This window comes from Tachypleus tridentatus, chromosome 3, assembly GCF_004210375.1.
Source record: "Tachypleus tridentatus isolate NWPU-2018 chromosome 3, ASM421037v1, whole genome shotgun sequence".
Lineage (NCBI taxonomy): Eukaryota > Metazoa > Arthropoda > Merostomata > Xiphosura > Limulidae > Tachypleus > Tachypleus tridentatus.
The window spans coordinates 31,089,055-31,149,734 of NC_134827.1; the positions used below are offsets into that span (position 1 = coordinate 31,089,055).

General features: G+C 35.3%; 1 protein-coding gene across 5 annotated transcripts; it reads left to right on the top strand.

Annotated features, from left to right (window-relative positions):
- Nucleotides 1–15,303: 15,303 nt before the first annotated feature.
- LOC143246631 (MFS-type transporter SLC18B1-like) lies at nt 15,304–55,986 on the top strand. Of its 5 annotated transcripts, none has more exons than XM_076493678.1 (14): nt 15,304–15,728; nt 25,771–26,186; nt 36,880–36,975; nt 39,986–40,059; nt 41,177–41,324; nt 44,022–44,090; nt 45,067–45,154; nt 45,936–46,078; nt 47,554–47,652; nt 50,861–50,952; nt 51,896–51,991; nt 52,307–52,381; nt 53,166–53,259; nt 54,651–55,986. In XM_076493678.1, the coding sequence occupies exons 2-14, from the start codon at nt 25,938–25,940 to the stop codon at nt 54,795–54,797; spliced, it is 1,470 nt and encodes a 489-aa protein (XP_076349793.1). In that variant the 5' UTR covers nt 15,304–15,728; nt 25,771–25,937; the 3' UTR covers nt 54,798–55,986. The 5 variants fall into 5 exon arrangements, with proteins under 5 accessions (XP_076349793.1, XP_076349794.1, XP_076349795.1 ...); XM_076493679.1 differs by lacking the exon at nt 15,304–15,728 and adding an exon at nt 17,896–17,985; XM_076493676.1 differs by lacking the exon at nt 15,304–15,728 and adding an exon at nt 21,178–21,621.
- The last annotated feature ends 4,694 nt before the right edge of the window (nt 55,987–60,680 follow it).

The window sequence follows — 60,680 nt, forward strand, 5'->3', positions numbered from 1 at the left end:
GTTTCCAACTCTACGCACCAGAGCAGTAAATCTGAGGTTTGCTCAGACCACACTAAACGGATTACAAAGAAAAAGTGTTACATTCTTCGAAATTTTACATACCAAACATCCCTTAACGTATTTAACATCTATGATGTAATAAAACCAATGACTTTCTGTGAAAAAAAAGGAACCTGACATACAAGGATGCACCCTAAACTATTACACGATACAAAGTTCAAAAACCAAAATTGTTAAAAAGAGTATCTGCTTACGTTACACTGTATATTCAGCTAAAGTTTGTAGTTAGTTCAATTGTTTGTTTTAAAATCCAATATTTAGGCCTCTCTTTCCCGAAAGGCAAATTTTATGCGCTACAATACAGTACGGCTGTGTAGAAACTAAATGGTTTGTTCGCGAAGACTACACGTTTCGGGTGCACATGTTTTATTATTGATTGTCATGTAGACGGGGTTACACAACATTTTACTCGATTCTATAGTCTTAGTATCGCTTTAGAAACTCATTCAACACAAAACGTTTCCAGAAAATAACTTTTATTCTGAGAAAAATCCAATGTTCGGTGCATGTTCGTGTCTGTTCGTATGAAACTACTTACTTTACTGCTTCACGACGCATACAAGAATACAGTATTTCACATTCATAAGACAACCTCTCTATAGTTCATTTCTACCCATCGATAACACAGTCTTTATTGTTATACCCAAAACCAAATTGGTAGAGTTTTCTTTAACCCCAATCTTTCTTCCACTTCTGATAAAAAGACTATAATACTTTTTATGCCTTTTGTTATATCGTGGGTATATAACGTAGATAACTGTATTTCAGTGTTTTCACCTCTAGAAACTTAGTAGTAGAAGATAAAGAAAAGACTTTTACATTACTGTTATCGGAGGTGATACATTCGAAAACAAATTACTCTGCAAGACGCAAGAAAAAAATGTTGCACTACATATAAAAATGCTACATTATTATTTTATTCGTTATGTTATTTTCAAAAAGACATTATAGTACTTATGATCTCAGCCACCATCACTGATATTTCTGAACGAATTGATACGTGTAACGTATATAAAACTATACAGTTGTAATATATTGCTTTGGAAGATAGACCAAGTCGATATAACACGCGTACGACCTAAACGTCGCTGCAGAAAAAAAGACAACCGGTAAATTTAAGATAGCATTTTAATTGTCAAAAAAAAACAGCAAAACTGTACAAGTGAAGCAAACGTCTTTAAACTTGAATCGATGGTGTAATTTTTAAATAGAGACAATGCACAACAGTTCACGACGAGTCGAATAATATTGGAAGAATAGTTTCTAGGCAAACTGATTTATGTGTATATATTTAAGTTGGATCATTTGAAGTAAATTTACATTTTAAATTAATATTTATTTATTTTATACAGTAAAAAAAGATGCACAACATTCCTGAAGAATAGATCATAAATAAATATTATATTAACTCTCAAATTCAATATGAAGTGGTGTATATCTTTCCACTCTTTCTTTAATCTAGCGGTAAGTGTAGGCTTATAACACAAAACTCTGTGAGCTGAATCCCTGTGAACTGCACAGCAGAGATAGGCCAGAGTGTACATTTGTGTTTAATAATAAAAAGAAACACTTACTCTTCCCAAAATAGTGGAGCAGTTAATGCGAAAAAAATAATTTAAAAAAACAATACGTATGAACATGACGAATTATAATAGTTAGCAACTGTTCAAGGAAATGCAAATACGGTTATCACAGGAAAAAATATTGAACCTCGAATGTTTTATAGCTGGAAGCTAGAAGACAACTAGAATAAGCTTCTGAGAGAATAAGTCAGGAAAAGCTAGCTGATTGGAAAAAGACCTCCTAAAGAAAAGTGGTACACCTTCGACCTTCTGAATCAGTTAAAATGTCTTACGATTAAAAATATCGTGGAACGTACAAAAGAGCATATATGTGTTAATAATAGCATAAAATATAGAAATATTATTATATGTTAAATGTAGTTTCAAAATAATTTAATATATTAATTAGGAATAATAATACAGTGTTTCATTAGATGCAGTTTAATAACATTAACAGAGTGAAACTGTAAAAACAGTGAGCCCTTTCAGGCGTAGGGTCGTTATAATGTGACGGTCAATCCCACCATTCCTTGTTAAAAAAAAAAAAAGAGTAGCCCAAGAGTTAGCGGTGTGTGGTGATGACTAACTGCCTTCCCTGTAGTCTTACACTAACAGCTAGCGCAGATAGCCATCGTGTATAACTAAGACTTTAGCAACTAGAACAGACAAAAACAAGGTTTATTGTAGTATGTTTTTCTTCAGTATGTACTTCTCTATACTAGTCATGTATGTGACTTTTCACAGGTATTATTCATAAGACACTTTCTAACATTAAATATTACGTCTAAAAATAGTGAAATAAGACTTCGAAACCAGGGTTTAAACACAAACCTTTCCATGAAATATGTGATGTTAAAATTGGCCATTCATGAATTCCCAACAGAATTTTAAAATAAATGTACATCAGTCGTAGACTTCGTATAATTTGGCTGAGTTGCGGTAAATCAACCCAGTAATTTCTTGATCATAAGGATATTTGATAATCGTGTTCATACTAAGAAGGCTATAAGTAAATATTAACATAGAGGGCGTGTATTCTTAGGTGGGTGATTGCTTTGTTTTGAATTTCGCGCAAAGCTACACGAGGGCTATCTGCGCTAGTCGTATCTAATTTAGCAGTGTAAGACTAGAGGGAAGACACTAGTCATCACCACCCACCGCCAGCTCTTGGGTTACTCTTTTACCAACGCATAATGGGATTGACCGTAACATTATAACGTTTCCACGGCTGAAAGGGCGAGCATGTTTGGTATGACAGGGATTCGAACCGACGACTCTTAGATTACGAGTCGAGTGCCTTATCCACCTAGCCATGCTGGGCCAGATCATTAGTAGTGACCTTGTAAACCATAGCGTCCAAGTCCATGTTCCAGAATATCGTTTCAGTTATTCGCTTTCCATTCCTTTGCAAGCATAGGAAACATTGACTCTCGTCCAGGATTATCACCATGTCGGTATTAAATGGTGGCTCGTTAAACACAAGTAAAACAATTTTATTGTATTCATCTAACCTTTTGTGAGTAAATTTTTTTGAATTAAATATTTAAAATTGCCTTGGAAAATTATTTATAATTTCGATATTTTGTTCATAGTGGGCCTTATTAGTCCTATAACAAATAGCCGGTTTGGTGAAATAAACCAAGTATGTCGGTTTTTATAATTACTGTAAGTTTTAAAACTCTAATATACTTTTTTCAAGGTTAATTAAATAAATTAAGGGAATGACATCTAAACGTAAACAAATTTATATCGAATGTTGATAGTATTAAGTACAGTAGATTTTAGCCCTAACTAATCTTTTGATCAAATATGGGTCGTACTTCATAGAGGCTTAACTAATGATAGGCCTAAGAAAAGTAGACATGTAGATTTTGGTGTCTGCGCTTAAAATTCATTTGTATTATTCCAGAAATTCTACATTAAAAGAAGTATTGTCTCAATAGCGATAAAAGAACTAATAAATATAGTGCTATAAACTTACCTTTACAGAGGGGTCTCCGCAAACAAATAGAAAAATATATTATCTCTAGATAATGTACGACCGTTCTTACACGTATACTACAGTTCGTAGGCTTAAGTTAACATCAACTGAAGCTGCTTTGAAATTCAGCATGCACGTCGTTAGGTCATAGCTAACCCGTGAATTAGTCGAACTAATTGTTTAAAGGTTGCTAAAATAATTTATGCAAGTCTGTAATAAATATTATAGCGCAAAGAAACTTATGCTAGATATACAGAGTATATATTTTAAGCTTTCTACTCTTTAGGAAATAAGTAAATCTGGAATTTATTTTTTACTTGTATAATTAACCAGCATTAATGTTATTATTAATAATAATTGTAAGATTATAAAAGTCCTGTGGCTGTTTAGTACAGTGGGAATTTTTTTATATTTAAAATGTGTAAAAGTTAGATTTATATCCAACGTCAGTACCAATCCTTTCTGTAAGTGTCAAAGATAAACCAAATATACTTGTAGTTGGGAGCTAGTGGATAAGCTAAATGCTTTAACTGTTCAAAGCCTACTTCGATACACACCGAGAAACTTCTCTGCACAAGAGACACGAAACTTATTCTTGTCATGTGCAGCAATAAATATTTTCAAGAGCACATAATCAAAGGTGTGTATTATTTATATCAATGGAGTTGAGTATATTCAGATGCCTTTCCTCTGTCCATTGCCTCAGAAGCAAGGAAAGTATCGAATAATGAATGTAAATGATTTTCCAGAATTTAACCTTTCATGTGATTGTTATTTATCTTGCTGAAGAAGTGATTCTGAAATCAAACTTATTTTTTCCAGTAAAGGTTAAATAACGACTGACATTTTCATTAAGAAGTGGAATGTGACTCATACTAAATGTCATCAGCTTATGTCATCCTTCCAAAGTAATGTATCTCAGGACGGCTGGTATGGGTATTAACGCTTTTGCTAAGAAAGCAGAGAATAACGTTTCGACCTGAAGATGACTTAAGGAGGTCGAAACGTTGTTTTCTGCTTTATTTGTATAGCAAAAATGTTAATAATCATACCAGCCATCCTGAGATACATTTTTACTTCAAGTGGGTTTCTCGTCGTCACGAATTACCTTCCGAACTAAGCAGATGGGATATCACTGTGAAGCCAACGGTGTCTTTGAAAGATTTGCAAAGTTCCGTGTTTTAGATTTTATATGTAATTTGTGATAGAGCATGTAAATGTTGCAGACATTTGGCAGAAGATTTTGTGATCAGATGAAAGAAGACCCGGTATGGCCAGGTGGTTAAAAAACTCAACTCATAATCCGAGGAATTCCCGTCACACTAAACATGTTCGCCCCTTTAGCCGTGGGGGTGTTATAATGTGACGGTCAATCCCACTATTCGTTGGTAAAAGAATAACCCAAGAGTTGACGGTGGGTGGTGATGACCAGCTGCCTTCCCTCTAGTCTTACACTGCTAAATTAGGGACGGCTAGCACAGATAGCTTTGTGCGAAATTCAAAAACAAACAAACCTTCCAGGGTATTCCACATAATTACCCAAATACCAACACAGAAAGCTCAGCTCACAAACCAAAACAATATACCACCCAGTCAGTATTATCTGAACTGATAATGATGGTAACAGCAACATCCTATTATGGAATTGCTTCTCATCAATAGACACTGGGAAGCTTGTAAGGATTGAGGGGAATATGGATGGTGCAATATGCAGGTGAATACTAAAGGAAAACCTGCTCGAATAATTTGATTGCAGTTCATCATGCGACGAATTTACTATTATATATATATTAATACCGATGTTGAAGATAAGTTTTTAGAAATACATATAACTTATTCTGTTAAATCAGTATTGCAAAATTCCCGCTTATTCACTAACGTTGTAGAATATTCTGGAGCGTAAGAATCAACAACATATAAGTGTATGTAAACACTAGCGTATTGTCAGTATTGTCGTGCATGCAGACTGAAATTTCTCGAAAATCTCATCACGCCTATAAATATATAACCAACGAAGCGCGCCAAGACACAGTATGTTGCTATAGCTGGTATACTATAAACCTAAGAAGCTATAATGATTAACATTTATTAACCGTGAACTTTACATATTTGACCAGGAAAATGTATAAAATTCGAACATTACCAACTATTTCACTTCAGCGGATTTGCATCGAAAATTAGTATTTTTACGAAGATATTTTATAACTTCTGCGCTGAAAAACTTAACGTGTGATTAACAAAGAATGCAGAGCTAGCTTGTTTGTTTGTTTTTGAATTTCGCACAAAGCTACTCGAGGGCTATCTGTGCTAGCCATCCCTAATTTAGCAGTGTAAGACTAGAGGGAAGGCAGCTAGTCATCACCACCCACCGCCAACCCCTGGGCTACTCTTTTACCAACGAATAGTGGGATTGATGGTCATATTATAACGCCTCCACGGCTGGGAGGGCGAGCATGTTTGGCGCGACAGGGATGCGAACCCGCGACTCTCAGATTACGAGTCGCACGCCTTAACACGCTTGGCCATGCCGGGCCGACAGAGCTACTTAGCTAGCTAAACTAAACTAAACTAACGTGGCAGGGGTTCAGTTTAGAGAGAGAGAAATCCGAAGAGTTCTCTCTCCAACTGGGGTGTTCAGGAACTTTGTAGTTCCTCTTCGTCCCCTTTCGTGGATTGTTATTAGGATTAAGTGGTGTTTTTTTTTTATTATTATTTTAATAAGTTAATTATCGTTATTATTCTTGACTTTTTGGGTGGGGAATGTCTCACTAAATGGTCTTTTGGGTGGAGGCAAAGGTGGCAGTGGAAAGAAGGAAAGGTCGGGACCTGTCTCGAAAAGAAAAGTTGGTAGATGTGAACATGAATGTAATTCATTCAAGTTCAGATCAAATCAAACGGCCCGATTCTGGGTCTGGCAAAAGGTTGCCTGGGCTGGGATCTAGAAATCCAATGCCTGAAGATTTTGATGTGGGGAAACGGGTGTGCCCGCGAAAACCACTTTCACACGACAGGCGCCGAAAGTTTTGCCTGTCGTGTGCCCTGTACCTGAAAAAAAAGGAATTCATGTTAATAACATAGTTTTTATGTATTTAAACTCTTTGTTGAGTGGATTGTGATTCTTGAAATATGTTGTATGGTGATATGTATTTTGTTGGTGCACTTGATAATTTGTGTAGTGATGCCGTTAGTTTGTTTCTGTTTTCTGCTTTTCGATAATATTTCAGAGAAAGTTCTGTTATTCTATCTCTTATAGTTGGTAAATTACTAATTTGGTGTAGATAATTTGTTGGTGTAAAAGATGGTAAACTGAATGCGGATTTTAATATTTTGTTTTGTTGCACTTGGATTTTTTGGAGTGTGTTGTTTGACATGTTGTATGTTACTTGACATCCGTACTCTATTAGTGGACGGATGTGTTCTGTATATTTGTATAATGGTGTTCGGTGCGCATTTTGATTGTTTACCAGTTATAGTCTTTAGATATGAAATCCTTTTCTTATTGATGAGTGTATATTGTTTATGTGTTTTTCCATGTTAGTTTTGTGTCGAAAGTGACGCCAAGGAATGTGATGTTTTTGCTCATGTTGATGGTTGTGTTTCCAAGTGATAGATTTATTTTTCCTAGATTTTTTCTTTGCTTCTTTAGTTTTCTATAGAAGGTGTGGGAAACTTCGGAGGGAACCAGCTACTAGATGGTTCGATTGTGCTAGCTCCTTTTTAGGTAAATTGTACCTCCATCAACTCGAAGTTAGCTCGCTTATCGTAAACCCTCGATAAGACATCAAGGAAGCTGTAGACTCGATATGTTTTGTACATAACGTTTGTGGATAAAACGTTATTTATAATAACTATTATTTAAATTGTATTATTGTTTATATATTAAAATATATTTTTATGTAAAAAACGGCTCGTTTGGGTTGAGAAATTTTTTTACGTTTCGACCTTCTTCGGTCATCGTCAGGTTCATAAGGAAAGGAAGAGGTAACTGACAGGAAGCTGACCACATGTTTGAAAGGGGTTGTGTAACTGAGTGTTGGAATGTAGAGGGCATGCTTAGATGTTTGATTATATTTATTAATATAGGTATAAAGGTGTTCCTTTATATTGGTTTATTTTGGGTTTGAGTTGTTGTATAAGTAAGGCTTCTTTAATTTTGCGTTTGTTTATGTTTGTTTCTTTATTTAGTATTTGAGTGTTTTCTATGGTTATGCTGTGTTTATTTGACTTGCAATGTTCGAAAACGTGTGAAGGTGACTTTTTATGTTCTTTGAATCTGGTTTCCATTTTTCTACTCGTTTCTCCAATATAGAAGTTGTGGCAGTTATCACATTGTATTTTATAAATAATGTTGGTGTGGTGTTTGTCAGTGTAGTTTTTACATAGTATGGACCTCAGTTTTATACCTGGTTTTTGAATAAATTTTATATTAACTGGAATGTCATATTTTGTTACTAGTTTTTGCCAAATGTTGGTTATTTTTCTGCTGATGTCGGGAATATATGGTATGCAGCAGTATATGGTTTCGTGATTTTTTGATTCGTGAGCTGTATTTACTTTAGTTGGTTGATTTTGCTTTCTGTCTAGGTGTGTGCGTATAATGTTTTCTACGGTTTGTGGAGGAAACTTATTGATGTTGATGAAGTATTGTTTTATTTTGTCTAATTCATCGTTAATTTTATCTGGTGAGCATAGTTTTATGGCTATGTTTATTTGGTTTCTTAGTATGTTGAGTTTTTGTTTTGTTTCATGTGCTAAGTCCCAAGGAATGTATAATCCAGTATGGGTGATTTTTCGGTGGATTTCAACCTTAGAAATTAAAACATGTTTAGAAGATCTTGCCAGGAGACTTGTGATACTTTCTACAGAGAAGAAAAACAAGGAAACAACCAAAAACAACCAACAGAAAGAAGACAACTTAGATAATTTTATTGACATCCAACAGCCAAACTTCCCGTGTAAAATTACAAATTTATATTTTCCAGAAAGACTGAAAAACAACATCTTAAACGATTTTTCCAAAGAATTTTCTCACAAAACCATCAACAAAATTTCACAAAACAGAAAGCTAAAAAACAATCTTACAAAAAGAGATTAATTCCATTAAAAACCTAAAACAAGACAAAAACATAAAAATTTTAAAATCAGATAAAGAAAACGCTATAGTCATAATAAACACGAATGAATACATCCAAAAAATGAAGAACATCCTATCAGACACTAACTAATTTAAACCAATACATCCAAATCTAACAAACACACACGAAACACAACTAAACAAAATACTACTAAAAATGAAAAAAGCCAACACAATTTCACAAACATTATATTCCTACCTGCGCAAAACTGACTCACGCACACCGCAAATATACGGCATCCCCAAACCTCATAAACCAAATTGTCCATTACGACCAATAATGTTCATATATGAATCGTTTAATTACAATCTTGGTAAATACATAGCATGGGTATTCTCCAAATATGTAACATCAGCCAGCTCATTCATCAAAGACTCTTTTAATTTCAAGTATAATCTTAATCAACTTAATCATAAAGCCTTAATGGCCAGTTTCAATGTTATATCCCTCTTTACAGAAGTTACAACCGCTGAAGCTTGCAAAATAGCTTGAGAACTCTATATCCGAGACCTTAACCCATCTATAGACATTCCCAGCAACCAATTAGCAACCCTCATAGAATTCACCAATATGAAGACAAACTTCATATTCAATAGCCACAACTATATACAAACAAATGGCCTAAGTATGTGCAACCCAGTATAACCAGTTCTAGCCAATATTTTTTATGAGACAAGTTGAAACACAAGCAAATAACACAGCATTACATCCACCACTGTACTGGTACAGATATGTAGATGACACGGTTGCGGGATTCACATCTACAGAACACACACTTAATTTTTTCAATCACATTAACGCGATACATCCCAACATTAACTTCACATCTGAACAGGAAGAAAGCAATCAAATATCATTTCTTAACCTCAAAATTACAAAAACCGACACACAATTTAAAACAGAAATCCACCGAAAAATCACCCATATTGGATTATACATTCCTTGGGACTAAGCACATGAAACAAAAACTCAACATACTAAGAAACCAAATAAACATAGCCATAAAACTATGCTCACCAGATAAAATTAACGATGAATTAGACAAAATAAAACAATACTTCATCAACATCAATAAGTTTCCTCCACAAACCGTAGAAAACATTATACGCACACACCTAGACAGAAAGCAAAATCAACCAACTAAAGTAAATACAGCTCACGAATCAAAAAATCACGAAACCATATACTGCTGCATACCATATATTCCCGACATCAGCAGAAAAATAACCAACATTTGGCAAAAACTAGTAACAAAATATGACATTCCAGTTAATATAAAATTTATTCAAAAACCAGGTATAAAACTGAGGTCCATACTATGTAAAAACTACACTGACAAACACCACACCAACATTATTTATAAAATACAATGTGATAACTGCCACAACTTCTATATTGGAAAAACGAGTAGAAAAATGGAAACCAGATTCAAAGAACATAAAAAGTCACCTTCACACGTTTTCGAACATTGCAAGTCAAATAAACACAGCATAACCATAGAAAACACTCAAATACTAAATAAAGAAACAAACATAAACAAATGCAAAATTAAAGAAGCTTTACTTATACAACAACTCAAGCCCAAAATAAACCAATAGAAAGGAGCACCTTTATACCTATATTAAAATAATATAATAAATAATAATAATAAAATAAATAATATAAAATTATATTGGAAGTCTTACTTCCAAAACGTTTCAGTTGTTGGAGGTCTTGCTTCCAAAACGTTTCAGTTGTTCACGCACAAAAAGCTTCGTATTGTGTAACAATCCAACGTTTATAAATTTACTCTACTGAACAGGAAGAAGAGATGATATACGTGTGCTTAATATCAGATACCATGTTATGAAGATAAATCGTAGAGGTGAAACTGTATATCTGCATTTTTTTGCCTTTTAAAAAACAGCATGGAAGATTATACACGTGGTTGCTCCACGCTTTTCATTTTCCAATTAAATTAGATTTCTTCCTTTCAGTTCTTTGCTTCTTGGAGATTTACAATCCTATTATAATGCTCCCACGAGTGTTCCATGATAAAATTCTAACCCGCGACCAGCAAATTGTGAGTCTAGCACCATGAAAATTAACAGTTATTTGTTTGTTTATTTTAGAGAAAAGCTACGAAATGGGCTTTCTTTACTCCGCCCACCAGAAACAATCGAATCCCGAATTTTAACATTGTGGATTTGTAAACTTCCTGCTGATCCATTGGAGAATAGCTCGAATTGATCTCCCAGAGGAGAATTATATAGCACTACTCTGAATATAAAGTTCGTTTCAAACATTGATATATTTTACTTTTTTATGATATTTATAAATAGCGTGTTGGTCAACTAATACATCATAGGTAGTGAGTAGCTTTTATGTTACGTTATTTTAATTGTGTTGAGTAAAATATAACTTGATATTTACAAATAACCACTATAATAGACCTATTCTTGGTCTTTTGTTTTCATCACTAGTCAAATGACCAGCAGATTAGATTTAATATTTATTTGTAGTTATAATTTTCATTCAGCTATCTCTAACAATGCCCCTCGGTGTGGATTCCTGTACATGATGAGGGGACCTCCCCTAAGAAGGTTCTGTTCTTTCAGTTTACCTCTTCTGGGATCTAAACATCCACCCATGTGTTTTCTGTGCGTGGTTACCCGTAAAGGGGAGGAGAGGATCCAGGTGGTTGAGGGGTCCAACCCTAACACACCACTTTGGCCTTGAATTCCTGTAGACGGGCGGCCTTGGAGTGGCCCCCCTTCGATCAATCGGCTGGTCCACTTGAGCTACGATCAACCAAGTACCAGTGTTGGAAGTTCTCAACAGGTGTTGTGGACATTGTGTCTGATGCTGGTGTTTGGGTATAGTGCTCACGAAACCCTGGCGTTGCTGCATTGCCCTTGCATGACTTTGTAGGGTTCCATGGTGGGTGGAGTCAGTGGGCACCGAAATTTTCCTTTTCTTTGTTATGGATTCTCCAAATAAAAACTTAAATAAAATAGTGAAAAAACAGTCCATATGTAAACGACCACATCTTGAAGATTCTGAGCAGCAATATTCAGCATTGTAGCATCTGCTGTACTTCATTTACTTATGCTGCATTCTCTTACAGACAAACCTTTAGTGTAGATGTCTCCCTTTTTCATTCAGAAGGGACTGGAGGGACTTGCTGGCTCTCCAAAGTCAGTAAAGAAGTTTTGATCTGGTGACATAATGGTGGAAACATCCACATCTCAACATAGTGAACTCCTGTTGTATTCAAAGGCAATTGGGGATATACCTATCGAGGTTACACCTCATGCTACTTTGAATTCATTACGAGGAGTTATTGTTGAGAGGGGTTTGAAGAACATCGAGTCAGATATTCTCGCTCGTTTCTCCACTCAGGGAGTTTCTGCAGAGAGGCGTATCTCCTCTCGCAAAGATGGAATTACGATGCTGACCAATATCCTCGTTCTGACATTTACATCACCACGTCCACCTGCGACCATCAAGGCAGGTTTTCTTAATTTCAGAGTTCAGCCATACATTCCGAACCTTCTCAGGTGTTTCCAATGTCAACGGTTCGGTCACTCGAAGACGTCATGTTGTGGTTCCTTGACATGTGCTCGTTGCAGTGGCAAGGACCATGATGCCTACAAGTGTGAAACAGACCCTCATTGCATCAATTGCAATGGCTCTCACCCGTCCTACTTTCGTTCTTACCATAAGTGGTTGGAAGAAAAAGAGGTGCATCATTTGAAAACGATTCATAACATTACTTATCCTGAGGCTTAAAAGTTGCTGTCCACCATTTCTTCTCGGACGTATGCTACTGCACTTCTTTCCACAACTACAGTGGGAGTGCAGACATATCTCTCTGTGCCTCCAAAAGAATCGTTCTCAAAACAAATGAAAAATCTATTAACCTCTGGTTAAAAAGTTGATGAATCAACTTCAACACCAATCTCTGTCCCTTATATACATTCCAACAAACCCAAAGATTCACATCCTTTGGTTCTGGGTACAGGCATTTCCTCGGATACGTCTTCTTCTCCCACCCCAAGATGTAAAACAATCATTCGTTCACGTTCTCAGTCATTGGAATTCCCTTCCAACAGCAAAGACCTGCCCAATCGACCCAGGGCAGAATCCATGGAAGTCGATAGGCCTCCCCCAAATAAGAACAGTAAGGACAAAAAGACGTGGTCGTAAACAGAAGGGATCTCCACCCAATTCGCCTACACGTAAATAAAAATGGCCATCTTGATATAATGGAACTGTCGAGGTTTACGTTCTAATCTGGATGACATCAAAACACTGATTGCTTCCTACCATCCTGTATGTCTTCCCTTACAGGAAACATTTCTGAAATCTGCCAATACAGTCACCTTTTGGAAGTTTTTTTGTACAGAAATGACAGGCTGTGTCAAACTCAAACTGGCCCATCATTGGTCTGGTAGTACGTCGGTTGAACCTGATAATGTACACAATGACATACTGCGCCATCTATCTCCTGCTTCTCTTGCTATTTTTCTGATTGTTTTAAACCAGATCTGGCATGAGAATGTTTTTCCTGATGCCTGGCGCTAGGCTATTGTCCTACCTTTCTCTAAGCCTGGGAAGGATCCCAAGATTCCTTCAAACTTCCATCAAATTGCTTTGACGAGCTGTATCTGTAAGACCTTAGACAGGATGGGTAATGCTCGTTTTCTTTGGTTCCTCGAATCAAACAATCTATCTCGCCCACCAAGTGTGGGTTCCTACGACAGCACTCAACCATGGACATCCTGATTCGACTTGAAACGTCAATCAGAGAAGCCTTTCTCAAACGACAACATTTTGTATTAATATTGTTTGACATTGAGAAGGCTTATGATACAACATGGAGGTATGGCATTTTGCAAGACCTCCATCTATATGGGTTACGTGGCCAATTGCCCATTTTTATTTTGAAAAAATTTAATGGACGGGAAATTCCAAGTTCGTGTGGGTTCGACACTTTCTCGTTATTTTAAACAGGACCTTGGAGTCCTTCAGGGCTGTGTTCTGAGTGTCACACTTTTCAGTATAAAAATTAATGCCATCACTGAACAACTCCCTCTCACTGTTGTAAATGGGCTCTATGCCGACGACATTTCACATCTCATGTCAGTCATCGAACATGAGGTATGTTGAGCGGCAGCTACAAACTGCCCTCAATCGTTTACTGAAGTGAATCACAGCAAACGTTTTAAATTTCTCTCTCTCTAAAACCGTTTGCATGCACTTTTGCCACCAACGGGGTATTCACCTTGATTTTAAATTCTGTATCGGTAAAGTTGTGCTGCCTGTGGTCCCCGAGACAAAGTTCTTGGAGCTTATTGTTGACTGTAAGCTGACCTTTATACCACACATCAAGCAGCTACATTTCAAATGCACAAGAGCACTGAATATCCTCTGTATCCTCTCTTCCGCCACTTGGGGAGTGGATCGATATTCTATGCTAAAGATATATCGTGCTCTTATTCTATCGAAACTTGACTATGAATCACTGGTCTATGGCTCTGCCAGACCCTCGGCCTTAAAGATGCTGCACTCAATTCATCATCAAAGGCTTCGGCTCTGCACTGGGGCTTTCTGCACTTCCCCAGTTTAGAGCTTATACATAGAGTCTCGTGAACCTGCTTTGTACCTCCGCCATTTGCAACTGTCTTTACTATATGCTTCGAAACTTCGTTCCTTATCAAAGCATCCCACCTGGGGTTGTGTTTTTCTTCCTCGGTGGGCCACACAATTTCAGACCAGACGGTCTGCCATTGCTCCTTTTGGCCTTCATATCCAGGCACAGTTGGATAATTTGGATCTGTCCTTAGATAACATTGCTGTATCCACTGGTCAGCCCATCCCACCATGTCTTCTTACAGTCCATAAATGTGATCTATCTTTAAGTCATCTGAGAAAAGCAGACACACCTGATTGGAAATACTGTCTGCTATTTGCTGAACATCTTTTGAACTATCCTTCCATTCCTGTTTATACAGATGGTTTGAAATCAGGTTACTGTGAGGGCTCTGCCATGGTTTGTTGTGGTTCGGTGGTTGTGTGCAGAATCCCCTCTACAGCTTCTATCTTCACTGCTGAACTGTACGTCATTTCTCTTGCCCTGGATCACATAGAAGCTGAGCAGTACTTAAACTGCACTATTTTTACTGACTCACTTTGTTCTCTACAGGCCCTGGAATTGCTTCACATTGGTTCACACCCTGTTCTCCCCGATATTTAAATCTAACTGGCCCATTTCACTTTAACATCTACTTCTATCCAGTTTCTCTGGATACCGGGCCACGTTGGTATTCGCGGGAACGAGCTCGCCGACACCACAGCTAAATCTATCTGCTCTGGCACTATCACCACTGTGTCTGTTCCATACATGGACTATGGTCCTGTATTCAAGGCTTGGCTCAGTGCCAGCTGGCAGTCGACTTGGGGTGAGCAACGTGAAAACAAGCTTTTCCAAATAAAACCCTATATTGGACTTTGGCTTTACGTTGATAGTCGTAACGACGGCACCATTTTAAACATGTTTTGTCCCAATGTTTGTCCATAACGTTAGACAGTGTTATTGGTGATGGTGACACTGTCCACCTTGGTAATGTTTTAGTTTTTTAAAAGCCGTTAATCTTTTTAATGCCATTTAAGTTTTTTAATTTATACATTACACCTTTTTTAATGTGGCTCCCTTTTAAAAATCACAGTTCATCTAGTTCGATTTGAAATTAGAAACTGGCTGTAACATTAAATAACTCAGAACCAGGACTAGAAAGGTCAACTTCAGGTAACTAATGCTGCTGTTTGAACTACCTGTTAGTCATCCTGGCGCGTTATTATTATAATTTTGCTACACATCTTTTAAAACCTTTTTATTACTTTCCTTTTTGAAAATGGCCACAACGTCAAATAACTCAGAACCAGCACTAGAAAGGCCAACTTTCGGTGACTGATGGTGGTTTTTGTACTTACCTGTTAGTCTTCCTGGTGAGTTATGATAATTACAATTATGCTACAAAAAAGTTCTTTACAACTTGTATTACTGTAGTTTTTCTCTTAACGTTGTAGACCAGATGTAAACATTAGTTTTATGTTATGTTGTTTTTTAAACTTTGTTTTGTTTTACTTTAATTTTCTTTTATGAATTTTACTAAATTTACTTTAATTTCCTTTTATGAATTTTACTAAATTTACTTTAATTTTAACTTTTTACCAGATGTTTGGTGCAGATAGGCCTAGCTGTTTTGTGCTACAAAACACCAAATCGACCAACCAACCAACTCTAAGAATGAATAACATTAAAGTATTGTTTTCACCTTCAAACTATATGATACTATTTTATATCGGGGCCTGGTATGGCCTAGCGCGTTAAGGCGTGCACTTCGTAATCTGAGGGTCGCGGGTTCGCGCCAGAGTCGCGCCAAAACATGCTCGCCCTCCCAGCCGTGGGGACGTTAATAATGTGACGGTCAATCCCACTTTTCGTTGGTAAAAGAGTAGCCCAAGCGTTGGCGGTGGGTGGTGATGACTAGCTGCCTTCCCTCTAGTCTTACATTGCTAAATTAGGGACGGCTAGCACAGATAGCCCTCGAGTAGCTTTGTGCGAAATTCCAAAACACACAAACAAACTTTTATATCGCTTACCGCCAGAGGGCTCTGCATATTTCATCATATTTATTATTTTAATATTTTCCCTCTTCCACACTCAATGTATAGAATAAATAAAACAAAATTGTTTAAAGCAATATTTTGTATGTACTTTATGGAATTCTGTGATTTCGTGATTTATTTCGTGATGACGAGAAACCCACTTGAAGTGAAAATGTATTATTAAGACGGCTGGTACGGGTATTAAAACCTTAATTAAAATAAAGTAGATAACAACGTTTCGACCTTCTTAAGTCATCTTCAGGTTAGAAGGTCGAAACGTTGTTATCTACTTTGTTTTAACTAAAGTTTCAATACCCATACCAGCCGTCTCGATGTTGTAGTTGTTTTAATCGTATGAGCGCGTTACGGCGTGCGCTTCGTAATCTGAGGGTCGCGGGTTCGCGCCCTAGACGCGCCAAAACATGCTCGCCCTCCCAGCCGTGGGGGCGTTATAATGTGACGGTCAATCCCACTATGCGTTGGTAAAAGAGTAGCCCAAGAGTTGGCGGTGGGTGGTGATGACTAGCTGCCTTCCCTCTAGTCTTACACTGCTAAATTAGGGACGGCTAGCACAGATAGCTCTCGAGTAGCTTTGTGCGAAATTCCAAAAACCTAACCTAACCTTTAATCGTATGTTATTAGAAACATTGTTGGTGCAAAAATAATTTACAGGGGTGTATTTAAACAAACAAACAAAAAGATTTAAAAGGCTCTACTTGTCAGTTTATAATGTAGTACCCATGGTAGAAACTGTACCGCTCTTCTTGTCAGTATCTGATCCAGTAGTCATGATAGAAACTGTACTTATATGCTTGTCAGTATCTGATCCAGTAGTCATGATAAAAGCTGCACCAGTCCACTTGGCATTATTTAACTTAGTGGTCAGAGTATTTGTACATTTCTAGGCAACACTTTCTATTGAGGCATGATTGTGTTTTAAAAAAATTAAAAATAAAACCGTTATTCACAATTTGATGTGAAATGTAACGGTAAGGAACTTAGGAGATAAATTAGGCTTAAAGACATTTAAATATAAATGAGTCACAAGTCAAAGGCCATGTGATCACGTTTGTTAACTTGCATTCAAAATTTTATTGAATTATTATTTTATGAATTTACCTCAATAAGTTTTAAATCAACTTTTAGATTACAATTCAAATTTTAATGTTATACATTAGTTGATTTCTTTATTTAAAAGTATATATTAAAATAACACACTTAAATATAAATTTCAGTGAGTCACGAGATATGTTGAATGCAGCATTGTTTAAAATTAGTTATTTACGATGTCAAAATACCAAGTCTGTAGTTTCGTACAGATTAGGAACTCAAATTACTAATATTGGCAAGCTAGAATATAAAATGAAAACCTCGAATATTTTTATTTTGCTGAGATATGGCTTATGTACTGAATTAAACACGGCGGACCTGTTCAACCCATTCCACCTTTTGAAGCAGCCTTTTATACACTTGTATGACAGTATGTGACATGTGAATAACCAGCAACAGCTAAGAACGTCCACAGAGTGATTTCCCCAGTCATTGTAATCTGTGAAAAGGCTACCGCGTTTTCTCGATCCAAGTTTTCAACGAGGTAGATTGTGTCAATAGTCTGGTCAAAATTTCATATATTTTTCAAAATCTAAATACATCTTAGTTAATAAGCTTAAGAAATTGTAGTGGAATTTTATGTATCAGTGTAGTTATTTATGATATTTAGGTTATTCAACAGTACATATAAAACTTTAAAAAATTTTGTTTGATATCCTCCACGTGCGAAATTTTAAAAGGCTTAGCAACCTATGTGAAGTAGTGACCGAGTACAGAGATCGTAACGGGAAGAGATAACTGTTTGTTTTACTTCTTAATTTAGCGATCCAAATTTTAAGAAAAATAAGTTTAATAATTTATTTCTAAATAGTAATAATCTATATACATGCATATAATGTATAATAATTGAAATGTGACTGTATGTTACAAAATACTAGGTCACTAAAACTCAGCAAAAACAAGGAATATTAAAGGTCAGTTTTATATTACTGGATACATAACGTGAGTGTGCGTGCACCTCATCAATGCAAGTTGTGTAATGTTAGGTAAGCATGACTGGAAGATCAATGTAATAAAAAATAATAAAGCATTATGAGACTTGGGCTTCTTAGAATCAACATTTGTATACTTGTGTTATAATATGTAGCCATTCTAGAACGAGAAAAAGCATAATTTATATTTATTTCCTAATTTTTTTATTATGATTACGAGGTTGGTTAAGTGACAGTCCTGACATAGTTAAGTATAGAAAATAACATAAAATATAAAGTCTTTCTGAAACAAACGTTTGAAATGTATTTAGGAGGTTTTAGGGATTACACGAATAACACGAGAATTTTAGGACGAGGAATAGCTTTTTTATTCTTAACATGAAATCAATTTGCACTCAGAATAGTAAAGAAACAGACCCTATTTTCACACAAGAAATTTTACTAAAATTGATTTAATAAAAAATTCTGATATTTTGTGTACAATATACTTGTAATCTTTACTAAAAATCTACGAAAGTTTGTGAAAATATACATGTTGTGTCAAAAGTTATAGTGTAAATACCAAACGTGTGCAAATGTGCAGACTATATTGTGTATATTAAACCAAGCCCGTAGCGAAAGGGTTAATACATTTATCTGTCAAAAAAGAAAATTTAAGTTTTGCTTTACGTTTCACATACAGTGGAACCCTTCTGATTCGGTCACCCCTTGAAAGCGGTCATTCAATCACAGTCCCTTTTTTTGTTTACATAATCCCTAATTATGTACAGTGGAACCCCTCTGATCAGGGTTCTCTCTAATCAGGCCAGTTTGTCTCAGTCCCGGAGGTGGCTGCTTTAGAGGGGTTCCACTGTAATTAACTGCAATCAGATTCTATATAGTTTGTTATGATTGCTTTTAGACTTGTGTAAGACAGACCAACTGAGGAAAACGTAGTACCATACCTCTCTCGCACCAAACAAGCTCGTCCTTTCTCCCGTGGGGGGCGTTATAATGTGACGGTCAGTCCCACTATTCGTTGGTAAAAGAGTAGCCCAGAAGTTGGCGGTGGGTGGTGATGACAAGCTGCCTTCCCTCTAGTCTTACACTGCTAAATTAGAGACGGCTAGCGCAGATAGCTCTAGTGTAGCTTTGTGCGAAATTCCAAAAGCAAACAAACTATACCTCTCATGTCGTAACAAGTTAGCATATTGTTCTCCTAAGCCTAGAAATGATTTCTATTATTATAGCATTCTTGATAAATGTGAAACACTTATCACTGTCATATTTTAATTTAAATACTAGCTGTTGATGGCGCTCAATTAAGGTTAGATCGTAATCGTTCGTCCACCGTTTAGAACGTTAGACCATAGATACCTCACGAATATGTGTCAAGGTTATACTTTCTTGAATTGCCCATTTAACATTACTTGTGAATTTCTTACGTCCTTCAGTGTAAATTTACTCTCTACTGGTTTTAAAAGCAACGTATCATACCCTGAACAGAGTATATCGCATCTCCTGTAAGATTTCAAAATGTATTTTTACACCTTGAGAATATCAGATTGTCTTTTTTAGGTACATATGGGGAATTCTGCGTTTTCTTGTTACACACTACTATTGAAGCATTTCAAGCTGTCTTGTTGCAAACTGCACCTGAAGAATACCAGGTTCTCTTGTTATACATTAAACTTAAATAGCTTCAAAACTTGTTACACATAACACCTCTTAAATTTCATATTTTCCTGTTATATAGTACTCCAGGGCATTTTCAGTTTGTCTTCTTACACAACACCTAGAGAATCGTCTTTGATTGTATTGTTACACACAACACTTGAGCAATTCTAGATTGTACTGTTATATATAACACTTGAGGAATTCAAAATTGTCTTGTTACACACAAAACATGAATACTTCTAATTGTTTTGTTGCACACGAAACTTAAATAATTCTAGATTGCCTTGTTACACACAAAATCTGAATAATTCTGAATTATCTTGTATACACAACACCTGAGAAATTTCTGAATGTTTTATAACAACGACACTCAAGAAGTTTTATATTATCTGGTTATAGGGTACGTAAAACGAATTAATAGTATAACAAATTACAAATTTGTTGCGGATATTTGTTATCGAGAGTGCAATGATTTTATTTAACATGTGATACTTAAATACGTTTGTCTGGATTCTGTAGTAACTTATAGTTAACTACAAAATAATATAATATTATAAAACAAAGTCTTTGAACATGGAAACATCGTACATAATTTATATTATGTTCCTTGAACATTAGTTCAAAATATTTTATTTCGCTAAGCGATGTACGTCGTATAAACATCTTTTATTTTATTCATGTTGCTGATTGTTGCTATTGTTTTCATGATTTTTAAATATACATATAGTAGGTAAATAAAAATTTAATTGAAAACGATGAATTTACGACACTAAGCCCATAGTAGCAAGATGCTTATTTCTGTGTGAAGAACTCCGCAAAATAACAAAAGTTAATATTTTTATAAAACGATATTAATACGATAAATATTTCTGGACATTTCAACTTGCAAAGCATGATTGAAATTCAAGTACAGGTATCGTTTAATTATTTATATACAGCGCGATACAAGAGAGCTTATAATTATAATAGACATGAATAAACGCTGCGTCAGAAAAGTGACATCAGTTGTGTTTTTCCTAAAACAATTAGATAAGATCGATTCTGTCTCCTTTATTGCAACACCACGGTGAAGACTACCGGAACATATAATTAGGCTTAACTACGGCGTGTTAACTGTTTTGGTTGTTTTCACCTTTAGTCCTAGTCCTCGTGGTTGATAAGTTAATCGCTGTCGTCCATTGTCTTAGGCTATCTTTTTACCATCGATAGTTGAGAACGTTATAATTTTGGAATTTATTGGTCTCTTCATATTGACTCAACGAAAACAAACACAACACTTGATAAGGAATAACATCCGTAAAACTATAAAACGTGCAACGTGTTAAAATTTTTCAGTAGACGTCGAATCGCCAGCAATCCCATTTCTATCTTCTCAAGAAAAATGTGAAGTTACAGTAAGTACACCGGAGATTGAAACGTTTTGTAATGAAAGTCTGTATTTTTAGTGTGTCAAAATCTTTCATATTGTAGATTGATTTAATTTCAGAAGAAAGGACGAGAATAGGATAGGAAGTGAAGAAGTTAAATAAAACGTAAGTTAATTAGGGTTAACTTCGACTCCTAATTCGCTCTAACTTTTATACTTTCTTGTTTTATTATTATTATGGAGTAATTCTAGTAGAATCTTTAACTGTAATAACGTAATGTATTTAAATTTGCGCTTTATCTAAAGCCTTGATTAATTATTAGTAGCTTGAATTACAAAAAAATTATTTTAAATGATATGGGAACCCTAAGAGAACTTTGTTTTCTGCTTTAATACTGTTAGTTTAATATTAAATTGAAGGCAATAAAAGATAAGTGATGGTTTATCTTACGGGTTTGATTGTCAAGAATCGGCCATCTATACAGGAGTTTCCAGTTGTTAAACTATTAAACAACTAGACAGTTCCAGCTAACATCAACTGTCAAAATGCGTAATGAATCAGGCCCTTCACTGAGCTGTACTAAACATGCATCTATTATTATTATGTGAGTAAAAATAAGAATCACACCCTTTAAAAATCAATTGCCAGACTTATGCATATGTGTAACAAAATATAGATTCGATCGAAGTATTTTTGCTTTAATTTCTGTGCATGAAAAGACACTTATTTTATAACACACAAACAATTGTCTCAAGGTTCTTGACAAACAAGTGACCTGTTTGTGTTATATCTTTGTGTGCACTTCAACAGTTGCCAAATATTACGAAATATGTTTGCTTTTCAGTACATGCATGAATAGAGATGTATTTTAGTGTCGGAATATTTTTGTACGTATTAATTTAGTACGGGGTTTGTTCTCATGTTAACCGTGTAATTGTAAAGTTTGCATTTCTAATGCTGTTATAAAAGTTATTTTTGCTATTGTTGTAGATTGCCAGTTAAAAATAAGTTCTTTTGTCCAAAAAAATATTTTCTGATATTTGTTTGTTTGTGATAGCTTAGCACAAAGCTACACAATGGACTAACCGTGCTGTATCCACCATGGGTACAGAAACCTGGTTCTTAGCAGTATAAGCCTTCAAATTTTCCGCTGTAATACTGGAGTGTGGGGTCGTTTTCTGATCCATAAGTGTGATTTTAAATAGTTTTTCTTATCGCATTCTCAAAGAAAAAAATACCTATTTTGAATGTTTAAAATTGGGGCTTAGATTAACAGTGAAAATTTCTAAAGTACTAACTAATGTGAGATTCGTATAAAAATGTTGTCTCTTTCGGTTTACTTGGACTCCTGTTATCGTTGTTTTTGAAATTCGGAATAACTAAAATGAACCACTGCTCATGTGTAAACCACTTGAGTTAGTGTCAATAAACAGAGCGATAGTAGAGAAAATCGAACTTAGAACCGGAGTAAGTTAGATCGGATAACCACTCTCAGGGTTCTCTAAGACTTACAAGTGTGACACTAGGAGAAAGATGTTAGTTATTGACCTTTGTTTATGGTGCTACTTGAGAACTAACTGCACTGGCTGCCCCTGATTTTCAATGAACAGTTTGTTTGTTTGTTGTAGCTAAGCCTAAAGATACACAGGGAACAATACGTGCTCTCTTGCCACGGGTATCAAAACCCGGTTTCTAACCTTTAAGTCCGTAGAGGTACTGCTGTGCCACTTGGGGAATTGGATTTGTAGATTAGTGGGAGCTAATCGACGACACCTACTGCTAACTTTTGAGGTACTCTAATCGAATAATGGGGTTTAATCGCCACTCTTATAGCGCACCCACGGCTTTAAAGTGTGGCTCGTGAATTTTTATTTGATAGTTGTTTTTCAGTAAAGGAACGCGAACGATGCACACTGTTCAGGACTACAGTCCGGCACACGAACTTCATGGTCACGCCCAGCCATTTTTTAATGAAATATCTAAAAAAACAAAAAAAAAAAATAATTAATTCAACAATTTATAAACTTCAGCGGTTTGTTCGATAGGTCTATGAAAAATTCCTAATAAGCACTGCATTTATGTTTTTAACCCTTGTTGTCATCGGTGGCGTTCCAAAATATCGACAAATTATTACATGGTTTCGGTTTCAAATTCTTAACGTTGATGCATTAATGATGATAAAAGGTAACAATAGCTGGTTCAGGATATTACGTCAGTGTTCAATAATTTTTGGACAAGCTTTCAACTCTTCAAAATCGTAGCGTAGTGCACAATGAAATGTAAACACGTTTAATGAAGATATTAAATGAGAATGATGAAAGGTATTTTTAATTGGCTTTTATTCTCTGTAGCGAACCTATCTCTGCATGGTAGTTGAAGAATATGTACCCTTGCACGGTGTTAGTATATAGCCCACCAGAAGCCCGCTCTTGGTCTTTCAATTTGTTATTATCCATGATTACCGATAAGGGCTGGAATTTCCCCAAAACAGTAGAACTTGGTGACAAGTGGGGAATCACATAGTAAAGTAGGCTTCATATGTACTTTTGTTATATTTAAATAACTTTTATACTGTATAATTTAGAATAATAAATCAGCTGAACCATTGCTACAGACTTCTCATATCCTGTATAAATTCTCGTAGTGTGTTTGTGAATTGGTTTGTCCACGAACTTCTCCCATAGGTCTGGAGCTAGCAACACCAAACATGGCAAGTGTACTCGGTATGACCTAGGGCGGACATATCCTTGAATAGTAAGGTGTTTCTTACTCCCTGAGGATCCTGGAAGCACCATGTTTGAAACTTTTTAAAAAAAAACCGATTCGCAAGAAACCGACGTGAAGTGTGATAGTATCGCAGGATGTGTTTAAAGTAACCTAAAGTAACCTGTAGTGTCTAAAGTAACCTGAAGTAACCTGTAGTGTCTAAAGTAACCTGAAGTAACCTAAGGTAACCTGTAGTGTCCTGTAATTTTTGTTGTTTTTTTCTTTTAGTTTCGGACCTCACGTTTTCAGACATGATCGTTGGGGCGTTGTAATATAACGGTCAATCCCACTGTTTGTTGATAAAAGAGTAGCCCAAGAGTTGGCGGAGGGTGGTGATGTCTAGCTGTCTTACCTCTAGCCTTATACTGCTAAATTTGGGACGGCTAGTGCAGATTGCCTTTGGTTTTGCGCGAAATTCAGAAACAAACAAACGTAAACATGCTAGCTTGTAACCTGGTCAGTTTTTTCAAAGATACATTAACAGATGTCGGCAAGTTCGTTATTGTTTGTGTAATAGATGTGATCAAATGCTATACTTAAACACACTGGCACACATATATTTGAATACATACTACTTAACAATTGCTCACTTTGTGGCAAAACCACAGTTACATCATTTTTCTGATCACGTGATACAATTTGTTATATCAGTACAGAAGGAATAGGAGTTTGTCTTTCGCAGTGTGTAATTATTACGTCAGAATTGTCTACTGTAATAATATGTTTAAGCCTCTTTTTCCACAGCATCCAGGTACATCTACCTTATGTAAACATCTATTATTTGAGTTTCCTTACACTGTTTTACATGGAAGTTTGATTAACATCATCCTTTAGTTTTGTCATCTGAACTTCAATGTTGCATTTTTAAAATGAACTGAGGTACTGAGCTTTTAGACTTCAATATTTCTATCAGTACGTTTGGCTGATTACTGGAAAGTACCTTGAATAATACTCTTAGAGGTATAGTACGTTGATGGTAGAAAAGCAGATGTGGAAATCCCATTTTTTCATTCAAATATCTTGAGAGAGAGTAAAAAAGAATTCTTCGGTTTTGTTTGTCTTGGTTTGGTTTGAATTTCGCGCAAAGCTATACGAGAACTATCTGCGCTAGCCGTTCCTAATTTAGCAGCTGAAGAAAAGATGGTTAGTCATTACCATCTACCTCCAACTCTTGGGCTACTATTTTACCAACAATTAGTGATATTGACAGCCACATTATAACGATGGTTAGTCATCACCATCTACCTCCAATTCTTGGGCTACTATTTTACTAACAATTAGTGATATTGACAGCCACCTTATAACGCCCCCATGGCTGAAAAAAGAACACATTTGGGGAAGGAAATTCGAACTCGTGACCCTCAGATTGCGAGTCGAGCGCTCTAAACATCTAGCCCACAAATGCTTCAAACATCCAAAGATCTGCCTTAAATAATTAAACTTTTTGTGTCTGTTTAAATAATTAATTAATTTTGTGTTATTTTTATCTATTTATTTATATTTAAAAATTATTTAGGAAAGTTATTTCAAGGTCCTTTTGTTTTCTAGGTAGGATACAAATTTAAAGATTGTATAGAAGGTTTGAAGGCGAAATTGGTTTTGGTAAATATCTGTCTTGGGTGGACGTTAACTTCCAACACATTCAGAACTAACAGGAAAGAAACTGGGTCTCAGAAATCATTAATACTGAAAAAAGTCTTCAAAGACCGTCCGTCATGGAAACAGATGAAAAGTCTCGTCTACTAGAAGAAAACTCGGTTGAGATTAAAGTGTACAAGTCAACAGAGGAAGATAACCAGGATACGGATACAGAATCTAGCCATAAAGATAAAATCACGAACATTGAACCAAAGAAAAAGGAAAAGTACACGTCTGTACAGTGGCTCACGCTCCTCACCCTCGCTTACGGAAACTTTTGCATTGGTGCTAGCATTTCTCTCCAAGCTCCTTTTTTCCCCCAGGAGGTAAGTTCCTCCTCGGCAACGGTTTGAAATTTGTTTATTATAATATAACATAATTCATGAAAGTCTTGCAGGTTAAATAATTTATTTTAGTTTTGGTTCCAGAAATTCAGCCACATGTGTATTGTGCAACCAAAATTATTTACCAGTGGTAGAAAGCAAAATATAAAGTCTATTTGTTTGTTTGTTTTGGAATTTCGCGCAAGGCTATTCGAGGGCTATCTGCGATAGCCGTCTCTATTTTAGCAGTGTAAGACTATAGGGAAAGCAGCTATCATCACCACCCACCGCCAACTCTTGGGCTACTCTTTTTACCAACGAATAGCGGAATTGACCATCACATTATAACTCCTCCACGGCTGAAAGGGCGAGCATGTTCGGTGCGAGGGGGGTTCGAACCTGCAACCTTCGGATTACGAGTCAAACGCCTTAACCCACCTGTCCATGCCAGACCGAAATATAAAGTCATTTTTAATACGTTATTTTCTCAACAGACAAAATATGTCGATCTAGATAAAACCATAATATATTAACAATACAAAAATCTCCAATAAAATTAATAGTCCAATTAAATCACATAAAATCAATAAGACGTAATATCGATTGCTCTCTTTTATCACACAAATAATACTTTAACAATAGAAAACTTGTTTTGAACTTTTATTGTAGTACTTGAACCATTATCTCTTCAACTAATGAAACGTATTCACAACTAATTTGTATTTTGTATTAACTTTCTTGCGGCTAACAAATGATTATTTTAATTTTTTTTAGTATTTTTTAGTGATTTCAGATGCTTTTCTCGTGGTCTTGGATAAGGGGTACTGAGGGTAATGTCATTTCCAGCTTCTTTTGTTCTATCTGTTCTCCTTATTAACTGTTTGCAAGTGGAGAACTGTTCTCATTAAACGTTTATCACAGTTTCTTGTAATATTTGTTGAATTTATATATAAACCAGATATATATTATGATTAATTACCAATACTTCTTGTTTTTTAATATACAGTGGTTCTTATCTGCAAACAGACAAAATGACCTGTTACTGAGACCGATGTATTGTAAAATTAGTGACGGTTATATCTACTAACTGACCACAAATAAAGCGATGTACCTCGAAGCTTTGAAAATGGATATTAATAAGTAGCTACAATCATCGTGTTTGTACTGAAGTCTAGGCTTGGAAATTATTCAAAATACACGGTTGTGCTAACCTCTAGGGTTTCAGTTTCGTGGTTGTTGGAGAAATTCGTTGTATCTTGGGCAATGAGCTCATTTTGCGATAATTTTTATATTTGTTCAGATGAAACTGGTCAAACTAAATCCACCTGATTTTAGCTATTTAAATTATTGTGTCATTCATTACGTCATATGAAATTAAATTTTGCTTTTTACCAAACCGCTGTACGTCGCTGATAAGATAGATGTCGTTTAATTCGCTTGGATAAAGATACTCATTGTCTGAAAACAAAACATTGTACGGAATTCTAGATACATTTTATCGGCCATTGTTCATTGTCTTGATAACGAAGAGGAATGTGAACGTGTTTTTTGTATTGTTTTAAAAAAACAAACCACAAAGGAACAACAGAAATAAATACGTTCATGATTCCCTTAGGCCTAAGTAACGAACAACAAAAACACTTAGTACTATAGCACCACAGTGCTGATTGTCATGTGACTTGTACATGACCCCAGAAAAAATAACAAAAGATGGAAACTAGTGTTCCGGATGTGCAAGTCATGAACATTTTAAACAGTGCCTCCACGGACCACGCACCCAGAATTTTGCAGAATCAAATTTTAAAGTCATTCCGGGTCGTTTGTTTACTTGGTAACACTTTTATCAAAACCGAATTGGATAAAAAGCGGGCGATTGCTACACCCTTTGTGTAAACCAGATCCACTGCTATACACAAAACCATTATCAGCATTCAGTGAGTAAGTGTGGTGATCTTGTGCTGTTAAAGCAATGTTAATATAGGAAAAAGTGCAAATGGCTTCTAAGTGCAAAGTATGTTTGTGCGGTACTTATAGCAAATGCCCTTAATGTCAGTGTGGATGCAACAGTTTAGATCAAAAGGTCAAAATGTCATGAAAAGCAGATGAGAAACATCCGCAGAGCAAACTACAGGCCCGAAGAAAGAAGTATTAACTATGCTGTATGTTACTCCATTAGAGAGTGATGAAAATGAAATGGACTAATTGTGTTACTCCATTAGAGAGTGATGAAGATGAAATGGACTAATTGTGTTACTCCATTAGAGAGTGATGAAGATGAAATGGACTAATTATGTTACTCCATTAGAGAGTGATGAAGATGAAATGGACTAATTGTGTTACTCCATTAGAGAGTGATGAAGACGAAATGGACTAATTGTGTTACTCCATTAGAGAGTGATGAAGATGAAATGGACTAATTGTGTTACTCCATTAGAGAGTGATGAAGATGAAATGGACTAATTGTGTTACTCCATTAGAGTGATGAAGCTGAAATGGACTAATTGTGTTACTCCATAGAGAGTGATGAAGGAAATGGACTAATTGTGTTACTCCATTAGAGAGTGATGAAGATGAAATGGACTAATTGTGTTACTCCATTAGAGAGTGATGAAGACGAAATGGAATTGTGTTACTCCATTAGAGAGTGATGAAGACGAAATGGACTAATTGTGTTACTCCATTAGAGAGTGATGAAGATGAAATGGACTAATTGTGTTACTCCATTAGAGAGTGATGAAGACGAAATGGACTAATTGTGTTACTCCATTAGAGAGTGATGAAGACGAAATGGACTAATTGTGTTACTCCATTAGAGAGTGATGAAGATGAAATGGACTAATTGTGTTACTCCATTAGAGAGTGATGAAGACGAAATGGACTAATTGTGTTACTCCATTAGAGAGTGATGAAGATGAAATGGACTAATTGTGTTACTCCATTAGAGAGTGATGAAGACGAAATGGACTAATTGTGTTACTCCATTAGAGAGTGATGAAGATGAAATGGACTAATTGTGTTACTCCATTAGAGAGTGATGAAGATGAAATGGACTAATTGTGTTACTCCATTAGAGAGTGATGAAGATGAAATGGACTAATTGTGTTACTCCATTAGAGAGTGATGAAGACGAAATGGACTAATTGTGTTACTCCATTAGAGAGTGATGAAGACGAAATGGACTAATTGTGTTACTCCATTAGAGAGTGATGAAGACGAAATGGACTAATTGTGTTACTCCATTAGAGAGTGATGAAGACGAAATGGACTAATTGTGTTACTCCATTAGAGAGTGATGAAGATGAAATGGACTAATTGTGTTACTCCATTAGAGAGTGATGAAGACGAAATGGACTAATTGTGTTACTCCATTAGAGAGTGATGAAGATGAAATGGACTAATTGTGTTACTCCATTAGAGAGTGATGAAGACGAAATGGACTAATTGTGTTACTCCATTAGAGAGTGATGAAGATGAAATGGACTAATTGTGTTACTCCATTAGAGAGTGATGAAGACGAAATGGACTAATTGTGTTACTCCATTAGAGAGTGATGAAGATGAAATGGACTAATTGTGTTACTCCATTAGAGAGTGATGAAGATGAAATGGACTAATTGTGTTACTCCATTAGAGAGTGATGAAGATGAAATGGACTAATTGTGTTACTCCATTAGAGAGTGATGAAGATGAAATGGACTAATTGTGTTACTCCATTAGAGAGTGATGAAGATGAAATGGACTAATTGTGTTACTCCATTAGAGAGTGATGAAGATGAAATGGACTAATTGTGTTACTCCATTAGAGAGTGATGAAGGTGAAATGGACTAATTGTGTTACTCCATTAGAGAGTGATGAAGACGAAATGGACTAATTGTGTTACTCCATTAGAGAGTGATGAAGACGAAATGGACTAATTGTGTTACTCCATTAGAGAGTGATGAAGATGAAATGGACTAATTGTGTTACTCCATTAGAGAGTGATGAAGATGAAATGGACTAATTGTGTTACTCCATTAGAGAGTGATGAAGATGAAATGGACTAATTGTGTTACTCCATTAGAGAGTGATGAAGATGAAATGGACTAATTGTGTTACTCCATTAGAGAGTGATGAAGATGAAATGGATTAATTGTGTTATTCCATTAGAGAGTGATGAAGATGAAATGGACTAATTGTGTTACTTCATTAGAGAGTGATGAAGATGAAATGGACTAATTGTGTTACTCCATTAGAGAGTGATGAAGATGAAATGGATTAATTGTGTTATTCCATTAGAGAGTGATGAAGATGAAATGGACTAATTGTGTTACTCCATTAGAGAGTGATGAAGACGAAATGGACTAATTGTGTTACTCCATTAGAGAGTGATGAAGATGAAATGGACTAATTGTGTTACTCCATTAGAGAGTGATGAAGACGAAATGGACTAATTGTGTTACTCCATTAGAGAGTGATGAAGACGAAATGGACTAATTGTGTTATTCCATTAGAGAGTGATGAAGATGAAATGGACTAATTGTGTTACTCCATTAGAGAGTGATGAAGACGAAATGGACTAATTGTGTTACTCCATTAGAGAGTGATGAAGACGAAATGGACTAATTGTGTTACTCCATTAGAGAGTGATGAAGACGAAATGGACTAATTGTGTTACTCCATTAGAGAGTGATGAAGACGAAATGGACTAATTGTGTTACTCCATTAGAGAGTGATGAAGACGAAATGGACTAATTGTGTTACTCCATTAGAGAGTGATGAAGACGAAATGGACTAATTGTGTTACTCCATTAGAGAGTGATGAAGACGAAATGGACTAATTGTGTTACTCCATTAGAGAGTGATGAAGACGAAATGGACTAATTGTGTTACTCCGTTAGAGAGTGATGAAGACGAAATGGACTAATTGTGTTACTCCATTAGAGAGTGATGAAGACGAAATGGACTAATTGTGTTACTCCGTTAGAGAGTGATGAAGACGAAATGGACTAATTGTGTTACTCCGTTAGAGAGTGATGAAGACGAAATGGACTAATTGTGTTACTCCGTTAGAGAGTGATGAAGACGAAATGGACTAATTGTGTTACTCCGTTAGAGAGTGATGAAGACGAAATGGACTAATTGTGTTACTCCATTAGAGAGTGATGAAGACGAAATGGACTAATTGTGTTACTCCATTAGAGAGTGATGAAGATGAAATGGATTAATTGTGTTATTCCATTAGAGAGTGATGAAGATGAAATGGACTAATTGTGTTACTCCATTAGAGAGTGATGAAGACGAAATGGACTAATTGTGTTACTCCATTAGAGAGTGATGAAGACGAAATGGACTAATTGTGTTACTCCATTAGAGAGTGATGAAGACGAAATGGACTAATTGTGTTACTCCATTAGAGAGTGATGAAGACGAAATGGACTAATTGTGTTACTCCATTAGAGAGTGATGAAGATGAAATGGACTAATTGTGTTACTCCATTAGAGAGTGATGAAGATGAAATGGACTAATTGTGTTACTCCATTAGAGAGTGATGAAGATGAAATGGACTAATTGTGTTACTCCATTAGAGAGTGATGAAGATGAAATGGACTAATTGTGTTACTCCATTAGAGAGTGATGAAGATGAAATGGACTAATTGTGTTACTCCATTAGAGAGTGATGAAGATGAAATGGACTAATTGTGTTACTCCATTAGAGAGTGATGAAGACGAAATGGACTAATTGTGTTACTCCATTAGAGAGTGATGAAGACGAAATGGACTAATTGTGTTACTCCATTAGAGAGTGATGAAGACGAAATGGACTAATTGTGTTACTCCATTAGAGAGTGATGAAGACGAAATGGACTAATTGTGTTACTCCATTAGAGAGTGATGAAGACGAAATGGACTAATTGTGTTACTCCATTAGAGAGTGATGAAGACGAAATGGACTAATTGTGTTACTCCATTGGAAAGTGATGAAGATGAAATGTCTAGCAATACTTCTGAGGATCCCTTGGATTTTGTGTCACCATTCGTGGCATGGTTGTATCACTCCAAGAAGTTGTTGGAATAACATCCATTCAATTCAACAGTCCTTTGGTATCAAGTACACAGCGACGTCAAACATGACGGAAGACATCGAGTTTCAGTGTACTTGACAAAAACAATCTATTTCTTGCGTCCTACATGATTATATTAAGGTTTCTGCTTACCATGTTACTTACTCCCGAAAGATTCAGATGGTTCATGAACGTGATTGGAAGCGACATCTATAAAAAAAATATAATGATACAAAACTTTTCTCATCAACCAACGATATACAAAAAACTATGCCAGAGAAAAGCTGTACTTTCACCGCTGTGTTAGTAGATGTCATTCAAAGAAGTTAAAGCGAAGTTAAACATTGTAGAACAAGTTTTTGAAACAGCTAGATGGCGCTTTCGTCGATTGAAGTCTGGGTCTCGGCTAGCACCTGCAGTACGATCTGTTCGGCATAGCTGCAAGCGAGCTTCACTGAAAACAGTCGAGTGCCATTGATCAAGGTGGTGAGAATTATCACACTGACCCCGAGGTGATGACCTTTGTACCTACTCCGAAAAGAAAGAGCAATAATGTGAAAAAATATCTAAGAACACAACAATCTATACTTGATCTTAGAGCCTAAAAACTGAGAGGGTAAGTGAACAACACACTTTTAATTTACTGCTGTGTACTATTGGAGTGAAAATCTTGGAATATCGTCACTGCGAATGTATTTGGAAAACTTTTGTGAAATTGCAGTTCAACCTGAAAAATAGTTTTAGCCCATTCCGGAATGATGTTATTTATTAAAGTTGCCTCAGAACCCAAATTCTGGATGACTGATCCACGGAAGCATGGTTGAAATGATAAATAGTATGGAAATAGTTATTTCCGTAGTAATTAAAACACGCTTGTTTGTTTGTTTTTCTTATAGCAAAGCCACATCGGACTATCTGCTCAGCCCACCGAGGGGAATCGAACCCCTGATTTTAGCGTTGTAAATCCGGAGACATACCGCTGTACGAGCGGGGGGGGGCTTAAAACACGCCCAGAAACAGAATTTGTAAATAACTATGGCATTGTGGCATTTTTTATTAGTCCCAATCAAATTTTCGATCAGTAGAAAAAAAAAAAAAACGCGAAGAATCTATAAAATCAAAGCTGTTTTATTTACTGGGTGGTCAGGGTATTCGACTCACAATATATAGGTCGTTCCAATTAAGGTTTAATTGAGTATTAGGCCAGACAGTATTAATAAATAACAGAAATAACACATTCGTTTCTCTATTCTGCTTGTTTTACAGACCTTTTTCCTTAACCTGGTCATGGGATCAGAGCACTTCACCAAACATGGGCATCCCTTCAGCCATGGCGGTGTTATGGTCGATCCCACTATTCGTCGGTAAAGAGCAGCTTAAGAGTTGGCAGTGGATGTTTATGATAGCACTCTTCCCTCTAATCAGTCATTTTAAAATTAATAAATAATTAATTAACTAACGCAAGACACGCGGCTCATCTTGACACGCATTCTGACGCTTCTTATTTCCTTAATTTTTCTATTTGAGACACTTCTGTGAGATATGTTAAGGAACAACTACGCTTTTATTTTGTTTTACGAAAGTCAAAACAATATCCATATAAACAACGTTTGTTTATTTTTGTCTATTTCTGGATATTGTTAATTATATAAACGTCTCAGAAAAGATGCAAGCTTTCCAGATACACTTTTATTGTGTTTTTGTTTTTGTAAATTTCACGCAAAGCTTTACGAGGGCTATCTACGCTAGCCGTCCCTAATTTAGCAGTGTAAAACTAGAGGGAAGGCAAATAGTCATCACCATCCACCGCCAACTCTTGGGCTACTCTTTTACCAACGAGTAGTGGGATTGATCGTCACATTATAACGCCCCCACGTTGAATTTTAGGTTCACTCCAAGTAGGTAGGTTTTCCTAGTCAAAGGTTGAGATTAACCCTGCATTAGTTTTCTGTAAAAAGTCTCCATATTTCCATCATGAAAAAAATTAGATTAAAAATATTCAAACAATAGTAATAAACATTATTTTGAAAACGCTCCCTAATGGCTCAGCGGTATGTCTGCGGACATACAACGCTAAAAACCGGGTTTCGATACCCGTGGTGGGCAGAGCACAGATAGCCCAGTGAGTAGCTTTGTGCTTAATTCAAAAAACTTTTTTTTAAATTTTGAAAACAAAAATTCTTAACACTCAACATATTTTACTTTATTAATACAAAAAAATCAACACCGAATATTACAACTTTTGTTGTTGTTGTTTTTTGCTTCTGTTTTACCACCTAAACGAAATGTAACAATTTTATCTCAAACTAGTTGAACGAAAAAGCTACTGAAAACAACAAACTTGTATGTACTGCCATCTATCAATGGTAATTTGTACAATATATTTGTAATCATTAAAGACTCCGGAAGACAAATTCAAGGCTAATTAATTTGAATGTATATTTTTTAATATTCCGATGTTTAAGTTACATTATTTATTGCTAGGTAGTTTTTTTTTATAAAATATTAGTAAAACTGTTCTTCATGTTATAATTTTCCAACCGGCGCGATTTTTATTGCCCTGAGGGTCGCTGGTTCCAATCCTTGTCACACCAAACATGCTCGCCTTTCCAGCCGTGGGAGCGTTATAATGGTACGGTCAATCCCACTATTCGTTGGTAAAAGAGTACCCCAAGAGTTGACGATGGGTGGTGGTGACTTCCCTCTAGGCTTACACTGCTAAATTAAAGACGGCAAACAGAGTAACGAATCCCTTCCTTTATCCTTACATTGAAGAACAGCCATCGGTACAAACGCTGACACAGTTGTTTCAGTGTAATTTGAAGAGCAAAATGTTTTCATTCACCAACTCAAAAATGTCTTGGCCTTTTGCTGTACTTTTTAAAATCTTTGCAAAATAAGTATTCGTTTACGATTTTTCCATCTTTCATGAATCGAACAAAAGTCAGAACTTGAGCTTTTCCACAAACATCAGTAGATTCATCAACTTGAAGAAACCATAGCAGAGACAATTCATCTTCAGGCGCTTCGAAGTGTTCGCAAACTTGATCTTCAAATCCGACGACAAGTCTACAATTCTGCACGAAATTGTGTCATTGGACAGTGGAACTTGCTTAACCTTTTTGGCGGCATCCGTTCTAAGTATAGTTTCAACGACGAGTAGTAACGCTGGCACAATGACTGATTTGACCTCCGTATGCGCTTTGTCAACAATTGAACAACCTTATAACTTGCAATCAATCCTTTTCGGGCAGCTTCATGTAGTTCACAAGCTTCCTTGATTGTTCATGTTATTGAGCCGCGAGATTCTCGAAGCATTCTTTTGGTTTATCCTTCACATTTGAATGTTTTGTTTCCAAGTGTCTCTTCAGTTTGCTAGGAACAAGCGACTCGTTCGATAAAGCTGAACTGCAGAGTAGGCAGAATGGTAATTGAGAATGTTCCGATTCCAAAGCGATAAAACCATATTTGACGTATTCGTTTTTGTATTTTCGTTTGATTCCTTGCTTTTGATTTTACACATTCTCCTTTGCAGCACCAGACTTACTTAAATATTTTTCCATGGATAAATGATAAAGTTAATTCATACACGATAAGCACGAAGTTCTACAGTTGATATAAAATTCCTACCTACAGCGTAGTAGCTGTAGCTTACCGCAGAATGAGAACGTGTTCCAGAAAGCAGTTTGATTGTTTGATGTATCATTTATGACGTACGAAGCGCTTGTTGCGCCACAATTAAACTAACAGTCGAACCGTTGCAGTCGAGAATAAAACTTAAGTATAAACTTCTCAGTGCTTGAGTTCAATGAAAACCATCGAATGTTTTAAAAGGTTTCAGAGTGTCTCTATAGTAGCTTTTATTAACTGATGTGTTCGACTTGCTTGTAAAATCCCAAGAAAGTTGAATGTGTTTCATAAACACCGCGGCACACCTGCCAATCTCTCGCGGCACACAGGTTGAGAATCACTGCTCTAGTCTTGCACTGCTAAATTAGAGACAGCTAGCGCAGATAGCCCTCGTGTAGCTTTGCGCGAAATTAAAAAAAAAATCGCAAGTTTAATTATGTTAAAAAAATGCCTCAACTCGGCGAGGAAAAATAATAAACAAACACTGGACAAACATCCAAAATGCGAGAATGAAACAAACTAAATAGATAGGTGTTTTTTGTAATACCGATCGTGACGTAGTTAGGGCTGTCTAGATTGTACGATCCTAGTTTAAGTCACATATTCATAGGTTTTATAACTTGCAGTAAGTACAACTATCAGTAAAAGAAACGCCAGATATCACCCTAACGTTTTAATATCAAATATTAATTAATATGTGTGTACATGTAACAGACAAAGTGCACTAGTCTGTGAATTTACTAGATTGCTCGTGGATATATTTTTCCTGTAGGGGGAGCTACACGTCTTATAAGCTTTATTTGAAAATTATTTTCAGTATGTATGTAATATGTCTATTTTAATAATTGTTATATTTTGAAACATTCTACCATGAGACAAAATAATTATAATCGACAAAAATGGCAAATATTTCTCCATATACATAAGAAAAAAATAAAAAAATAATCATTTATATTCGTTTTATATAAGTGTATGGTGTAAGTTTATCTTGTTTTAATTTAATTATATATTTTACTGGAACCAGGCCGAAAGAAAGGGAGCGAGTGCAATCGAATATGGGTTTGTTTTCGGGGTGTACCAGCTTACAATGTTTTTTATTGCACCGATTTGTGGTAAGATGGTGAGTATTTCATTTTTCATACGTAGTTAAGGTTGTCGTCTCCACCCAAGGGTAAAACCACGTTACGCAATTTTAATATACAGTTTTGTCATCAAAAGAAAAAAAAATGTTTAACATTTAATCATATTAATCATCGTTGTGTCATAAACTAAGCTTTATTAGCAGTTTTACAGTCAAGGCCTAGTCTTATCTGACTAATATTTATATCATTTCTAAACCAGACCGTTGGCAGTATAATTAAACATCAAATATTACGTTATGGAACAATGAATCTAAAAATCTCAAGTTAGATCATAAATGACAGCTTTCAACACAATCGGTGTTTGTTTTATCATTATTAATTTGTGAATGGCGTAATGGAAGACACTCGACAAATGGAAAAACAGTTAATCGGGTAACCTAATGTTAGGCCTCCAGATAATGCTAAAACTGTCTTTTCTTCTCGCTTGTGTATGGAATATACAATTACACAAAGGTGGCGCCATCTGTTGCCTAATGTACAGAATGTATAATTATACAAAGGTAGCGTCGTTTGTTGCTTCATGTATAGAATGTATAATTACACAAAGGTGGAGTCGTTTGTTGCCTGATGTATATAATGTATAATTACACAAAGATGACACTACTTGTTTTCTGATCATTCACGATGAGGAACACTGGGATGGTTTGGCCGAGTTAGAACATTTTACATGGAATTCGTTGGCCACGTCACGTGAGGTCACATGATTTTATTTGCACAAGAGTGCAAGTTTGAGCTTTGTTATTATGTACTTCACCAGTGTAACGATCTCAAAAAGCAGTGTTTAATTGGTTGCTTCTTCAGACGTGACCCCCAGTGTCTCAGCGGTGTCTGCGGACTTACAACGCTAAAACCGTGTTTCGATACCTGTGGTGGGCAGAGCACAGATAGCCCATTGTGTAGCTTTGTGCTTAATTTAAAACAACAACAACATCTTCAGACTTTTTTCTTAGTGCTATATAAGAACTGTGAGCAAATACTTATCTCTAATTTGGGGTTGATATACTATAGGAAAAGTTTAGTCAATTTTGTATTTAGTCACTAGCATGTTCCTCCAAACCTTGGGCTACTCTCGTCTGACCGAACAATGAGATTTGGCTGTCACTCTTATATCGCACACACGGCCCAAATTTACAAAGCGTGTGTTTGTAACAACAAAACGCAAGCCACAAATTCTTGAAATATTAACCAGGACACACACAAAGACTAGGCCACCTGTGGCCCAGAGGATGGAAGAGAAACGTAACTTTTATTTTTTTTTTCATTTGACCAGTGACTTTTGTAAATCTTTTTAAACCGTTTATTAACAATATCTTTTCACAAGATCGCAACAGTCAGATTCTGCTAACCTGTGTAATCATAAATTATTTTCCTTTCACAATAACACAACAGTCAGGTTATGCATTACTTATATAACACTATGTAATAAAATTTTTACTTTTTCTTGTTTTTGGACAGAAAGTGTTATTTCCCAATTGCTTATGCGTAAAGTAAATGGTAAAGACCTATTTTTCTCTTCAAACTTTGCTATTGTGATCTGGGAGCGTATAACGAAAACATGATGGGAGATTATGTTTGGGGGCTGATACGTGAAAGTGATTTACATTACAGTCGCAAATTTCGAAAAACTACCCACTTCTAAACATTTTGTATAACTTTAGTATAAATACATGTAAATCTTGATTCATATGTTGTTTTATTCAGACCTTATGTAAATTAAAATGTGCAAATTTGCACTTTTTACATAGAAAATAGGTTAATTTCTAAATTTCATTATCCATGTCACAAAAGCAAAGTTTGAAGGGAATAATGGCCATTTTCTGTACTTTTACAACATAAGCAATTAAAAAATAACACATACTATCCAAGAACAAAATTCGTGTTACATAGTGTTATAATAAACTATTTTCCTTTCACAAGAGCCCCCCGCTAGTACAGCGGTATGTCTCCGGATTTACAACCCTAAAATCAGGGGTTCGATTCCTCTCGGTGGGCTGAGCAGAGTCCGATGTGGCTTTGCTATAAGAAAAAACACACCCTTTCACAAGAACACAACAGTCAGATTCTGCATTACTTATTGTAAAATATGTTGATATATTTATTCCATAAAACATTCACCAGGACATCGCAGGTTAATAATCTTATATAAACATTTTCAGTTCTCTCTCTTTCAAATGGATATTAAGTCTGTAGTTTTTAGGGAAACACTGTTTGTACATCATTAGAAATGATACGATGAGGTTATTTTTATTAATTCTTAACATTTGACGTTAAGTGCGGTAACTTGGATTATGTTAACCTTGTAACAGTTTAAGCAGATGTGTTACAAATAATAACTCTATTTCTGATTAGTGTTTGTGCCATTCATTACTTGTTTTAATATTAGCTTTCATGAACGAACGATTGTATGTTCAACTGTTGATCTCTGCTGTATAATTATAATATATGTGCAAAGGAACAACTTGAAGAAATGTTTTAGCTAGAGTAACAATTTCTACGTAGTTCCAAACAAGTGTCACGTTTAAGTTTGATTGTAAAGAGAAAAAATTACATTTAGTATTGAAATAAAAATTATAATTGTCAAGAAAAGTAAAACGTGTAACTCTGGAGTTTTATTGTAATAATTGTTGTCAAGAAAAGTAAAACGTGTAACTCTGGAGTTTTATTGTAATAATTGTTGTCAAGAAAAGTAAAACGTGTAACTCTGGAGTTTTATTGTAATAATTGTTGTCAAGAAAAGTAAAACGTGTAACTCTGGAGTTTTATTGTGATAATTGTTGTCAAGAAAAGTAAAACGTGTAACTCTGGAGTTTTATTGTGATAATTGTTGTCAAGAAAAGTAAAACGTGTAACTCTGGAGTTTTATTGTGATAATTGTTGTCAAGAAAAGTAAAACGTGTAACTCTGGAGTTTTATTGTGATAATTGTTGTCAAAAAAAGTAAAACGTGTAACTCTGGAGTTTTATTGTAATAATTGTTTTGGTTTTACAGATATCTCATGTAACACCTTCCTTCATGCTAAACTCCGGAATATCTGTTATCGGCGTATCGTCAATATTGTTCGGGTATGTTCACACATTTCTGACAACGTGTTGTCTTAATGACTGACTGTAAAAGCTCTTCGTTATTGGTTGGGTATGTTCACACATTTCTGATGATGTATTCTCTTACTGCATAACCTCTTGTAAATATGTTGGAGAAATAATGACACATCAGTTACTCATGTGACGTAATACCTGTTGCAAATATGAACATTGACACACACACACAATACACCATCCCCAGTGGCACAATGGTATGCCTCTGGATCTACAACATCAGAAACCTGGTTTCAATACCCGGGATTGGCAAAGCACAGATAGCCCATTCTGTAGCATTGTGCTTAACTACCTGTTATATACACATAACAACTACTTTTATACGCTAAAGTTTAAATGTCATGATACCAAAACCACATTTTGCAGCTTTAGACGTTATATCATCAAAACCATTTTATAACTTTAGACATATCACTAAAACCACTCTCAGAACTTGAGATACAATTTCAGGAAAACCAGTTTTAAAGCGCTTGATGCAATAACAACAAAACAAGTTTTAAAACTTTAGATTTAAAAACACCGCATTCGTCTTTATATAATTAGTTTTCCATGATATACGATATCTATGATATACCATCATTATAACTATACCCATGATATACTCTACCCATTCTCAACTTCGGTTCTGATGTGCTACCTAAACAGAATGATATTACTGCTTTTATTCACCGGCAGGTGTCACTGGGATCGCGTAAGAAAATACTTTAGAAAAGAATTACCGTTAGAAGATAGAACTTTTCTCTTTGTGGATTTATTAGGGGAGTATAGAAACACTTGGACATGTGGGTCTTAATTAAAATCAACACACAACTATAGGGCAGCATAGCAATAGTTAGACACGTGATTTTTAATACTAATCTTAAACAGGAAACCATAACCTATTACAAGAAAAAAAAACAAGAACTCTTGGACACGTGATTCTTAACGTCAAACTTAATTAAGAAAACATGATATAATACAGGAGAGCAGAAGAATGCGCAGACACGTGGTTTTTAATACTAGACTTAAGCTAGATAAGATATAACGAAATGACGAACCGGACCTATCATCGAATATCATTGATAGGTATTTCTCCTTTTCTTAGCATCCTAGACCGAGCACCCAATGGAAACCCGTTCGTTTATCTTGCAATATTCGTGAGGATAGCTGAAGGTATTGGATCAGCTGCAGCTAAAACGTCAAGTTATTCTATTATAGCTTTAGAGTTTCCTAACTCCGTGGCAACAACGTTCGTAAGTAGTTCTCACGTTTTAATTTGTTTTTCTTACTTGACAAACAAGAAGGATTGTAACATAATCTCATTGTTAATGTCTAACAAAATTCCTATAGGAAACAGCATTTCTTAAATTTCGTTCTTTTAGTTGTATCTAAGATAATAAGTTTTCTAATAAAACCCAAAACATTATATCAAATTTCTTGAAAGCAATACAATACCAACGCAAAGCGACTGATTTTAAAATTACTTTTATACAAAGTTTTTAAATACATGAATAACCGTAATAAAAAAAGTACAAATTGTATTAGATTGTTTATTCGTTTGTAGTTAAGCGCACAAACCTACGTAAAGAACCTCTGGTGCTCTGCCCACCAAAGGTATCGAAACCAGGTTTCTAGAGTTGTAAGTCCACAGATATACCTCTGTGCCACTGGGGGTTTAGATAATATTTTAGCAAGAAATTATGAAAAGTACCTAATTAAAATAATTAAAAAGTTATCGAAACCAGCTTTCTAGAGCTGTAAGTCCACAGATATACCTCTGTGCCACTGGGGGCTTACATAATAATACTTTTAACAAGAAATTATGAAAAGTACCTAATTAAAATAATTAAAGTACATTGTTGTTGTTTTTTTTAACGAAATCCGAATGTGTTATGTTTTGGAAACGTATTACCACTTGGTGTACCTTCAAGACTTCTTTTGCTAATCCCTAACAAAAGAAGCCACCCCACACACCATTGACATAAAGGTGGCCCATTGTGTGGCTTTCTGCTTAACAGAATACACGCAGAAAATCTCTACGTAGAATTGGTAAAACACGAATTGTTGATGTAGTTTCAGTAATGACATATTAAGACTTATCCCAGTGATTCTGAAGAATAAGGCCCGACATAGCCAGGTGACTAAGGCATTCGACTCGTAGTCCGAGAGACGCAGGTTCGATTCCTCGTCACACCAAACATGTTCGCCCTTTCAGCCTTGGAGGCGTTATAATATGACGTTCAATCACACTGTTCGTTGATAAAAGAGTAGCCCAACAGTTGGCGGTGGGTGGTGAGGACTAGCTGCCTTCCCTCTAGTCTTACACTGCAAAATTAGGGACGGCTAACGCACATAGCCCTCGTGTAGCTTTGCGCGAAATTAAAAACAAACCAAAGCCATATAATAATGATATAGGTAAACTCGGCCCTCTATAGAGTTTTTAAAACAACAAAAATCAAGTAAAGCAAACATTGTATCCTTATTTCATCGTTCAAACATTATATGATTGGTTTTCAGTAAATTCGTAACAATTATTTGTGTTTGTATCAAGTAACTCATAGTTTTAATTATCGATGCTCACTTCCGTATATCCTGTTGTGTAAGAATGTGTTAGTAGCTCTACACCAGAACATGTTTGTCTATATCTATTGTTATCGTATATTCTGTTGTATAAGAATGTGTTAGTAGTTCTACACCAGAACATGTTTGTCTGTATCTATTTTTATCGTATATTCTGTTGTATAAGAATGTGTTAGTAGTTCTACACCAGAACATGTTTGTCTGTATCTATTTTTATCGTATATTCTGTTGTATAAGAATGTGTTAGTAGTTCTACACCAGAACATGTTTGTCTGTATCTATTTTTATCGTATATTCTGTTGTATAAGAATGTGTTAGTAGTCCTACACCAGAACATGTTTGTCTGTATCTATTTTTATCGTATATTCTGTTGTATAAGAATGTGTTAGTAGTTCTACACCAGAACATGTTTGTCTGTATCTATTTTTATCGTATATTCTGTTGTGTAAGAATGTGTTAGTAGTTCTACACCAGAACATGTTTGTCTGTATCTATTTTTATCGTATATTCTGTTGTGTAAGAATGTGTTAGTAGTTCTACACCAGAACATGTTTGTCTGTATCTATTTTTATCGTATATTCTGTTGTGTAAGAATGTGTTAGTAGTTCTACACCAGAACATGTTTGTCTATATCTATTTTTATCGTATATTCTGTTGTGTAAGAATGTGTTAGTAGTTCTACACCAGAACATGTTTGTCTATATCTATTTTTATCGTATATTCTGTTGTGTAAGAATGTGTTAGTAGTTCTACACCAGAACATGTTTGTCTATATCTATTTTTATCGTATATTCTGTTGTGTAAGAATGTGTTAGTAGTTCTACACCAGAACATGTTTGTCTATATCTATTTTTATCGTATATTCTGTTGTGTAAGAATGTGTTAGTAGTTCTACACCAGAACATGTTTGTCTATATCTATTTTTATCGTATATTCTGTTGTGTAAGAATGTGTTAGTAGTTCTACACCAGAACATGTTTGTCTATATCTATTTTTATCGTATATTCTGTTGTGTAAGAATGTGTTAGTAGTTCTACACCAGAACATGTTTGTCTGTATCTATTTTTATCGTATATTCTGTTGTATAAGAATGTGTTAGTAGTTCTACACCAGAACATGTTTGTCTGTATCTATTTTTATCGTATATTCTGTTGTGTAAGAATGTGTTAGTAGTTCTACACCAGAACATGTTTGTCTGTATCTATTTTTATCGTATATTCTGTTGTGTAAGAATGTGTTAGTAGTTCTACACCAGAACATGTTTGTCTATATCTATTTTTATCGTATATTCTGTTGTGTAAGAATGTGTTAGTAGTTCTACACCAGAACATGTTTGTTTATAACTTTTTTTTTTCTTTTTTATATTCAAGTCTTTATTAGAGACATGTTTAGGAATAGGTCTCATTACAGGACCTACCCTTGGCGGCGCACTTTATCAGGTATGTACCATTTGGTTATAGCAGTCAAAACATTGTCCCACTGTTTATAAACCCACAGGAACAGTCTGTACCTCTACTAAGTTGTAGTTTCGTCACTGAGTATTGTTATGCACACACTAAGGTCACAGGTTTCCTAATTACAAATGTTCTTATCAGACATTATTACCATATCTGCCTCTCTCCAGACCGCTCTGCTATTTAAATCAAATATGAATAGAACTGTAATCTATTAGTTTACAACTGTGAAACAGTCTTTGTCCATGCAAGACTAGGACTAAAATATTACTTCATAACTATGAAATATTTTGCTATTTTCTCTCTATCACTATTCTCTCCCCAACTAACATGACCAGAACTACACTATTAGTTCACGACTGCATAATCTTATATGCTCGTGCTTTTAAAATAAAATACTTCAGTGACAAACTGAATTTTATTTTTAAGTATATTTAGAAGATATAAAGCAAGTCACCACACCCATTATATTTGTTTCTATTATTAGTTGAACTATAAACTTTGCAGAACTCGAACACAAGACCACGGGGAATGCCGTTAAATGACGCTTCACTCCTAGTAGGCCCTGTATGGCCAGGTGGATTAAGGAGTTCGACTCGTAATCTGAGGGTCGCGGGTTCGAATCCCCGTCGTACCTAACATGCACGCCTTTTCAGCCGTGGGGGCGATATAATGTGACGGTCAATCCCACTATTCGTTGGTAAAAAGAGTAGCCCAAGAGTTGGCGGTGGGTGGTGATGAATAGCTGCCTTCCCTCTAGTCTTACACTGCCAAATTAGGGACGGCTAGCGCAGATAGCCCTCGGGTAGCTTTGCGCGAATTTCAAAACAAACCAAACCAAATCGCTCCAAGTACTGACACAAGTATGATTTTGTTTCTTTAAAGGTCCCATAGATGTCACTTATCGTGTATTTTATCACCAGTTTTTTTTTTTTTTTTACTTTACCTCTGAATCTTTCAGGTAGGGGGCTATGAACTTCCTTTCATCACAGCAGGGATGGCTCTCCTTGTAGATAGCGTAGTAATATTTTTTGTCCTTCCTGAATTAGGTAATGAAACCTTTGTTTTATGTAAATTATGGAACTTAAGTCGCCACTGAGTTATAGTTAGAAATATTTGACTTGCTTTATCCGCACAACCCTCAACCCTCCCTGAATTTACTATTATCTAATACGTCACATTAAGTGTTTGTGAAACCTGTTAGTGGTGTCTTATACGTAACATTAAGTGTTTGTAACACCTGTTAGTGGTGTCTTATACGTAACATTAAGTGTTTGTAACACCTGTTAGTGGTGTCTTATACGTCACATTAAGTGTTTGTAACACCTGTTAGTGGTGTCTTATACGTAACATTAAGTGTTTGTGAAACCTGTTAGTGGTGTTTAATACGTAACATTAACTGTTTGTAAAACCTGTTAGTAGTGTTTAATACGTCACATTAACTGTTTGTAACACCTGTTAGCTGTGTCTGATACGTCACATTAAGTGTTTGTAACACCTGTTGGCGGTGTTTAATACGTCACATTAAGTGTTTGTAACACCTGTTGGCGGTGTCTGATACGTCACATTAAGTGTTTGTGAAACCTGTTAGCGGTAGGTCTGAGGAAGGTAAGGATAACTGGACGTTTCGTTAATGTTTCGCTAGTGAAGCCACCACCGCCATTACCATCTCCTTTACTGGCGATACCATGGCCGTAACAAACGAAACATTTGTGAAACGTACATTTATTTGTTGTTTACCTCAGTTCCTTAATAATAGAGTTTCAACAAGTGTTGACCATGTTTACTGTTTCGTATACGAAGAATAATGAAGTATGCTTTTATTTCCAGATAGTTCCAGAATGCCCAAGAAAACAGGGGAACTTTTCAAGTTTTACAAAAATATTGGAATCGGTCTTGACTGCCTTGTAGTATTCACGACGTTTAACTGTATTGGATTCAATCACGCAACTTTAGAACCACACCTTCGTCAGGTGGAAACACAAGTTGTTTGTTATATCGCTAGAGACTTTTCACAATTAGAAATCAGAATATGTATATGTATATGGTAGAAATGTTATAACAGTGACTGTGAAAATATAGGGAACTTTTTGTCGTTTTTATTCTTTGTATTCAGTTATAAGTTGAAGTTCTGTTTTGGAATACTGCATAACGTTGTTACGGTTGTTTGGTTTCATTTTTATGATGTAATATTAGACTGTAAAACTATTTAGTTTTTAAATTTTGCATTAGGCTGCGAAACTAGTAATTATTGCTTTTTAATCCGACATTTGGTTTTCAATTTGGTGGTTTATGTTTGGTTTAAAATATGGTTCAAAGCTTTTCGGTAAAGGCGTTAGAAACGTGACTTGCTGAAAATCAATATATTATAACCTAAGAAAACACCTAGTAATACATTAACGACTGAACCAAAATATCGTAGAAAGAATATTACTTTTCAGTTCAAAAATATTCATTTCGAAGCCTAGTAAGGCTACATAGTTATAATGTTCGGTTCTTAATCTGTGGGTCTCGGACATTATTATGTTACGGTCAACCCCAATATTCGTTGGCAAAAGAGTAGTCCAAGAGTTAGTGGTTGGTGGTATTGATTAGATTCTTTCCATATAGCACAGCCCGCCTTGGTCAGGTGGTTAAGGCGCTCGATTCGTTTATTTTCTGAAAACAAAAATGTTTTTTTATTTAAATCAAAGCCATATTGGACTATCTGATGTGTCTATCACGAGAATCAAACTTTGGACTTTCGCTTATTACTTATTCAAATACTTTATTTTATACATAAAGGAAGATTTAAACAAACTTTAACATTTTGTTAATGTTCTAATGAAACGGACAGTTTCTGCTGTTGTTTTATCACGAAACTACACGTTGGGCTACCTGCGCTCTGCCCACCACGGAGGTATGGATAGAACGTATAATTCTAGCAATATAAGATCGGGAATTTACCACTGAGCCACTGGAGAACTTTTTTAAAATATTTTTTAAATATTTTACAAATATATTTAATTTTATTTGTCTGTTTATTGTTAAAAACAAAGCTGTGCAACACTATATTTGCAGTGCCCCCTACCGTGGCACAGTGACATGTCTGCTCTTTATACTGCTATAAACTGGGTTTCGATACCCGTGGTGGGAAAGTATAATTAGCCCTTTTTAAAGCTTTGTGCTTAATAAAAAAAACAAAACTTTTCAATGACCACCACAGACATCGAAGTCTTGTTTTTAGCGTGATAACTCTTCAGGCGTGTCGTTGAAAACTTAAAAAAAAAAAAATGAAACCTTTAAATTTCTCAGTGAAAACGATTCGATACTCCTGAAGAGTTATTACAATAAAGAACATTTCAATGTCTGTGGTGGTCATACATTTATATATATATATATATATATATATATATATATACATGTATATGTATCGAGAATCTAATTTTGTTTTATTTCATTATTTTAGTTCAATCTTACGCCATTTCTCTTGGGCTCAACTTTTATGATCAGCGGATTCGTATATGGTGTATTTGCACCTTTTTGGGGTTGGTTGTGTGATCGGATGGTAAGTGATTTTAAACTGTAAGTTATCATTAAGAGTGAACAAAATGTTAAAATCGAGGTAGAACCCTGGAGGGATGATACAGGATGGCTGTATCTGATTATTATAAGATGTCTGGATTATTAAATTTTGATTTTTCTTCCTTTTTTCATTTATTAACGGAGTCTTAATAATTCTACATCTTACAATAGATGGAAACAAGATCAAATAAAATAACTGCATTGATTCTGAGCTGGTTAAGAAAAAATTTGGGAAGTTTAAATAATGCCCAACTGAGGCCTTGAACTTTCTACAAACTATGAGACACTATAATGTAACAATACTCACTTAAAGCAAACGACAAAAATTCAGAAGGTTTGAGTAACCTGACGTCATTTAACAATAATTGAACCACTTAACACATGATTCGTAACCAGTTACGTAAGTAAGCTTACAATATATTATTACTTATAAAAATATTCAACTTAACTGTTGGTATTTAGTCGATTAGTATATTTAATTTTATCAAAATAATCCAATATCTTAGGTCTTGGTTAACGTCTCTGGTAGTAGATTACTACAGCCTGATGTATACCCATAGACTTGAAGCTATACAATTATGATAAAGGTTATTAAAATCCCTGTGAAAAACATTTTAGGTATGTGTATAAACTTTTTTATTCCAATCTCTATTTTGTCACTCGAAGTAGGACATCGTCTTTTGTTAACTGTGGAAGGACATTAAGAGCTAGATGTTAATAGTGGGTAACACCCACAGCCACTACTTTGGACGCTATCTCTTCCTACAAAGTTATCTTGACAATCATATAACATATGTTATCTTAATGTACCGAAATGTTTCCTGTAATTAACAATATCCTAAATCGTGCATCCAACACCGTTATTTTGGGTACAGACAATTATTTTTTGCAGTGTCCCAAATCGTGCATCCAGCACCATTATTCTGGGTACAGTTTGTTTTGAATTTCGCACAAAGCTACTCGAGGCCTATCTGCGCTAGCCGTCCCTAATTTAGCAGTGTAAGACTAGAGAGAAGGCAGCTAGTCATCACCACCCACCGCCAACTCTTGGGCTACTCTTTTACCAACGAAAAGTGGGATTGACCGAACATTATAACGCCCCCACGGCTGGGAGGGCGAGCATGTTTTGCGCGATTCGGGCGCGAACCCGCAACCCTCAGATTACGAAGCGCTAGGCCATGCCAGGCCTATCTGGGTACAAACATTTATTTTTTTCAGTATCCCAAATCGTGCATCCAACACCGTTATTCTGGGTACAGATATTTATTTTTTGCAGTATCCCAAATCGTGCATCCAACACCGTTATTCTGGGTACTGATTATTTACTAAACTGCGTCGAAATATTTCCAGACTATTGTAACGACGTCAACAAGACTTCATTCATAATTTCGGGTTGTCTTTGATATAAAATCATTTTCTTACCAAGTTTAAACTCGCCTCAGATTTGAAAACTGTAAATTATGTCCCGTAAGAAATTTTATATTTGATTTACTTTGCATTCATTCGAAATTCCTACATTGGAGTAGTTTTGTTGCGAACCAAATAGTAAGTTTCGTTATTTTGATATTTTAATCGTGAATAGAACCAAATAACAAGCTCAGTGACCCGAAATTTCGAGAATAGCCATCTATCCCCGTCGCACCAAACATGCTCGCCCTTTCAGCCGTGGGGGGCGTTATAATGCGACGGTCAATCCCACTATTCGTTGGTAAAAGAGTAGCCTAAGAGTTGGCGGTGGGTGGTTATGACTAGCTCCTTTCCTCTAGTCTCACACTGCTAAATTAGGGACGGCTAGCGCAGATAGCCCTCGAGTAGCTTTGCGCTAAATTCAAAACAAACAAACAATAGCCATCTATAGTTTACAGGAGGAAGAGGTCGAGTGTACCTGACCCTCCTGGGTATACACATAAATATACCCAAATACCAGAGTGAGTGAGTATAGTTTACAACTACTGACTAGACGAGGGAAGGAAACAACTCATCTTTACCACCGACTATGTACCCGCCCATAATCAAATATCAGTATTGGTTCTCACACTTACACCCACACTCAGCTGAATATTCAAAGGGTGTTCAGGAACAAATCGTGGCTCGCAAGCCCCTGTGTCACAACAATCCTGCAGTCAGACAAAAATATTAAGGCTTTGTCTGGTAACAGTAATTTAAAACAAAATAAATTGTTTGTCTATATTGAAGGGATTTAGACAACTTGCCAATAAAGCTAAAGAAAAACAAAACGTCTTTCACGCACGAGTAGAAACTGTAAGAGCGAAACGTTGACTGATGTTACAAAGTTTTTATTACTATTATTTGAAAAGTGAAAATCTTTGTTTCTTTCTCTCTTATTTTACTGCCATAAAAAATTATAAATTCATATTATTTCTGTTACTAAATAAATACTATTGTTAAATATGTTATTGGAAATATTGTAATATTTTACATCCCAAAATAATTGATAAAATCACAGTTTAAAAAAAAATTATATCCATACTGTTTTCCTATACCACGTCTTATTGGAAGAAGTATGAACGTTTTCATTATTATAAGAGGCTTTTCACTTACAAATAGGCCTAAAAAGTATTTTAATAATGTATATCAACAAATTAGGCAAAAAAATTAATTTTTTTAATACTTTGCCAAAAGTAGGTCAAAAACGTTTAATTGAAAATTATTATTTCTAGATAATTAATCAGTCTAATAAACAAATGGAGCAGTAACTACTATTTTAAATTTAAGGCTATGCTTATCAAACATTTAGTGTCACTTGAGGTTCCAACTCTTGTTACGACAGAGCGATGATAAACCAATTTAGTATTTATAAAATTGTCATGTTCTAGGCCTAACTGTAAATCAGCCGCCAAACAGTGTGTGGATCTATAGTTGTCAAACCTGCAGATGACCTTAATATAAGAATATCTGTGAGTGTACTTCGAGGCCTTTCAATTTCTAAATATTCATGAATGTTGTTGCATTTTTATAGAACTTTAATTAATAATACTTGTCATAAAACATTACTATTAGGCCTGATACTGTTGTCGTGTAGTAACTATGATATGTTCCGCCATCTAGGATTAGGTGATCACACCATAAAAATGTTTCGAATTTTATTCATCTTTACGACAATGAATTCATTCTTTCAGTTTAAACACAAATGTAAGAAAATAAAATATTATTTTCTCTAATTTTGATAGACATCAACAAGAATTCTGACAATAATTGGATGCACCTTTATGTGTATTGTTGAGCTGTTCATTGGACCAGCTATGTTCATACCAATAGATACGTAAGTAGGTGATTACCTCAATGCAACTGTAATAATAGTTCCCAGTTTTACTGTTCTTTTAACGATAATTGTCTTACAAGTTTAATTAACTGATTTTTAACAGTTCTATAAACCAAAACATCGCTCACTTTCTCTCTATGTATGAATCCTAGACTCTTTAACAGAATTTCACCTATTAGCTAGTCGAATTATTCATAGCTAAGTGGAGTTGTTTCTGTGTTGTTCCTTCACTACTTCAATATCAAAAATGTAATACAAAGCCGTTTGAGCTTAAGGTATTGTAATTATTTCTACCTATATAATTTATATATATATATATGATTTTGGACCACATATATTAAGCTAAATGAAATGGGTTAGGATAAAATATCAGAGCAGAAAGACATTATTTTGTTTATTCTCTTGACCTTTGTTGGATGAGGCCCGGCATGGCCAAGCGTGTTAAGGCGTTCGACTCGTAATCCGAGGGTTGCGGGTTCGAATCCCCGTCGCACCATACATGCTCGCCCTTTCAGCCGTGGGAGCGTTATAATGTTACGGTCAATTTCACTATTCGTTGGTAAAAGAGCAGCCCAAGAGTTGGCGGTGGGTAGTGATGACTAGCTGCTTTCCCTCTAGTCTTACACTGCTAAATTAGGGACGGCTAGCGCAGATAGCCCTCAAGTAGCTTTGCGCGAAATTAAAAAAAAACAAAAAAAAACAATTTATTTGATGGAACACGTACATTTCCAACCTGAACAAATAAACTTAAGTTTTTTGTGTTTTTTTGTAGTATTAAAGAAAAAAACATCAAATTTCTGTAGTACTCACACAAAGAACTGTTTGCACGAGAAAAAATTAAATCTTTTATTCACGTGGTATACTTACTATCAGTGTATTGTACATATTATCTAAACTAGATTAATAAACCACTTTTAAGTATTTATATAATATTCTACTCTAGGCAGCTTTGGCTTGTCTTGGTCTCTCTTTCTATCTTTGGACTGGCATGTGGCAGTAAACTGGTACCTACGTTCATTGGTGCTTTACGAAACACAGTGTAAGAATTATCAACTTGATTCTAAATTTGAAAGACAGAATATACCATTAAGCGCGAAGAATTAGAAACAAAATAAGTTGCCTAGCTTGCGTTGATGTAATTATAAAAACATGGATTAGTGAAAGCTGTAATTACTTATTAAAATATTATTTTAAAAAGTTTTCTGGATAAAATATGTACACAGCTTAATTTGGAAAATATTTTTCTCTCCAAAAAATCTCCAGGAATTTCTAAAACACCTAATAAGCGTATTTATTTTTCTATGAGATAAATTTATCAACATAAGTTTGTTTGTTTTAATTTTTACATTATTAGAGACCGAGGGTTTCCAAATGATTTGACAACGTATGGTTTGGTATCGTCAATGTTTACTTCTACCATGGCGTTAGGGTAAGTATTGTTTCGTTAAGCCTTTCAATTTCAAGGATTAAGTTTTCTTTCTTTTGGATTTATTACCCCCAACATCCCCATCAACATACACAGTTAACGAAATTTAAGGTATAGAACTACTGGTAGATAAAACCATATAATGTGAGACTATTACATTGAAACGTGTTATGATATAGATAACACTCAAGGTGACAAACGCAGATCGCAAAGAAAAGCATTCTGGGAGACTGCGTGTGCGCCGAATGTTTTCGCAACTAAATTTGTTTTTACAATTTTAATATTCAAGAATCAACTAATGTCTGAGCAGCAATCAAGATGGCGTCATCCGGTGAAAGTTCTCTTTAAAATATATTTCATCGATACTGAAGTCTTTTTATTTTCTGTTATTGTTTTTTCAGTCTTGCTGTCGAAGCTAATCTATCATACGACAATAAAAGGCCTATCTTAAATATTATTCATTTGAAATACCAAAACTGAATGCTTTAATAACTAAGCTGGAATAACAAAAAATATGTTAAAATAAAACAATATATAAGCAAAACCATGTGCTTTTTTTTGATTACGGTTTGATATTTTAAAATAAATAATTACAATATTCCATCGAAAGTTTTTCTTCCCTGTGAATAAAAAACAAGAAAAATATTGTTACTATATGATTCTGTTGCAAAAATAATAATTAATTAATTCCGTGCATTGTTGATAATGCATTAACAATGTGTATATTTACAATACTTTATATTGTTTTACGCAACAACAATAGTGATATTAACACTTATCTTCTTAGTGCGTTTGTTGGACCGACGGTTGGTGGCTACCTGTTAGATGTAATTGGTTTCCGGAAAGGGACAACTCTATTGTTTGGAATCGAGCTGGGCGTGGTAATATGCTTTATTATTATTGTTGTTCCTTTTACATCTTAAAATCGATTGAAAGTGATGTCACAGAAAAGGAATTTGTGGTAATAGGTGTTATTAAAAATTAGTTTATCTAAATTTTTTATGAGTTAAATTAACTCAGTACTGAAGTTTCGCATATTTTAGGATCAACCATATGATATCGTGTGTGTCATTATATTTGTCTTTAAGAAAGTAGAATTTTTGTGTTCGAGTTTTTTTATTTCTCACAAACGTGATTTATTAATGAAACAATCGACTGAAATTTTGAATTTGATATATATTAAAATATCGGTGATATGAAGTTTATGATAAAATGTTTGTTGTTAAACGCAAAGCTACAGAATGGTTATCTGTCTTATCCTACCACGGGTGTCGAAAACCGATTTCAGCGTTATAGACCCACCAAGTTACCTTTAAGTCACTGAGAGGTTGGTAACAACTTCTATATTAAATATATAAAACCCAAAGTTTCCCTAGGACGGATATCGTGTAAAGCTTTAATAACCTGCATGTTGTATTTCAACTAATGAAAATAAATTACATTTTAATGTAATCTTATATTTCTATTTTTATTGTCACTGGTCCTATTTAAAATCTCGGATCGATCTTCCTTCAATGAAATTAGTGGAGAGTTATTGTTCACCATGGCCACAGAGTAGAAACTGAACTTTTTTCGCCTCATAGTAGTTTCTAGATTACAAATGTACAGCCAATGGTTGGCGGCGATTCATTCTTAGGGCGCCCCCTATTGGTCAAGAACCCAAACACTTCAAATATATAAATTTCGTAAAATTTTGGGAAGTGATGCAATCCATTTAATTTATACACAAAGTTAATTTTTCTTTTTCGGCAAATTCTGACTTTAAAAGTACGACCGAAGGGGACGTCCCCCCAGTTGTATGTTTTCGTTTGTTTGTTTTGTTTTTTTGAATTTCGCACAAAGCTACTCGAGGGCTATTTGTGCTAGCCGTCCCCAATTTAGTAGTGTAAGACTAGAGGAAAGGCAGCTAGTCATCACCACCCACCGCCAACTCTTGGGCTACTCCTTTACCAACGAATAGTGGGATTGACCGTCACATCATAACGCCTTCACGGCTGAAAGGGCGAGCATGTTTGGTGCGACGGGGTATGTCTTCGTACTTACAACATTAGAAACTGGGTTTCGATACACGTGGTGAGCAGAGCACAGACAACCCATTGTGTAACTTTGCGCTTAATTACAAACAAACAAACAAACAAAACGTGATTTCAGAAACATATTTCTACTAACTAAACCAACAAAACTTTTAACAGATAATAGATTATGCGAAAGTTTAATTTTCAACTGTAGTTACCATTTTTTGAGTAAAAGTAGTAATATATTTGTTTGACAGATGGCCATTGTGTGCATCTACTATACATCGACCAGGATTAAGCGTGCCGAAACTAAGCCTAAAACAGACAACAGAGAACCTCTTTGGGACTCGCTTAGCACAGCAATAATCGCAGAAGGAGTTCGAACGAAATCCTTTTCTATGTAACCCAGTAGTAACCTGGGTTTCGTGTAAAATTTTAATTATGCTGAAATGAGAAGTTTTGTTTCTTTGTACTAAATTATGAACTGTGTATATACGTATATATTCCTTGGATGTGCTGTTTCAAACCACATTTGTATATAATTAAGTACTGTTACCACTAGAAGTACTTCATATATTACAAGATGATATTCTATAATAATCGGAAATGATTTGTGATCCCACTAACTAATTCTTTACTGGAGTTAGTGAAGGTATTAGTTTCATATTAATAATTTATCCCAAACAAATAAACAATGAATTTCACTAAGCTAATTATCATTTATTTATAAACTGTACGGAAAAGCCAACAAGCATCCCTGACAAAGAGAACGTTATGTAATCCTAAATTACCGAAAATCAATTATGGATATTTTTTGGATCCATCCTGACCTGAGATTCAGAACCAGTTTTCGATTATTTTTTTTTATATCGCGAATAAGCTATAGTTTCAGTACCGTTTCGGTCAACTATTTTACACTTCGCTACCCATGTAACGCTTCAATAGTCTTTACACAACTCACTATTTTCGCCTTTTCCCATCCGTCAAAACTACCTTGCTTTCAGCTAAACACAGATTTTCGCTGTAAATAATTGGTTTGTAAAATCTATTCCCAACTACTGTGTTAAAGTATCTCGTTATGTGAGAGACTGAAATAAAACCGACGAACATTTGAATTTATATAAAATATATGAAAGACACAGCTAATCGGTTTTCACCTATTATCTTTTTTGGTAAACTACAAACTTAGATCTATTAGCATTATCTACAGTCTATATTTAATTCTAAGCGTGTTGTTTTCGTGCTCGGACATCCTCTGCTGATTAAGTAATAATTCTACACTTTAACTACTTAATACTGTTTTGTGTCTTCTTAAGTTACTTTAAAAGCGAGTTATATTTACTTGAGAAAACTTTTCATCGAGTGTTCTAAATGTAAAACATTTTCCTATTTCATTCTTTCGACAATAAGTCATTTAATATGTAACTTTTCTGTGATGAATAAGTGACTAAAATCATATATACCAATTGAAACAGAAAAGTAAAACTCGAGAAAATCCATATAACCTGTTATTTTGTTACCTATAACATTGAGGTATATTTAATATTGGTTATATTTGCTTTTATCTGAAAAATAAACTATTTTTTAACAGAATGCGATGCGTGGTGCATGATGGTTATTTGGAATAACGATACGACGATCGACATTGTAATTACACAAGTGTCACAACTAATATAGTTTGTTTGTTTGTTTGTTAAACACAAAGTACGAGACCCGGCATGGCCAGGTGGTTAAGGCACTCGACTCGTAATCCGAAGGTCACGGATTCGAATCTACGTCACACCAAACATGCTCGCCCGTTTCAGCGGTGGGGGCGTTACAATGTAACGGTCAATCCCACTACTCGTTGGTAAAAGAGTTGACGGTGGGTGGTGATGACTAGTTGCCTTGCCTCTAGTCTTACACTGCCAAGTTAGAGACGGCTAGCGGAGGTAGCCCTCGTGTAGCTTTGCGCGAAATTCAAAACTCACAAAGCCAAACAACAAACTACGCGATAGGTAGTTTGTGTTGTGCCCACTACGGCTATCAAATCATTTTAAGTACGAAGACTTACCGCCGTACTCATAATATAGACAAACTAAATTTAGCCCATACAGCAAAAGAATACATTTTGTGAATAAATATATCAAACGGCACTTGTACACACATTTCATATAAAATATTTAAAAAATAACGGAACTATAAATACAGCCATAAGAAGAAAGACTGTGAATAATCATAAGAAAAATTTAGTTTCTCTCTTTTAGGGCTGTGCCCTGTTTCTAATACATCTTATTTATTATGCAAATATTTGATATTGTGTTATTTTTCATTTTTACTGTATACAATAAGTCTTGAAGTATTTTTCTCATTAGATTTACCAAAATCTGAATGCTTTCAACAGACAGAAGCTCAAATTAGAACATAATTTATGCATCAATTGTTGATCACGCTACATAGATTTAAGCGAGTTTTTATTAAGCCTATTTTTTTAACAGTAGCAAAAATTAACTGTTTTTGGTCATCATTTCTAAGTTGGTTTTTATAATTCGATTTACTTCAGTGTATCTATTTTAATTTTGCTGTTTAATTTACTGTCTCTCACTATTTACCGCCATCTATCGACAAGTATTAAACTTTTGAACTTTATGTGTAAATTGTAAGAACATTTTATCAATCATTTCACCTTTTACATTTATTTTCCACTTCTAGCCTTGTTATTGACGTTTGACTTTATAAACTCTTAATTAAATATAGATTTAAGTGATTTATAACTGAATTGATGTTAAATATCATTGAAAGTTTGTAGTTGAAAAAAAAAAACATTTTAGAGCCGTTATGCAGCGGCTAAAAGGAAAAGCACCTCAAAAAGATCGAGCAGTGATTCGTCTATTTATTGAACTCAAGTAAAATAAAACTGTTTCCGTGACACACTGCGACACAACTGTTTGATACCTATATCTAACAGTCTACTGCTGAATGTTTATGGGTGATATACAAAGATGGTAATGGTCCATTTTTGTTAATTTCTTAAAAATTGAAGTTGTATTTCAGAATAGATTATACTAGCATCAGTTTTAACTAAAGCAACGGTTATGTTTCCTTCTTACGGTTTCTCGGAAAATGTTACATAATACACTGGGGATGTCAATGTAATTATGAAATGGGGGGTTTAATGTGTTACAGAATAATGAAGTAAATCATTTACTGATGAAACTTTAAGTGACAGAAACTTTTATCTGAAACACGCATGAAGAATGTTCCCTGGATAAAGAAAATTTGTTTACATTTCGCGCGAAGCTACACGAGGGCTATCTGTGCTAGCCGTCCCTAATTTAGTAGTGTAAGACTAGAGGGAAGGCAGCTAGCCATCACCGCCCACCGCCAACTCTTGGGCTACTCTTTTACCAACGAATATTGGAATTGGCCGAACATTATAACGCCCCCACGGCTGAAAGGGCGAGCATGTTTGGCGCGACGAGGATTCGAACCCGCGACCCTCAGATTAGTCGAGCGCCCTAACCACTGGCCTTCGGAAATAATCTTTGTTAACAGTAAAATGCAATGCTGGGTTTCGCCAATATTGCATCATTCACATATACTAGAGTACGCTACTCTAAATCAATAAATAGATATTTTTAGAGGATATATCCAAATCACTTTTTCAAATAGTTTTGGCTCAACATCATTTTTAACCATTGTCTTAAAAAAAAAGTCAGCTTTCAGAAATTATACTTTTCCTGAAACAAAGAGATATATACGTGGTAAATACATGGCCAAGCGTGTTAAGGCGTTCGACTCGTAATCCGAGGGTCGCGGATAACCCTCGTGTGACGTTGCGCGAAATTCAAAACAAACCAAACCAGACTGACCAGTGCTGACGCCATTGGGTTTGGTTTGGTTTTTTGGAATTTCGCACAAAGCTACTCGAGGGCTATCTGTGCTAGCCTTCCCTAATTTAGCAGTGTAAAACCAGAGGGAAGGCAGCTAGTCATCACCACCCACCGCCAACTCTTGGGCTACTCTTTTACCAACGAATAGTGGGATTGACCGTCACATTATAACGCCCCCACGGCTGAAAGGGCAAGCATGTTTGGTGCGACGGTGATTCGAATCCGCGACCCTCAGATTACGTGTCGAACGCCTTAACACGCTAGGCCGTGCTGGGCCTTATTATCTCCAAAACCTATCTTCATATTCGGTATAAAAGACCAAAGTACAATTAGTTAGAAAGGTATGTCAGTTGGAATAACGTCCGCTATTCTGAGTGATTTCTCCTATAATTTCCTCAGGCTGTTGAGTGACGTTAACTCTACCTTCCTTACAATTTTATCATCCTTGTTTATGATCATTTTGTGGTGTTCCTATCTGGTACGCAGCTAACACATACCTACACTAGGCTTTGGACTTTGTTCATAGACCAATATTTACATTGTTGGTGTAGGGATAAATAGTGTGTTGATTGTTCTCACCACAAACACATCAAATATCTGATGTCGGCTGAAGTGTTATTGTTACATTACGCTATGTAACATAAATTTTGTTCCTGAATAGTATGTGTTATTTCTTAATTGCTTATGTTGTATATATATACAGAAAATGGCCATTATTCCCTTCAAACTTTGCTTTAGTGACCTGGATAATGAAATTTGGAAATTAACCTATTTTCTATGTAAAAACAGGCAAATTTTCACATTTTAATTTACATAAGCTCTGAATAAAACAACATATGAATCAAGATTTACATGTATTTATGCTAAAGTTATACAAAAATTTGTAGGGATTTGCAACTGTAATGTAAATCACTTACACGTATCAGCCCCCAGATATAGTCTTCCATCATGTTTTCATTATACTCTCCCAGGTCACAAAAGCAAAGTTTGAAGAGAAAAAATAGATCTTTTCCATTTACTTTAGGCATAAACAATTGGGGAATAACACTTTCTGACCAGGAACAAGAAAAAGTAAAAATTTTGTTACAAAGTGTTTTGTGATCTAGACTCGCGGCTTTCGCTTCACAGTTGAAAGCGCAGTTCGAGCTTCCCTAATTGTATCAGCTGTTGTTATGTCTTCTTGTGCAACAAGTAGAAAGTTGCCGAGCACCACAATGAAGATTGTGTCCTTTTAACAAACAATCAGTGAAGCAGGAACATCTGATCTCAAGAAATGATCGATATTTATGAAATGTTTTGATAAAATGATTTGACACCAGGAAAAAGAGCACTCGTGAATTTATTAATTAAAGTAGGCACTAGAAATGTGAAATTTTTAAGACGGCTGGTATTGCTGTTAAAACTTTAATTAAAGTACAAAACAACGTTCCGAACTTCTCAGGTCATCTTCTGGTTAATAAAGAGAGTTTGCAACTGACTCTTTCTGGGCACATGTCTTAGGGACGTGAGCGTAAATTGGTGCGAGACTCTAGGGGGCGTTGTAGTTGGATGTTAGGTTATTAATTAATGCAGGTATAAAGGTATTCCTTTATAGTTGTTTAATTTTGATATGACCTATACCAACCGTCTTTAGAATACATTTTTACTTCAAATGGGTTTTTCGTCATCATGAAAAAACTAAAAATTTGTTTAAACAAATATGAAGATTACAAGTATTATCATGGATTATGGTTGTTTCTTATGAAAAATCAAAACAAAATGTTTTCTATAGAAATACACCTAGAACAATCTCTGCTTCATATGAAAGTTTTAGAGTAGTCCTTATTCGCACAGAAAAGTAGGATATAATACCATTAAACCACGAAACACTAATTATTTTTCCATATTTAAAAACTGCACTATGACCTCAATTCGAAATACTTACAAACACCACTGACAGAAGCACAACTAAAGTTAACAACATGTGGATTTAACTGTAATGCCAATTTTGAGGATGAAGTTGATATTGTAGTTCAAATTAATATTCCAAATGGATCTAGAATGTCATAGGTCAAACAAATAGTCCAGATGGATTTGGAATGTCGTTATTTAATAAAACAGTATCATCAGTTGGGAACCTTTAAGTGCTTCTGAGAAACTGCATTAAATATTCCTAAAAAAATAGAGCAAATGTTATATTTACATGATGAGAATTCGTGTTACAAGTATGGTCACAGAAATAGTTGTCCAGTGAAAAATGCTCTCATATCTTTTTAACACATGATTTTTGAACTGAGATCAGTATAAGCTCTAGCCAGTCGTAACAAAGTAAACAAGTTTCACATTAGATCATGAGTGCAATAAGTGAAAATGTTGAGAGAACATGTTCCCCCTCGACGTTTTCATAATTATTTTATGTTCTTTATTAAAATTCAA

What these genes read in the sequence shown, in the direction of transcription:
- LOC143246631 (XM_076493678.1), top strand. Translation starts at nt 25,938, where the DNA reads ATGGAAACAGATGAAAAGTCTCGTCTACTAGAAGAAAACTCGGTTGAG. An exon ending in TTTTGTCCTTCCTGAATTAG is followed by an intron (nt 45,155 to 45,935) that starts GTAATGAAACCT and finishes TTTTATTTCCAG; the next exon opens with ATAGTTCCAGAATGCCCAAG. An exon ending in ACTTCTACCATGGCGTTAGG is followed by an intron (nt 52,382 to 53,165) that starts GTAAGTATTGTT and finishes TTATCTTCTTAG; the next exon opens with TGCGTTTGTTGGACCGACGG.